This window comes from Microcebus murinus, chromosome 2 (genome assembly GCF_040939455.1).
Source record: "Microcebus murinus isolate Inina chromosome 2, M.murinus_Inina_mat1.0, whole genome shotgun sequence".
NCBI lineage: Eukaryota > Metazoa > Chordata > Mammalia > Primates > Cheirogaleidae > Microcebus > Microcebus murinus.
Genome location: NC_134105.1, coordinates 72,541,013 through 72,613,101, shown reverse-complemented (window position 1 = coordinate 72,613,101; position 72,089 = coordinate 72,541,013).

The window sequence follows — 72,089 nt, the reverse complement described above, 5'->3', positions numbered from 1 at the left end:
TCCAGTTTTATTCATGTTGCCACAAAGGACATGATTTCATTCTTTTTTATGACTGAATAGTATTCCATTGTGAATATATACCACATTTTCTTTATGCATTTGCCCATTGATGGGCATGTAGGTTGATTCTATATATTTGCTATTGTGAATAGTGCTGCGGTAAATGTGGGAGTGCAGATATCCCTTTGATAAACAGATATCTTTTCCTTTGGATAAATAGCCAAGTAGTGGAATTGCTGGATCATATGGTAGTTCTATTTTTACTTTTTTGAGAAATCGCCATACTCTTTTCCATAATGGCTGCGCTAATTTACATTTCCACCACCAGTGTATATGAGTTTCCTTTTCTCCACATCCTTGCCAGCATCTGTTATTTTTTTTCGATAATAACCATTCTAACTAGAACGAGATGATATCTCTTGGTTTTGATTTGCATTTCCCTGATGATTAGTGATATGGAGCATTTTTCATGTAGAAATTGGCCATTTGCATGTCTTCTTTTGAGAAATGTCTATTCAGATTCTTTGCCCACTTTTTAATGGGATTTTTTTCTGTTGAATTATTTGAGTTCCTTATACATTAGTCCCTTGTCAGATAAGTAGTTTGCAAATATTTTCTCCCATTCAACAGGTTGTTTCTTCACTCTGTTGAATGTTTCTTTTGTTGTGCAGAACTTTTTTAGTTTAATATAGCCCCATTTTTATATTTTTGTTTCTGTCATGTGTGCTTTTGGGATCTTAGCTATAAAGTCTTCACCCAAATCAATGTCCTAAAGTGTTTCCCCTAAGTTTTCTACTAGTAGTTTTATAGTTTCAGGCCTTACATTTAAGTCTTTAATTCACCCTGAGTTGAATTTTTGTATATGGTGAGAAATAGGGGCCTAGTTTTACTCTTCAGCATATAGATATTTAGTTTTCCAAGCACTATTTATTGAAAGAGTGTTCTTTTCCCATTGTGTGCTCTTAGCATCTTTGTCGAAAATTAGTTGACTAAAAATCCATAGACTTATTTCTAGGTTCTCTATTCTATTCTATTCCATTAGTCTATGTGTCTGTTTTTATACCAATACCATGTTATTTTGGTTATTATAGTTTTGCAGTGTATTTTGAAATCTGGTAGTGTGATGCCTCCAACTTCATTCTTTTTGCTTTGGTTATTTGGGCTTTTTGGTTGCATATGAATTTTAGGATTTTTTTTTTTTTGAACTCTATTAAAAATGTCGTTGGTATTTTGGTAGGGATTGCAGTGAATATATAGATTGCTTTGGGTAAATATAAGATCATGTCATCTGCAAAAAGGGACAATGTGGCTTCCTCTTTTCCAATTTGGATGCCTTTTACTTCTTTCTCTTGCTTGATTCCTCTGGCTAGGACTTCCAGTACTATGTTGAATAGGAGTGATAAAAGTGGGCATCCTTATTTACTTTCAGTTCTTAGAGGAAAGGCTTTCAACTTTTTCCAATTCAGTGTGATGTTAACTGTGGGTTTGCCATATAAGGACTTTATTATGTTGAGATAAATTCCTACTATGCCTAGTTTGTTGAGAATTTTTTTTTTTTTTTTTTGAGACGGAGTCTCACTTTGTTGCCCAGGCTAGAGTGAGTGCCATGGCGTCAGCCTAGCTCACAGCAACCTCAAACTCTTGGGCTCAAGCAATGCTACTGCCTCAGCCTCCCGAGTAGCTGGGGCTACAGGCATGCACCACCATGCCCAGCTAATTTTTTCTCTATATATTAGTCAGCCAATTAATTTCTTTCTATTTATAGTAGAGACGGGGGTCTCGCTCTTGCTCAGGTTGGTTTTGAACTCCTGAGCTCAAACAATCCACCCACCTCGGCCTCTCAGACAGCTAGGATTACAGGTGTGAGCCACCACGCCCGGCCATGTTGAGAATTTTTATCATTAAAGGATATTGAGTTTTATCAAGTGCTTTTTCTTTGTCAATTGAGATGATCATATGATTTTTGACCTTCATTCTGTTGATGTGATGTATCATGTTTATTTAACTCTGCATAATGTTTTTGAGATTCATTCATGTTCTTACGTTTAACAGTAGAGTTGTTCGTTTCTTTTCATTATTGAGTAGTATTCCATTCTGTGGATATGCCACATTTTGTTTATCCATTCCCCTATTTTGCTGGACATTTGAGTTGTTTCTAGTTTTTGCCTATTATAAATAATGCTACTATGGACATTCATGTAGAAGGCTTTATGTGCATATACATTTCAATTTCTCTTTGGTAGGTGCTGAGGAATGGAATTGCTGGATCCTATGGTAGATTTATGTTTAACTTAAAAAAAAAAACAACACTGCCAAATTGTTTTCCAAAGTAGCTGTACCATTTTATATTCCCAGTAGCAAAGTATGGGGTTCCAGTTTCTTCACATCCTTGCTAACATTTGGCAATGTCACATTTTTTGACTGTAGCCATTCTAATGGATGTATTGTGGTATCTCATTGTGGTTTTAATTGGTGTTTGCCTAATGACTAATGATTTTGAACATCTTTTTGTGTGCTTATTTGTCATTTGCATATCTCCTTTAGTGAAATGTCAAATCTTTTTCCCATTTTAAAATGGATTATTTTTGTTTTTCTGTTATTGAGTTGTTAGAGTTCTTTATACATTCCAGGTGAAAGTCCTTTATCACCTATAGCATTTGCAAATATTATCTGTCTATCTGTAGCTTGAATTTTCATTTCATTAATGGTGCTCTTAGGAGAGCAAAAGTTTTTAATTTTATAATGTCTAATTTATCAATTTTTCTTGAATGGAGTTTGCTTTTAGTATTATATTTATGAAAGCTTTGCCTATCTCAAGTCACAAAGATGTGTTCTATGTTTACTTTATGAAGTTTTAGTTTCAATTCTTATATTTAGATCTGCAATACATTTTAAATTAATTTTTGTGTATGTTGTGAGGTTAAAGTGTAAGTTCTATGTCTCTTCCTCCTTCTCCTCCTTTTTGTTTTCAAAAAGATAAAAGTTCTTTTTTGCATATGGATAGCCAATTGTTCTAGCACTGTTTTTTGCAAAGACTCTCCCTTCCCTATTGAATAGTCTTATTGACCATAGATGTGAAGGTCTATATCTGGACTTTTTTCTATTGATCTGTATGTCTATCATTATGCCAATACTACATTGTCTTGATTACTGTAACTTTATAAGAAGTTTTGAAATCAGATAGTTGTAAGTCCTCTAACTTCATTCTGCTTGTTCCAAGTTGTCATGTCTGATCTTTATTCTTTGTATTTCTATCTAAATTAAGATTGTCAATTTCTACAAAAGTTCCTATTGGGATTACATTATTTTATAAATGAATTTGGAGAGAATTGCCATCTCAGCAATATTGAGTGCTCTAATCCATGAAAATGGTATATCTCTTAATTTGCTTAGACCTATTAAAATTTCTTTGAGCTATATTTTTTAGTTTTCAGAAGTTCTACTTTTGCTAAATATATTCCTAAATATTTTATTCTTTTTGATGCTGTTGTGAATGAAATTGTTTTCTTAAGTTTTAAAATTATGACTAGCTGTTATATAGGACATACTTATTTTTTGTATATTGTTCTCATACCCTGTGACCTTGAAAAACTTGCTGGTTAGTCCAAGTAGATTTTTTAAAAATAAGTTCCTTAGGATTTTCTATACAAAAATCACATCATCCATGAAAAAGATAGTTTTACTTCTTTCATTTCAATGAGAGTTTTAATTTCCTTTTTTTTTTTTTTTTGCCTAATTGTACTGGTTAGAACATTCAGTACAGTTTTAAATAGAAATGGAGAGAGTAAACATTCTGCTTTGTTCCTGATCTTAGGGGGGAAAGCATTCATTCTTTCACCATTAAGTGTGATTTACCTATTGGCTTTCCATAGATGCCTTTTGTAAGGTTTTGGAAGTATTCTATTATAGTTTGTTTAAAGGTTTTTTCGTTTTTCCTTTTTAGTCATGAATGGGGGTTGAGTTTTGTCAAATACTTTAAATAATCATGTGTGTTTTGTTCTTTATTTTATTAATATGACATATTATATTAATTGATCTTTGGATCTTAGACCTTTTCTTAGAAGAATTCTACTTCTTCTGCTTCATCATAGTGTATAACTTTTTATGTGTGGCTGGATTTGATGTGCTAATATTTTCTGAAGAGTTTTTGCATCTATATTCATGAGGGATATTAGTCTGTAGTTTATTTTTGTTGTGATGTCTTTGTCTGGAATTGGTATTAGGGTAATATTAGCCTCATAAAACAAGTTGAGATGTTCCTCATCAATTTTCTGAAAGGATTGACATTATTTCTCCATAAATGTTTTTGGAATTTAACCAGTGAAGTCTTCTGGACTTTTGCATGGAGGGGAGGTGAGTGAAGATTTTTAAATTTTTTACTTATCTTCTTTGTTTGATATATGTGGATTCAGACATCCTATTTCTTCTCAAGACAGTTTTGGTAATTTATATTCGTCTAGCAATTTGTCTATTTCATCTAGTTTATATAATTTGTTGGAATAAAGTTGTTTTATTTATTTTTTAATATTCAGAGCAGTGATAGATGTTCTAACCAGGAAAGCATTTGCTCATACAGCTCTATCAGAAATTTGCTTTCATGTAGCTACAAACATTTATTAAGAAGAAATTCTAACCTTTAAAGAATTGACATCTGACTTATCTTAGCAGGTTTAGATGTTGGCATGAAGAAGTTTACCAGGTGGTTAAGTTGCTGTTGCTGATCATGAGAAAAAAAACATCTTTTGAGCAAAAGTTAACTTAGGAAAAAGCCCTCTTTCTCCAAAATTTAGATTGAGGAGTTAAAAGTCACTACAATAAGAGAGGGGAGGTAACTGGAAACACTTGCTTATGTCTGATAGTATTATAAATTGGGGAGGAAAACTTTTCCAATGCTGTCTTTTAAAAAAAAAAATTTGAACGAGCCTTTTGTATTTTAAACTTTAAAGCCTTTGATATGAGAATTATAAACACACTTTTCACCAGTGTAATAATTTTTTCTTGTGAGCCATATGGCCAAAAGAACTTTTGCAAGATTATATTATATTGTTATATAAGTGAAAATCACACTATAGATTTGTTTCTCATACGATAACTTAAACCTAACTTAAGAAAGGAAGCAATGTTCCTGGCCTTTCAGGGATCCTGGCTGTTAGACCATTTCATGAGTTTTAGAGTTGGAGTGAGGCTATGAATAGAAGGGATAGAACAGAGCAGGGCAAATGTAAGCCTCTGGGAGAAAGGCTCCTTCCCTGTTTTGTTCACTGCAGTGCCTCAGGCAGTGCCTGGCCTATAAATGAATGGCTGGTTTACCACAATGAACTGAGGGATAGGGACAGACAGAGGAAAGAGCAAGTTACTCAGCCTGGAATGCTGTGAGAAGGCAGCCAAAGGTGGTCGGAGCTTTTGTTCCTGGGCTCAAGTTGGACAAGTCTTTGTAGGGCAGAAACATTTGGGCAGATGAAGCATGTGGAAAGGCATATTGCATCGTGACGCCAGGCCCCCTCCTATGTGTTCCTACAGTGTTCTGAGCATTTTTTTGTTATCACACATGTTGCACTGTGGTTCTTTTTACTTGTGTAAGGAATGGCTCAGTCATGGTGCCCTGGTGACCTTGCATATTTTCACATAGCCTGAGTCTGGCAGGGTGCCCTGTGATTCCTCTTGGAGTGATGGGAGATGAGCGTGGGCAGGAGCCACCACAGGGCAGTTTCTCTTATCTGGTGGGAGACTGCCATGGGGCGGGTCCTCATTCATCTCTCTGGTTTCAGGAGAGCGCAGGACCTTCCACCTTTCTGGCCCCCTACCCCTAAAACACAGCCACAGGCCTCTGTGTAAGTGTGTCACACTGCTTGCCTGTGGCGTACAGCTGGCTCCTCCATGGCAGTCACCCATCACCCCTGCCATCTGTGTCTGGTCCCCCAGCTCAGTGCCATCCCATGGGACTATGGCTGGGGGTGCTGACAATGGTGTTTGGCTGGCCGTGTTTGGCTGTCTGTCTGAGCAATAAAATGTCTGAATTTCCAGGTAAGCGAGCAAGCCAACTGGGTCCAGCGACAGTAGCTGCTGCTCAGTGGCTGCTCTCTTCATTTGACAACTTGTCCGTCCCTGCCACTAGACTATGAGCTCGCCTAGATTCTCAACGCTTAGCAAAAGATTTTGCACAATTGCCTGGTAAGTGATTTTTGACAGAATGTATGAACTAATCAATGATTAAGAAGTGAGTACACCAGCAAGTTTTTGTATCTGGGCTGGAGGGGGAGAGCAGGGATGGGGAGTGGAAGATGTAACAACGGGGCCGGATGTGAAGGGTCTTGTATGCCACGCAATGGGTCAGGCAAGGCAGTGCCCTGAATACTTCAAAGGAGGAGAACAGCATGGCCTTCTCTGTCTTTTTTAGAAACTCTAGTTGTACTGCTGAGATTGGAGATAGACACACCAATTAAGAAACTACAAATTCAGGTGAGAGATGATGAGGATCTAAATTCAGAGCACAGCTGTGAGATTAGAATCCAGGAACTAGATTACGAAGGGTTTTATTTTTGTTTTTATTTATTTCTTTTCTTTGGCTTAAGCAATAGAACTGTGGTGATATGAAAGACACACACAGAAGGCAAATATGAATGAAATTTCATGGATTTTTGTGTGTGTGAGCTTTACTCTAAAAAGCGCTTATTATGTAATTACTTGATTTTTTTCATGGTATTTAAAAGTTAATTTTATATTTGAATAATTAGGTATTCAACATCCTGAACTGTTCTATTTTAAAACCTGGATTATACATTTCTAAGGCTGCCTAGATGTTTAATCATTCCACTAACATGTATCTGCTCAAATCTTCTAGTAGCAAAATCTGCTGTTAGACACTTCTAGATTATAAGCACCTTGAGGATAGGAATCATGCATTATTTATAATTTTATGCTATTTGTAACACCTAGCATGGTGTTGGACCCATAGTAGTTGTTTAATAAATATCTAATGAATGATCAATTCACCATTTAATTATGTTAAAGTCTTATCTGAAAATATCAAGATTAAAAAAAATAAACCACAGATATAAAAGTAATTTAAGTACAGATGTCACACTTCACAAAGACTTTCATCTTTATTTTTATCCTCTCAAATAACACTTATAATATACCTAATCTGTTCTCAAACATATCACAGGCAATTCAGGTATAAATGAAATAAAAAAGATCTTTCTTTTAGAAGGTGGCATTTAGTTAGAGACAAGACATATCCTTAGGTGAAACTGCTAAATGACAAAACAGAATGAATCTTACTACACACTGAAGGATCTCTAAGGGGGAAAGATCATCGTGGGATGGCTTCTCAGGAACACGTTTTGCAAAAAGGTGGAATTTTACAATATTTTCATTAAACTGAGTTTGCCATTAAGTACAGGTTTTCCACTTTATTTTAGAGGAAAGTAAAAAGGTCTCTTAGGTGAGGGGGACATATGAGCCAATATCCACAGAAGGTAAGAAGAGAGAATGTGGCAGAGGCCAAACTTCATGCTGAGAGAAACCGAATTATCCTGGGGAGAAGTATTTGAGAGCTATGCATTTAAAAACTACCACTAAAAAATAAGTGTATGTTGTCTTTAATGATTCATAGTACTTTTATAATCATCATTGCCAGCCACTGAGGCTAGATGCAGTTTGCATCTCACAAACCAGAATGTCCTTAAAGGAAGAATCAAGAAAACACATCATTTAAGAGCCTCCTGGAAGAGAATATTTAACTCACGCATTGGGCTTCAAGTAAATGTAAACTTACTCAGTGAACATGTAAAACTAATAAATAGTTTTCTAGTAATCATAACGTACTATTAATAATCTCAGAATACTTTGTCTCATACTCTAGGCATCAACAGTTGGTACATGTGTCCCCTTGCCTTGGAAAAACGGTTTTAGTAAAGAAAATTGTCTTTGTTTTAGGAGTGTATGCAAGTGGTAGCCATGCTAGTTAGTTAACTTCTCACAGATTATTTCTTTATCTTTATAAGGGACTATTGATAACATAAACCTCTTTTCCTCCTTTTCTCCAAAGCCTAATAAACATTTTTTGCTCTATTTTATTCAATAATCTCACCCAAGATCATTAGATTATTATTAGTCTCTTGAGGCAGAAATGTGTTTTATTCTCATGTATTGTCAGTACTGTTTGGGTGCCTGATAAATACTGTGCTCACCAATGAACTAAAAAGTCTTCTCTCTTCTACTCTTTCTCAGTGGAGGCCACAGCCACACCCAGATAACTGTCTTTCTGGACGTTGTTTTAAAATGGTTATAGGATTTGTAGAAAGTGGGTAGGCAGCAAAACAAGGTGACTATTATTGAAATTGCAAATTATGTAGGGGTTCTGTGTTTAATGTACGATGTGTTTGTTAATATTTAGAATTAATACCTATCCTATTTCTGAAAAGTATGTATGTCAGGTTTCTTCATATAATATAGAAAAATTAAGTAAACATAACTAAAAACTAGTTAATGGTAGCAGTGTTAGTCTAGGGACATGTAGATACAAGTGCTGCTCTAGTTTCTTAACATTCAGTGAGAGATTCCAAATCTGCTCATCTCCCGATCAGTACAAGTAAACAGAAATACTGGACATTGTAAAATTGGTCTCTGTGATGCATTTAGATCTTGAGCTGGCTGGAGGGTCTGAGCTGGAAGAAGCAGGAGTTTTCTCATCAGTCTTTCCCTTTTGATTGCGACCACTCACCCTGGGGAAATGGGTACTGGCCCGGAGGTGGCGCATGCCATGCAGTTTCCACACAAAGAATGTTGTTTCAAACTCCTACTAGACTAGGTCCGTAATTTTCTTGTGTCTAGATCAGAATTGTAAAAATGAGCTTAGCATTTGTTACCATGGACTACATCAGGTGTATCTTATTGTTATTTAAAATACTCCAAAAGGAGATATTGAAAAATGCTTACAATTGGGTTGGTTGCTCTAGCAACAAAGCCAAGCTTCTGAAGATTATCCTCAGTGACTGCAGTTTTGGCAGGAGAGCAGCAAAAGGGAAAGGTAATTAGTCCTGGAACTTTGCTTTTAAAACCTGGCTGTAAGTAACTATACCAGCAGCAGATAGCAATATTTAAATGAGTAGAGATAAACCTTGGAAATCATTCTAATTTTCAATTGAAATTCAGGATTCATATGATTTTTGTTTACAGGAAGAAAAATTTTACTGGTATTCAGCCCAAAGAAATAAATAGCTATGAATACTAGATTGCCAGACACCAAATGAAATAGGCATGAAGTTGGGGTGGATAAGAGTTTGGACAAATCAAATATTTTTGTCTAAAGTATAATCATTTATTTCTGCCTGATAGTAATTTGTTTATGTCCCTTTGAACAAAGAACAACTTAAGGCAATTGAATTATAAACAGTAGTGATTTTTATTGACTATACTCTTTTTTTTTTTTTTTTTAAGCTCTGCACTGCAGCCACTATGACAGAGCCCGCTGGCAGGGCAAGGATACTCTAAATGATCTAAATTATGGGTGGTATGAGGAGAGAGGAGATTATCATTTTGCTTTAATCTGTAGGTTTATTTAGCTAGACCTTGATGGGAAACTGAATGCCTAGGAATTGTTAGTTATCCTACTTCCTCCTTTCCCAAAATTGACTGATGGCATTTAAACAGTAAACCAGATATTTTAGTCCATGAATTTAAGTAAAGTATATCCAAGAGGCTGGCTTATAACTCGGTTTTTAAAAGTCAGAGTAAGCTTAAGAAAGTCTGATTCAAATAACATAGAATCCTCCCTGGGGGATACAGATGAGCTGGATGTTGTGGTTTTGAAACTTTCACGGGGTTAATATTATGATGATAATCCTGTTTTGACACTGGTTGGTTGTTGGTTTTGTTAGTAGTACAGAAATGCTACTCATTCAGTCATAATTTTAGTAGAATTGCATTGGGTCCTCAGAAATGTTCTCATTTGTAGTTCTGAATACATCCTCCTAGACACAAAAAATAACATTTGAACTTTAGAAATGGTTTGAAATATATTGACTATAGAATCTGAAAATCAACAAGACAGGCGCATATCATTTGATATGGACTTTGTAACATTGAGAATCATTTAATAAATAAACTTCTTAGCCTTGGGAACTTCAAGGAATATGAAATGGTGCCCAGGTTTCTCTTCTTGGGTCCTGGGTTTTCACTATACTGTTTGCTGGGTTTTCAGTATACTCTTTGCTGACTTTTCCTTTCTTGGACACAATTATCCAGGGCTTAGTTCATTTCAATAGTGACTTTAGTTCAGCTTGTCTTAAGAGGGCCATTTCCGTGACCAGCAGTGTATTAGGCACAGTGGGAGTACAAAGGTGAATAAAATTCATCTTAATAAGGATTGAAGATACCCTAAGACTTAAAAATACCCCATAATGAATTTATAGTATGGCAGAGGAGCAAGAAATATATGTAACACATTCTAATTCATAAAACTAAAAATCTTGGTGGAGGAAGTGGATTTTGAGATGTGATTGGCAAAGATCAGGCATTAAGGCTGAGCAACAGCCTTAATGTGGCTGTGTTTGAGGAAATGTATAAATTGTACAGACACTTTCTTTCCTACTGTATCATAGTACAGCACCCTATCTTACCCACCGTATGTCACTATAGTGCCCCATCTTACCTACTACATCACAGTGTACTACCGTGTTTCCCCCAAAATAAGACAGGGTCTTATATTTATTTTTCCTCAACAAGACACCCTAGGGCTTATTTTCAGGGTATGTGTTATTTCTTTTAAGTACGGTATAACAATCTACATTTATTCAAATATAGTTAAGTCATCTTCTTCTGGAACATCATCATAACTCTCCAAACCCCGAATTCCATCCTGAATTTCTTGTGACTCTGTTTCCTTTAGAACCATTGGCCCCAATCTCTCATGTTGAGCAATAGAGCTCTCATGGGCAGATGAGAAGGGCTGCTCATTTCTACTGCTCTGCGATGAAATGCATGGGTTGTGCAGATACACTGTGCAGATAGCCACGCCCATCACTAGGTCTTATTTTTGGGGTAGGGGCTTATATTGTGCAAATGCTTAGAAATCCTGCTAGGGCTTATTTTATGGGTAGGTCTTATTTTCAGGGAAACACGGTACACTATCTTACCCGTTGTATCACAGTACAATTTCCTCTCTTACCTAATGTATCACAGTATAATACCTTATATTACCTACTATGTGATGGTAGTATCTTACCTAATGTATCACAGTACAGACCCTGTCTTACCTACTATATCACAGTGCAGTACCATGTCTTACTCAGTCTTTGACAGTACAGTACCCTGTCTTACCTGCTGTGTCACAATGTAGTATATCTTACACAGTGTATCACAATATAGTACCATATCTTACTGTAGCACAGTGTAGTACTGTATGTTACTTACTGTATCACAGTAATGAAGAATGCAAGGAGATAGTAGAAGAAGAATGCCAGCTAGAAATCTATTTTTATTTATAAACTAGCCCATGTTATCTTTTTAGCCTCATCTCCTAGTGCTTCAAATATTTAATCAGTAAATATTTATCACATGTGCACTGTGAGCCCGATGCTGTGCTAGGGACTGATGATATATTTGTCAGGAAAAAGGACTCCGTTTCTGACTGATGGGGCTTATAAAAAAAATGGAGGTGGGGTTAGGCAATAGTCAAATAATAGCACAAATGAACATATAATTTCTGACTTCTGATTTAAGAAGAAAACACACAAGGAGAAAAGGAACCCTGACTCAGTCTGGGGTGGCCTGGGGTGAAGTGGGGAGGGGAGAGGTGGTCAGGGAGATTCCCCTTGGAAGCATTGCTTGTGTTAACATCTAAGCCATAAGCACAAGTAAAGAAAATAACTAAGCAGGGTGGAGCAGTATGCGAGGTGGAGATAGCAGTACATTCAAAGCTCCTAAGGCTGGGGGAGTCTCACCTTAAATCATCAAGTTTAATTAATTGAAGGAAATCTTGGCTGGGGAGCTGCAATTGGGCAGAAAGGGGCAAGATCAGGCACAATCTTATTAAGGATTTTAGTCTATTCCAAGAGCAACAGGAGCCTTTGAAGAGTTTTAGGTGGAAGATTTGCATTTACAAATATTATTTTTACTACACCATAGGGAATGCATTGGCCAAATAGGGTAGAGGGAAACTAGTTATGAGACTACTGCAGAAATCCAGTGAGGAGAGATAGATAGACTGTGGGGGCAGTGGTGGTCGAAATGGCCAGAAGTGGATTGATACTGTAGCATGAGATAGATTGGATATTGGATGAAAGGAAGATTAAGATGTCAAACACACATACCGGGTTCTTCTGGCTTGTCCAACTGGAAGGATAGTGGTGCCATCCCTGGGATAGGGGACTGAAGGAGGGCCAGTGTTGGAAATGGGGCTTTGCAGAGTGTCAGGTTCATGTGTTTTCCTGGTTCTTTGGCTCCATGCTTAGAAGAATCACAAACTGAGCAGGATGATGGAACAGTCACAAGCACAAAGCGATTCACACATGCAGCCCTTATTGCAAAGTGAAAGTATGTTCCAGAGAGAGAATGGGTCTATCTCCCTAAACGGAGATGGCCCTGAGTTTAAAGACAGTATAGAAAGTATAGTACACTCTCAAAGTCGGTAGAGAGCAGACTGCTCCAATAAGGAATAGCACCACCCCAAAGTTAAGTTCTGTCCTTTATGCTAATCCTTAATAACATGTTAAGCTGGGGGTATAATATTCATGAATTTTCTGGGAAAGGGGTGGAGAGTTCTTGGAATGGCCCATCCTTCCCCATTTTAACCTTGTAAGACAATTTCCAGGGGTTGCCATGGCATTCGTAAACTGTCATGGAGTGGATGGGTGTGATTTTTACTATGTTAATAAGGGTAAGTCACTTGAGAACAGTGTCATCTTGCTTGTATGCATGCTTTAAAGACCCCCTTTTGTGGCCTTGATCATATCTCCAATTTGTGGTTTCTCTGTTTCTTTCTGGTTGGTCAGTTCTGGGAGACCCCCTACTGCAGACCAGACACCTGTTTAGTCCTTGGAAACCCCCTTGACAAGGCATCTATTCTTTCTTGAAAGCCCCCTCTGGTCAATTTGTTCCTCCTAGTAGACAAAGCATCTCCTAGTGCCATCTGTTCTTCTTCTACCCTCCTTATCCCTGCCTAACAAGAGGACTTTAGACATGTTGGATTGGAGGAGATATTCAAGTAGAACAGTGGGGAAGTCAAGTGGGGAAACATATATATGTGCCTGAAGCTCCAACCAAAGATATATATTTAGGAGTCATCAGATACAGCTAAAGCAATGGAGTTGGATGATGTTAGTTACTGAGAGAGCATACCAAGAAAAGAGCAATGACTAAACGTTGGAGAACTGCAATATTTCCTGGCCTTTAGATGAAGATAGGCTTGCAGAGGATATCGAGAAAGGGCTGCTTGATAGGAGCAAAATCAGGGGATCTGAAACATCATGGAAATTAAAAGAAGATAGTGCTTCAAGAAGAAGAGAGTGGTATGTTTGAATCTTTGAAAAGAAGTATATAGTATGCAGTGTTTCTCAGACTTAGGTTCATGGAGCCTTTTCTTTTCTGAATATTAGGGCAACGTAATCCCAATGCCATCTAACCATCTATTTCCGTATATAAATTGAATTTGAAATTTTATATAGTGATAAGCAACATTTATCTGAAGAAAGTTTTAACACTACTGTTAATTTTTAAAGTGACATACTTAATGATCAGTGTTATTTTGGTAGATATGGGAATCTTCTCATATCTGTTAATAAAACCTTTTATATGAGATATATTTGGCTTGAAATGGAGATTACAATTAAGTTGAGACTAAATATTTATTACTTAAGAAAACATGTAAATCAGGAAATGTCTATTATTTCCATAATTATTGAATGATTATGGACAGTGACTTTCTTATTAAAAAATACAATTGTCCAACAAGATACTTCAGAACACAAAATAAATCTTAAACCCATGGCTGTAAAAATTTATATTATAGTAATATTCCAGATGGATGAGAGTAGTCTCCAGGAGATAATATGATATGCTTTCTTTGACTGTCTACATTACTGTATGGAATTCACACTTTGTAGTGGCAGCAATATACAAATGTGCATAGGTATGTTTTTCCCCATTTCCTTTGCCATGTAAAACTTCTGTCTTCTCTGCAGAAATGTACATAGAGAGATTGTTGCTCTCATCTATCCATCTCGCTGTATAATTTTTACAACTGTTCCTCAGTTGTTAATATATTTCTGCAGAATATGTGTAAATAGACATGAGCAAACTGTCTAAAAGTTATTCAGCTAGTCAGTGAACCATGTAATCTGTTGGTTCAGAGACAACAGATAATAGAGTGAGATATTTGCTTTACCATCCACACACTCTATGTAGCAACTAGGTTCCAAAAGTCAATTTGTGTTCTGTTGGGGCATGTCTTATCACACTATATTATCACATCAGGGATGGGAAATTTGGATAATGACTATCTGATTTAGAAAAAAAGACTATTTAGTGAATTGAATATCTGTGAGGTGGGAATTTTGAACTAGAATTTGGTTCTATCCTTGGTTAATTTGATATGCTATATGTGTTTCATCACTGTTTTCCTCTCTTTTAACAATGTAAGTTAGAAATAACCTTGTTAATTAGCATCTATTTTTAGGTTGATGACATGACAGAGCCAAGACAGAGTGGGAACATTCCAGGACTACCACAGCACAAGCAATAAAACTCCTTTCTAAAGGAAGGTAGACAATGGAAAGAAAAACTAAAGGTACCCCTTGTTGGTATACTTAGAGAATGTACCTATTTTGAGTAGTCAGAATTAAGGAAACAGTTAGGTAAGATTCACTTGGTAGGCATTCCTCTTATTCAGCACTAGCAGCTGAAAATTGGGTGGGAGCAAGGCACCTCCCCGTCTTGGAAAACTTCATGGGCTCTCCGTTATTCCAATTAAGTTCGATTTCCTATACACCATGTTCCAAGTGCACATTTTTATCTTTAACTCCAACTCCCTGTCTTCCTACCAAATCAAGTTATTCTAACTCTCCTGTGGATGTGCGTGCATATATAATTTTGAAGATTTTTCTCTATGGCTTCGATAATGCTCTTTCCCCATCATTTCTACGCGTCCCGTCCCCATCTACCTCGTAAGGCCAGCTCATGTGCTGTCTTGTTGATGGAGCTCTTACTGACCTCTCGAGGCTAGAAATGATCTCGTAGCACTTCATCTGCACCTCTCATAAGGCAATTAACACCTTCTTCCTTTATTTTGATTATGTATATACATATTTTATTTCTCTGTCTAGATGGACATCTCCTATTTATGGAATTGATGGGGGGTTAGCTAAATCAATGAAAGGATAGGATAAAGAGAAATTCTCAAGTAAAAGAGAGGGGATTTGTCTATGTTACGGTAAATTTGAACTTCTGGAATAATCTGGAACATATCCAGTTTTCTCCCAAGAACCACTGATAAATTCAGTAGTCTTAAATAAGTAAAGATATAGAGATATGTTCTGCTTATTTTAAAATTTTAGTAGGTAATTATAGTTTTTCTAGTGCAGGAAAAACTAGGTATGTGAGCTCAAAAGATCGATTGACTAAGTGGATTGATCTGGAGGGGTACATGTCAGATGGGGTGGGCGAGAGTGGCAGGCAGACTGGTGGGTGGACTTTGAGGTCATGGCGTGTGGTTAGAAAGCAGATGCTATGTTAAAGTTGCTTTGCATTCCAGGCTATGCTTATGTTTCTGTTCTCTGAATTTCCATTTCAGTTATATCAGTATGACACAATTTAGTACTTATTTGGCTCATGCAATAGCTTTGCCTTCCCCATCAGGTTGAAAGTTTCTTGAAAGCAGGGATACTTTGCCTTCATTTTGTGTGTGTGTGTATTGAGACAGAGCCTAGTACAGTTCCTGGGTCATGTGGACACTCAAAAATCACTTGGTTTATTAATTAATATAGTAATTTATTAATTGGTAGATCACTTGTATTCAAGTATTCAATTAAAAAGTGATTTATTGAGCACCTACTATGTTCAAGGCATTGTGCTACATGCCTCAGCAAATACAAAGATGACTCAGTTGTGGACTCTGACTTTAAGAGTATCTATAATCTAGTAACAATCTGGTAGCTATAATTCCAAAGACAATATGAGGGGTACCATAAGAAAGGTACAACAAGAGGCCATTGGCCCACAGTCCTCTCTATCATACTTAAAAATATGGATCCTGGTTAAATTCCAGGCCTTGTATTTTCTCAAGCTAGTATTGTCTGTAGTACAATGCACAGTAAACCAACAGCTAGGTGAGGTTAAGTTGCTAACATTCTTCTTTGAATCTGAGTGTGGCCTGAGAGCTGAGGTGGATTGAGGTTGATGGTGAGACTGAAGAAAGATACAGAAACATTTCTTTGCATATTTTTCTAGTTGCAGTCACTTACACATTTATGTCCTTCAACTATTTTTCAAGTAATTTCTTTCCGATTGTCAAAGTAATGTGCATTCATTGTAGAAAATTTAGAAACTAGATGAAGCCCAACAGGCTGCCTACCCCAAACATTCCTCTACACATCTGGTTTTGCATAGGCATCCACTCTCTGTACATGCTAGCCAAAGTTGCCCTGGTCCCCAGCTGCAGTCAGGTTTATCTTGATTGGTCTAGGCCAGTCACTAAAAATCCATTTTCAAGCAAGTGATGTGTTTAGGGCTGCCTATTTAACCTAGTTCTAGACAATGAAATGAGAAAGACAATCTGCTGGAGACTTCTGGATATTGCGCATGTGGCCTTGAGGATTGCTTACCAAACATGGCAGAGCAGAAAGAAAAACCTGGGTCCTTGATAGCATGATTGATCCTCTAAATTAACCAATCCTGTAGCATCCCTGCTTCAGGACTTTCTTTTACATTTAAGCATCCTTTAGTTGAGCTTTCTGTTACTTAGAGCCCTAACACTCTATCTGATGCCATCATCCTGTTTATGAATCTTTTTTATGTTTGGCAGCCCACAACAGTTGTGAACCGTGAATATATGATGTTTCTACAGTGCTTGTGACTTGTTGTCATAGTAGTAAAATCTAGCATTTGGATAGCACTTATCGGCTTGTACCCTGCTTTTATTTCATTTGTTACTAAACCTTGTAAGGTCGGGCTGTTAACATATTACTAAGTATATCAAGGTCCTAGAGCAAATACTAATCTTATGCTTATCTTGGAGATTATGAGGTGAAGGGGATGCTATTTGTTGGAACCCTAATAGATCTTGACTCTGTAAGGAGTCAAAAAAAAGTTAGATTGAAACTGCAAATGGTCCTTATACCAAGGTAACTTCCCTGAAACTTTCAGTCTCTCAGGGAAGGTCTGTGGTGGGTTAGGGACTAACCCTGACTTCAGACAATGAAATGCCTGGGCTCTGTCCCAGAACACTGGATGCTTTTCTGTGGGGCGGGATCCTTCGGACAGAATATGTGTTTTACTTCATTGTTCTCTGCCAAGCCTGTAGGTCTTTGTTCCAAATTTGAAAGAAGGGGGGATTGGAAATGGAGTATGTTTGATAAAAGAGTCATAACACAGATAGTACAGTAACATATCAAATATACTGGGCTCCTTTTGGGAGACCTTGATAAAAGAGTTGCAACATTGCTAGAAAGAAAGATTGTTTTTACTTCAGGGAGAATAAAGAGGGCAGCCAAATGGGGGCTTGTCAATACTGGTGGCTCACAGATTAGGTGACATCATTAATTAATTAATTCAAAAGCCATTTGTTGGGCAGTGGTGAACAAAACATATACCTCTGTGTTAAAGGAGAAAGGTGTATATGCTCTAGTAGTGAAGATATAATAAAGTAAAAAAAATAAAGAAAAATAATTACAAATTGTGATAATAGTTAATAAGAAGGGAAGGCTAGTGCATTTGAAAGAATAGTGGTGTTAAGGGGCTGCTTTATGTTGGGTGGTCAGTGTAGGCCTCTGTGAATATGTTTTACTCGTTATGAAACTAGAAGGCTAGAAAAGAGCTGGCCATTCAAAAGGAGGGGACGGGACAGGGTGAGGGGGGAGTGTGGAGACAGCAGGTGCAGAGCATAAGGAATAGCATGTGCAAAGGTCCTGAGGCAGAATATAGTTGTGTTCAAGGAACTGACTTTCTCTGTAGAGTTTTTTTTTTTTTACCACATCATGCCATAACTGTTTATTAAACATTTTTCCTATCTCTAGTATTATCCTAGGATAAATGGGATAAATATGTATGTATGTATATATAGGCTGGGATTGTTATCGATTCATTGATGGGAGAGGTGGGTGAGACTTTAATTGAAATGTGAAAAAATTAGTGGGATTTAAATGAGTAGAGGGGAGAAAGTGAGAAGCAAAGTGTGGAAAGATGAGTATTATAGAAACAAGCATGATATATTTATGGGACAGTAAAGGCAAAACATTTTTGAGAGTGCAAATGGTAGATACCCTTGAATTAATTCTTCCTAATTAGAGGTTAAATAAGCAACAATCTGAGATTCACAGGATGTCACAACTTTATTCACCCCCTTTTAAACTTTACTACTCCTATCCATATGCCCAATTAAATTAATTAGACCAGCCCAGGGATTCATAAAGAGCAAATAAAATAAATGTCCTGTCACTGAGACTCACTTTCAAAGCTCAGGACTATGGAATTTTCAGTGGCAAACGTTTGTGACTTCCGAGCTTCCCTATCTTGCAGTCCATCCTTATTTTCACCGTTATCACACTGTAGGTCTCTCACAACGTTGTACACCGTCGGAGCCCAGCACTGATGAATGGCATCGGAATGCTTGGCAGACGTGACTCATTCACCCTCACAGCTCTGCAGAGACGGGGTGGGGGAGGGCAGGTAGCATTGTCCCTGCAGGATGAACGAGGAAGCAAAAGGGCAGAGAGGTTAAGTGACTTGTAGAAGATCACACAAGGGGTCAGTGGCTGTGTGTGAATAGGACTCAACTTCCAAACCTTTAGTCCAAGGCTCTGTCCACTAAGCCCTCTTTCCATTGCAGGCAGCTCTGAATGTTAGAGGGAAAGAGAAGTAGCGTTTCAGCATTCTAAATGGATAAATTAAAAAGTGAGATGATTTCTGAAGAAGATTTACTTCATTTTGGGTAAATGTTGTGGAACAATTTAACCTTTAATTAATTAATTTTTTTAGAGTATCATACATCTTCAGGTCCCCAAATTGTAGTACTTCGAAGGTGATGTGGGTAGTTAGAACCTCTGTGAGGATAAAGCTCAAGCAATGAGTGGCTAGTGTCAGATTGCCTTCTGTCTTCCCTCTCCTACTCCTCTTTTGGATGGTAGATGTCCTCGGGCTCACTCCTTTCAGACACGTTCCAGTGCTTAGTCACTTAGGAATCATGTCACCTTCAACATCACCCTGTTAGTTTTGCTACTTCTGATCAACATTGTTTATAAGATGCTACAGGTTTCTGGGGACCAAAAACTGTAGAAAGTACCAAATCTGCAGTTTTGGCACTGGATGGGCATGTGCCATTGCTTGCTTTGTCTTAGTGTTTGGATGCCAAAGCCTGGTATGCAGACCCTGACCACACTGCTTGCTGCTTTAGCTGCTGCTTCCTGCTATCCCAATACTCAACACCCTGTAGAATTTGTGCTGGCAAAACCTTCTCTAATAATTTAGTCTTGGAATCAAGTCTTAAGCACACTTTTCCTTGGAATAATAACTTTCCCAGCAAGTTGTAAGAGTCTCAAAAGTAGTTTTGAATGAAAACTATGTCATTTCAGCCCAAGCTATTATATCCTACAGTTGTGTCCCTCTACAGTTGGAATTTTTTTTTATCTTGATCCTGTATTTTCTTTAAATCTTGACCCTACAAAGGAGTTCTAATGAACTGGTGGATTGGTTTCTGCCCCACTAGAGAAAGACAATTGAAGATAAGTTGCATTAAATTCAGAGAAACGAAGACCTATCCTGTGTGGGGTTTTCTAGATAAATCTGCCTCTCATATATACATTTTTAATGACAATGTGGTTTCAAACACTGTGTTATTCAATACCAAATCAAAGCTGACTCATGGAGAAAAATACTGTTTGATTCTATTTAGTCCACATTTCTCTCCCCACTTTAGGGTGTCTGCCTGTGCAGTGGGGAGTGGGGGTGTGTATAATACGATCTGAATACATTCTTATAAGTATTAGAAGTATGGAAACACAGAGCCCTCCGTGACCCCAAGGGCCCTCTGTTGATCACTGGTGTTTGTTGTAGGAGGAAGGCAAACATAAGCATAGAAGTGTTATTGAACAGAAACCCCTTCAGAAATGTCTCTGGGCTTTTGTTCTCGGGTTGCATAGCAGTAGGGGGCCCCCTCCTCAGAAAGCATACTTATGCAAGTATTAAGAACTGGCTGAGATAAGAAGTGAAGCTTAAGAGACCTTCATCATTAGCTGCTAGTGGTAGAGATTAGTGATCCTACTACAGGATTACAGATGGAAAGAGTGCCAGTGTTGGTTAATTGTTCATTAATGCTTGTAAAATAAGCCGGCTGGAGGAAAACTGACCATTGTCTGCTCTCTCGGAGTGAAACTCAATTGGATCTGCTCATCAATGGCAGTATTGATGTCAGGGAAAAAAATACACATGTAAACTGCTTCCCTATGACTCTTTCTCAATTTTAAATATTTAATTAAAAACTGTTATCCCAATAAGCAATGATTAAGTTGTCAATGCATCCTTCTGTCTGTGAGTGACCTTTATCTCGATTAAAGACACCTTCTTTTACGTGCATGTGCTTTTTTAGATTTGTTCTGAAACAGAAAATAAAACCAACTCCCTAAAATGGCCTCTAGATACAAATAAGCCTGCATAATTTGTGGTTATAATTTTGAGAGAGAGTGGACATGTTACCTAAAAATCCCAGGGAACTTTAGGTTTTTCTTTCTTTCTGCTTCCCTCCTTATTCCCTGTCCCTGCTGACCCCAAAACTTGTCCTGCAGGGGTGAGGCTGTTTACCCCTCTCATTCCCCAGGCACATGCAAGGTTAAATGATTTGCCCAAAGTCAGGAAAAGAGCCAAGCACACTTGCCGTCCTTTGCCTTATTCTAGACAATATCATTGTAAGGTCAGAAACTATGCAATTCACTGTTACTGGATCCCAAAACAGGAAAAACTTAAGCATGTTTCCTCCAGTCTTTTTATTTGAAGTCAGAGTTGGAGTTAGTTTATACATCCAGGAAATGTTTATTGAGTCCCTGCCATGTGCAGTAGTGACGAACAGATAGACACAGTTCCTGCCCTCCTTGTGCTTGCCGTCTAGTGGGGAGACAGATAACATCTTGCAAGTTACAAATACAGGGCAAGTGTGGTAAAGGGTACAGGGAGGGGCTATCAGAGAGGGCTGAGGTTTAAGGTTAGGAATAAGGGAGAAGTTGAGGGGTGAGAGACAGGCAGTCAGACACATCTGGGAAGATCGTGTTTCCTGCAGATGCCGGAGCTTGTATGAAGACCCTGAAGTTGAAAAATGTCAATGTGTGGGAGACACTGTATAGAGGAGAGGACGGTCTCTGAGAATTTGGAAACAAGTTCGGGTCAGCCATCTGCAGAGGGAACCCTCTGACAAGACGGTTTGTGAATAACCTGGCTGATCAGCCTGGAGACTTAGTGTCTCACAAGGAACTCAGTCTGGCGCCTGTCTTCTTCTCCTACATCCCCTCCTGCCACTTCTTTCTTTGTTCACTCGCCGAAGCCACATTGGCCTTCCTGCTATTTCTCTAGCATCCAGGTCAGTGTTCTCGCACTTGCCAGCTCCTCGGCTCTTACGCACATTTTAACATTTGTGGGCCCTTCTCTCGATTCTTTCACTCATTCACTCCGCAAATATTTATGGATATTTACTAGCTGTCAGTTCTAGGCACCAAGGGGTTTTCAGGAAACCAGAGAGTCCAAACCCCTTCTTCCACTGTCAGTTCTGATGTCGCCCTTCAGAGGATGTTTCCTCTCTGTCTCACTGGCCTCTTTTATTGGTTTCATAGCAGGTGTCACACCCTGAAGTTGTCGTGTTCATTCGTTACATGTTTGTTGTCTGCTTCCCTCTTAAAATGTGAGCATGTGACGGTGAGGACAGTGCCCCTCACGTTCGTCACTCTGTCGCCAGGAATTAGGATAGCACCTGGTGCTTTCAGCTCTGAATGACCAAATAGACAGGAAAAAGCAAAAACTAAACGAGATTAAAAATCAGACAGCAGTTGATGGAGAGTGCAGGAAGGGAGGTAATGCCCGGGTAGCACAACATTGCCCTGTTCTCCAGTGATACTGTTGTACCAGTTTTCGTTTGGAGGGATGATACGTTAAAAAGATTTCCTGATCTGGTTGAATTTTTTGTGTTAGTTGCTTTATAAAAATGTATGTTCATGATCACTAATCAAGATAGTATTAAAATATAAAATTTCCTTTGATTCCTAGGTTAAATAGCTATCATGCAAAGCTTAAGGTCACTACCATAGGAAATGAGTCTGGGATCTGGTTGTTACTTTGTATTTTATCTAATGTTAGAATGAAATGCCTTGTGCTCTCAGCATCTCACAGATATTAATTCATTTTTCTTCAAAATACACAATCAAGTAGATTATAGGCAGATGTTCATACTGATTTCCTTTTTTAATTAATTGGGAGATACAAAAAAATAAATGACTGTTTACTGCTATGTCATTTCAAGACAGACTGCATGTGACAAATTGAGGTTTTACACCTGTGTTAGGGATTCTCAGATGAGGTGGGATGTTGATGGAAGCCTGGCAATTGTTGGTGTTGTCTATAAAGCAAGATGCTTATGTGAAGCTTAAATAGAAGGTTAACTCTCGATACTGTATTCTTGTCTGGTAGCTATTCTGCCCTTGGCTGTGTTTCCTGCTAATTCCTGGTCTTTGCCTGCCTCACTTCTGACTTCACCTCCCTTCTGGAAAGGCTGATGCATTCAGGTGTCATCCATTAGAAGCAAGGCAGCAAAGGAAAAACCAGGCAGGCATTCAGACAGAAATGAGTACCAATACTTACCATGTTCTCTCTCCATGTTGCAGTGCTATTTGTGATGGTGATATAAAAATATTTTACAATAATGTTATGAAATCCAGAATTGTGGTTTCAGGTTGGGGTTGCTTTGAATCCTTTGAGATCTGTCATTTGAACTCTCCACTGGTAGTTGTGGATGGAAAGCATGATTTCCAGAGACCCAGAAATGTAAAAAGTGCCTACATTACTACAGTTGATTGTTTTGACTTAAATGTACTGTTTAGGATTGTTTTATAATAGTTTACCTACCATTATTCAAAAAATTTCTCTCATTTGACATTGAGGTTGCCAAACAAAAAGGAGAGATTCTGTAATTCAGACCAAGAGAGGACTGATGAAGAGATGAAAAAAAAAAAAAAAGGAAAAAGAAAAAGAAAGAGACCGCTAAGTGTGGTTTCTAAGCACCAGGCTGACATGGCTCTAGTTTGGAGGAAGAAGCTTGGGACTGATGGGAACTGGAGGGCTTGCGAAGGGAAAATATAGGTTTTAGAAGAAAGTTTATCAGTCCTGACCCAGCTCTCATTGCCGGTGATGGTGGAGTTGCATAAGAGTCCAACAGATTGCAAGTGGCACTGTGTATTGTTAGAATCAGTTTTAGCAAGTTATAGGGATGATCTTAACTCCCTACACCTTGCATCTGAAAAACAGTTTTTAGAAAAGCTTTTCCTCACCTCTTTATAGCAGTGACGAGCAAAATTCAGCTTGTGACCATCTAAATATATCAAATTCCCTATTGCATTGTCTAAGTCTTATTTTTATATCTTTATAACACTGGTGAACAGCACCAAAGAGTCTACTTACTATCCGCATTACTCTGTTCTGCACACAAGGGGCTCTTAAAGTGGAGAACAGAGGACTTGGGGTGCAGAGAGTCACTCTATAGGTAAATCTGTGGACTCACCTGGTCTTTGCCAATGTGTATCAGCTAAGCCATTTTCTCAAGAGGTTTGTTCAAGTATAAAGTACTTTGAGGGTGCACAAACAAATGATAAAAAAAAAGAGACACTAAAGTCTGAAACGTAGGATTTCCACATCTTAAAGCAGATACACTCATGAGTCTATTAAGGTTCAATAGTCAGGTTTATGTTTTTTGGGGGGTATTTATGATGGTTTAACAAGGACTTTTCATCTAACTCTGTTTTGGGAACTAGTCTGAAGGGTAAACATATATTGCTTTTTCCCAAACCTATCCCACTTTTGCCATGTGGGGAAATTTCATGGTGTAGTTGAAGTTTATGAAGCCCGATACAGTAGCAAGTGTCATTCTTTCAGTCATCTACACATGGTCATAAGAGTATCTCTAAAACACAAATCAGGTCACAGCATTTTATTTCCTTAGAAACCTATTGACTGTCCATAAGAAGCAGGAAAATATCCAAATGACTCACCTCGAAATAACTTAATAGCTTATTTGATGGGCTGGAACCATCTAGAGAAAATTATTTTTTTCTGTAATTGACATCACCCTTGTTGATATTTTGGCAGATTCCATTGCTTTCTGTCATTTTGAGATGTGGAAGAGCCTCTTTTTCGGTATTAAGAATTAAAGTCCAACATAAATGAAAACCTCTGTTTCTTGTTTAATTCAAAGCATTTTCCCTCTTCAGCTAAGATCTGGGACCAATGGTGGAGGAGGGGACATAACATTTCATTTTCCTTCATCCAAATTCTCCCCATCCCCTTGGATCCTTCCGGGTACAGGTGGAGAGGAAGGGAGAGAGGAAAGGTGTGGTAATCAGAGCTCTCTAAGGAATCATTCCAATGTCAATTCTGTCTTCAGGAGCGCAGTTATGTTCTCTTTGGGAGACCCTCTGTGGCCTCAGCCTTGCACTGTTCCCTGACTCAGGAGATGCTCACTCACCTCAGTTCCTGTCTTCCCAGGATGGACCTTCAATCCACTGGCTTTTAGAGTCCTGGCCAGGCATGGTGACTCACGCCTGTTATTCTAGCACTTTGTGAGGCCAAGATGGGAGGACTGCTTGAAGTCAGGAGTTCAAGACTAGCCTAAACAAGAGCAAGACCCTGTCTGTACAAAAATAGAAAAATTAGTGGGGCATGGCGGTGCATGACTGTAGTCCCAGCTACTCAGAAGGCTGACACAGGAACATTGCTGGAGTCCAGGAGTTTGAGGTTGCTGTGAGCTATGTTGATGCCACTCCACTTTAGTCCAGGAGATAGACTGAGGCCCTGTCTCTAAATAATTAATAAATAAATACAGTCCTTAATAATTGCATCAGAGCATTGCTTTCTTACTATATCTCTGAACACGCCTCACCCTTCTCCCTCCTCTTTTCATATTCCTCTCTAGTATAGTTCAGCCACAACTTCCCTTTTCCCTCCCCGCCCCCCCCACCCCTGTCTTCCATATGCAAATGCTCTATTCTTTTTTTTCTTTTTTTTTTTTTTGAGATAGAGTCTCACTCTGTCTCAGAGTGACAGAGTCTAGCCCAGGCTAGAGTGAGTGCCCTGGAGTCAGCCTAGCTCACAGCAACCTCAAACTCCTGGGCTTAAGCAATCCTACTGCCTGAGTAGCTGAGACTACAGGCATGTGCCACCATGCCCGGCTAATATTTTCTATATATTTTTAGTTAGCCAATTAATTTCTTTCTATTTTTAGTAGAGATGGGGTCTCACTCTTGCTCAGGCTGGTTTCGAACTCCTGATCTTGAGCTATCCACTAGCCTCTGCCTCCCAGAGTGCTAGGATTACAGGCGTGAGCCACCGCGCCCAGCCGCAACTGCTCTTCTTTTCTGTCTCAACACCCTTGTACCATCTTTGCTTGTTGAAATTTTACTCACCCTGAAGAGCTTGCTTGACTGAAACTTTCTCCATGAAATCTTCTCAGGCCTGCCTAACCTAATTAAACCTCACCTATCCTAATACTTGCCTAGCACATTTGTTTCTTTTATAGCATTCAGTGGTGCCCTCTGTTAACAGTGTAATGGTATCATTGCAGTCTTCTTCATATTAGATTTAATATGTGTCTGTCTACCATACTGGACTGTAAATTTCACTCCATCCATTCTTCATTTATTCATTTAAAACTATTCATCTATCTTCTCAGCATCAGACATAAATGATGGGAATAAAAAGTTGAATAAGGCACAATTACTGACCTCAAGAAAGTTATTCTAGGATGGCAAACAGAACATAGACATGTGAAATTTTAAATGTCAATGCAGTGAAATACACTGTGAGGGCTGATTAAAAGACAAAGTAGGCAGAAATCTCTCCTCTGAAGGGGCTCGCAGTTTGACTCAAGAAAGAAGGCAACAGTTGACAAATAGAAAATATTCATTTATTGCACAAAGATTTATTTCACATCTTCTATGTGTCAAGCATAGGGAGGGACAATGAGAATACACTAGTAAATAAGACAGATCCATATTTTCACATAGATTAAATGCTAGCAAAGAAAAAAAGTAACAACTATGATTAATGGTAAGTTTTATGAAATGGAATGCATAGGATATTATAAACAGCTTAATCTAGTTTATGGGCCATAAAGACACTTGAAAATTATGTTGAATTTGCATTGCTGACTAAGATGTCATGAGGAATTCTAGGACATTGTTGTGGGGTTGGAAAATGAGTTTAATTTAAGGCAGTTAGGTGTCCATATAATACATAATTGTCTCAAAGCTCATCAACTTCCCCCATTGTCTTGAGAAGGTCTTTAAGACTATTTGCACTGAATCGGAAGGGGTTAATAAGCAATGCCCATAAAGCTCTGATGCCATCTCTTTCTAGCTCAGAAAAGTGGTTGTGTGGATTAGCACAGCCATCACTCAATGAACAATGTGAGCCGGTACCACATTTTAAATTTATATTATACATAGAACGGCCTCAGCCTATATGCATTGCTGATAAGAAAAAGACAAGTATCCTGTAGTCCTCATGATGTCATACGGGATCTTGCTAATAGTAGGCCCCCAGGAAATGTGTTAACTTTAATTCTTTCTTGATTCAAATCCCCTGTTGGAAATCTTTCTCTTCCATTGATGAGGAATTATCACAGAAGCTGCTGGAATAATATCGAGAATGATTTTAACAGAAGATGCTAATTTTAGATTTAAAAAAAGACTAAATGTTTGGATTTGCCAAATTAAACACCATTAGGTGTGTATTTTAATTTTGATAACTAATTTATAAGCATATGAAGGCATGTATGTATGTGTATATCTGTACATGCTCTTGTGGTCATGAGGCAGGGATTGGTATCATGCAGAATATTTCTTCGTGGAAACTATGCAGGTCTTTAGTGGATGCATCTGACAATACTCCAAATCTATAATCCCTCACTAAGAACGAATGTTTCCAGAATATGTTTTATTATGAATGATGAGAGTAAAAGTCTTCCATTAAGAGTACGGTTATTTCCATGGGTTCTCAGAACACTTGGACAATGCCTGAGATGTGGTGGTAGGAAACTTTAACCACAAAAATGTTTTCTTCTCGGAAATTGAAGTTTTGTCTTCTAAAGAAACCATTCTTTCATACGTCCATGGTCAAATCCACAAGTATATTTCAGAAATAACCTTTATGAACAATAGCTAAAGAAACAAGTTAGAGGAGAAACAAGCTAGTCTCTCAAGGAAGAATCTGTCTCTAACTTGTCCACCGAGGCATATGAATGACTATTTGAATGGCTTTTTTGAGTAATGCAGTGTTTCTCAAAGTATTTGAGAAATTTAGGAACACTAAATTTGTGGGATATTAATAGATATAATGCCCCTCCCATAGGGATTCATTGGTCAAATTAATTAATTTTGGAAACACTGAATTAAAGTAAAATAAACTTATTTACTGTATGACTTCTTTGAGCCTTTCAAATCTAATGTGCCTGTGAATCTCTAAGTGTTTGGACAGTGTAAAGCATTTCTCAAACATGTGGGACCATGGAGTCCTGTGACCACATCACAGGGCCAGTGTCCTGAAGGGCACATGTTGGGTAAGACTAATGTAGAAGATTTTTCATTTGTTAGAACTAGAACAACTGCTATTTCATCTGAATTTGCTGTAGTTGGGAACTTAAACGTCAGGAAATGCTAGGTAATGAAGGGAATGCCAGGCATTTGTTATTGCAAGTAAATGTGTTTACATCGTGTTTATGACTTACAATTGTTTCTGAGATACATCCAGTTCACTGTGCTAAGCACCGAGTATAAAAGAAACAAGATACTTTTTCATATGTAAAGAGATTATGGTGTAGTTTGTGAAAAAAAAAATGCAAAAGCCAACCATTTCAATATAATGATATAATTGGCAGGATCGAGGCAAACACAGATAGAATGGAAGCCTGAAGAAGGGACATGTAGCCAAGACTGGGCATTCAGGGAAGATTTTTCTGGAGAAGGTGATGTTATCACTGACTCTTAAAGAAAGAGTAGGAGGTAGCTTTGTAGAGGTGGTTTCCAAATAACCACAAGCAAAGGTGAGGGAAATTAGGGAACTACCTGCCTTTGATTTTTGATATTACAGAAAGAGGAATATTAAAAAGGTACCAGTTTGGGGGAGGAGACTCTTGTATTTGGGAAAGGGAGGGTGGTTGAAGTGCTTGGCTATAGCACAGCCGCTCCCCTCCTTCATGTAGATAACTCTCAGGTCATGGCCAATGTCAGCCTTGGGGATGATCTTTCGATAGAGGAGAATTTTTTATTATATCAAAGCAAAACATCGAAAAGTGTCTCAACTAAATTTGGGTCTGTGACAAAAGAGAAAAAGAACAGTGATGGTTTTTTCTGAAGCAAAGAGGGACTCTGAGAGGAGGATCACGCCTTTCACTCTACCTCATTATACTGGAGCTGGCGGACTGAGAGGAGAAATTTTCTCTGTGTAGCAGCTCATTAGCAAAAGAAGAACTCTGACATTAGTTAAAATGTTGATAGATGTGACAGGCGGTGTGAAGACAAGATGGTGCTGTCAAATTGGAGTGGGAGCCCTCCAGCCTCGTGCCTTGCTTTATATAACCAGTTTGTGCGGCATATAATAAACTGCTAAAAAGAGAGGCTTTGTTGAGTAAAACATTCTGGGAGAGTACAGATTACTATTTTGTGGTCTGAACCAAGCCGTGATTTTCTGTGTAAAACATTTCCTTACTCTTAGTGCTTGTAAATATCCGAATCTATTATTTGACTTCATTTTAGGCCTTTTTGGTTATATGTAGCTAGATCATCCTCATTCTCTCTTGTCTCCAAACTCTCCACTTGATTACTTTCCTCTGCCTAAAAATGTGTCCAGAAAAAATGTGTTTTTTCCTCTACTGGGAAACAAACCAAACAAACAAAAAACCAAAATAGAAACAGTAAGAAAATCTTCCCCTATGCAACAACCCTTTTGAGTTTCCATACAATTTCCTCTTTCTTTCTTCATCACATTCTTGGCTAAAAAGGTTTTTTATTTACTGTTTACCTCTTTCAAACCACATACTCACTCTTTAAACAATTGCAATATAGTTTTAGTTTCCAATATGGTAAGGAAATGTCTCTCTCAAAGGTCCTCAGTGACTTCCTAGTAAGCAAATCTAATAGCCATTTAGGTTTTTTTTTTCATTATTTTTTCTCCTTAATCTGTTCATGCATTTAGAACCACTAATACTATAGTATTTTTGAAACTCTCTACCCCTTTCTCTTTAGTGACATACACACACCAGGTTTTCCTTCTAAGGACTTGCGTGAGAATCCTAATCTGCCATGTGCTGTTACTTGGGGCACATTATTTAACTTTTCTGAGCCTCAGTTTTCTCACCTCTCAAAGAAGGAAGGGATAGTACCTACCTGATAGAGTTAGCTCAGAAATTAAAATTAATTTTAAAATTGATATCTTTAGCCCAGTAGTAGGCACTCAACAACTCTTAGACCACCCTCCCCATCTTTCTGAGCCATGTCTCTAGCTCATTCTCTGGATCCTTTTCTTCCTACCCTTTAATGTAGTTATTCTACAAGGGTCTATTCTTGGCTTCTTTTCTATGTTCTACCAACATTCATTGCTCTAGATATTACTCCTATGCTTGAGTCCCCAATCCATAGTCCTGACTTCTTTCTTTCTTGCTACTCATTCCACACGTTTTTGTGCTTGCCTCCTTTACCTCATAATTAGTGTGTCCAAATGAACTCATACTTTTCCTCCTAAACTTGCCTTCCTCCTCTCTCTTGTATTTTTGTTAATAACACAATCATCTCCCTATCCCCAGATTAAAAATCTCAACATTGCCTTTGATCTTTCCTCTCTTTTGTCCCCTATATCCAACCAGTGGTGAAATCCTATAAATTTTAACTGACAATATGTCTCCAATCACTTACCTTCTTCTTACTTTACCTGTCATTATCTATTATAAGCCTTCATTATCGTTGTTATTATAGTAGGCCCTTAGCCAGTCTCCCTGCTTTCTCTGTTTTCCCACTCCATTTACCTTGTACACAAATAAATAAATTGTGTTACCACATATTGAAGGTCTTGTCATCCATCCCTCCATGCAAAAACCTTCCTTTGTTCTTCATTACTTAAGGAGGCCAGATTTTTTATTTAATGCATTTCTTGATCTGACCCCAAGTCACATTTCTTATCTCCAACTTCTCATATTGCTCCATTCAAACTGAAATACTGATTGTTGCCCATGTGCTTCTCTTTTTTGGGCTGACTCTTCAGTCTGTGTTGCCCTTCCTTGTCCACCTAGGGGTATCTAAATACTACCTGTTCAAAAGCTTAGCTCAGATGGGCCTTCCACTTAAGAGAATCACAAAAGTCAACTGATCTGTCCAACTAGATATAATATTTTCCTCTTCTAAACTCCCATGGTACTTTATCTGTGTCTACTTTATGGCACGCCATATGTCATTCATGGAAAATCAATATACGAGTTTATATGCATTAAATTGTGGGTGTGGAAGCTGAGATACTAGGGACTTAATTGCTACTTCATGAGGCCACGGTTGGCAAACTATGACCTGATGGTCAAATCTGGCCCACCACCTCTTTCTATACAGCCCATGAACTAAGAATGGCTTTTATTATACATTAAAAAAATATTTTAAGCCAGTGAAATATACATGACATATAAACTTGACCATCTAAACCATTTTCAGTGTACAATTCAGTAGTGTTAAGTACATTCACATTGTTGTGCAACCAGTCTCTAGAACTCATTTTGTCTTGCAAAACTGAAACTCTACACCCATTAAAAAACAACCCTCTCTTTCCCCTATCCCCTGGCAACTATCATTGTATTTCTGTCTTTATGAATTTGATGACTCTAGGTACCTCATATAAGTAGAATCAAAGAGTATTTATCTTTTTGTGAAGCTTATTTCACTTAGCATAATGTCCTCAAGGTTCATCCACATTGTAGCATGCATCAAAATTTCCTTCCTCTTGAAGACTAAATAATATTCCATTGCATGTATATGCCACACTTTGTTTACGAATTCATCCATCAACAGGCAATTAGGTTGCTTCTATTATACATTTTGGCTATTGTAAATAATGCTTCTATGAACATGAATGTACAGATCTCTTTGAGATCCTGCATTCAATTCTTTTGAGTATATATTTTTTTATTTTTTTAAAGGAATCCCTATACTGTTTTCCATAGTGGTTGTATCATTTTACAGTCCTACCAATTTCTCTACATCCTCACCAATAATTATTATTTTCTATTTTTTTTTTCCTTTCTGATAGTAGGCATCCTAATGGGTATGAAGTGGTATCTCATTGTGGTTTTGATTTGCTTTTCCCTAATGATTAGTGATGTTATATATCTTTTCCTGTGCTTGTTGACCATTTGTGTATATTCTTTAGAGAAATATGTATTCAAGTTTTTGTCTGTTTTTTCATTGGGTTTTGGTCATTATTGTTGAATTGCAGTAGTTCTTTATATATTCTGGATATTAACCACCTGTCATATATATGATTTGTAAACATTTTCTCCTATTCCATAGGTTGCCTCTCACTTTGTTGGTTTTGTCCTTTGATGAACCAAAGTTTTTAATTTGGATGTAGTCCAAGTTATCTATTTTTACTTTCATTGCTGGTATATGTTTTTAAATGGTGGTAAAAAATGCCTTTATTTAAAAAAATGCCTTTATCAGTCCTGGGACTCTTAAAAAATGGTGGCAAAAATAAAAAGAAGAATGGTACATGAAAATATGAAATTCATATTTCAAAGTCCATCAGTAAAGTTTATTGGAATACAGCCATGTCATCCATTTATGTGTTATTTATGGCCGTTTTCACACTATAAGGGCATAGTTGAATAATTGGGACAGAAACTATTTGGTCCACAAAGCCTAAATTATTTTCTATCTGGTCCTTTACAGAAGAAGTTTGCCAACTCCAGTATTAGGCCATAGTTTGTATCTTTGTTTTGTTCAAGGGCCTAGCGTAGCATTTCTAGTAAATTACAGAGGAGTTTTATTTAGGCAGTGACATAGAACTTAACAGGAGTTAGGAGGCTCTATAGAGCAGATACCTGATGTCTTGGCTGGTTTCTGCCTGCCTTAATGGAGTGCACTGCTCATATTAACTCTCACCATGACAGATTTGGGCCCCTGGAAGAAGGCTGGAGCTGGAGGGTTTGGCCAAAAGAGCACTTGGCCCATGGCGAGCAGTGGGAAAGGCTGGGGAAGCAGATTGGTTTAAGGAGAGCCTGGCCCTTTTAAATTCCTCAGAAGCATTTACCTTGCCTGTCCTCTTTGAGAACAGATCGAGTCACCTAATCCTACAGGGATTGAGTTCTCCAGCAGTTAAGGGGGTAACATTAATATGTGATGACTATTTCCCACAGACTCCCATGGAAGCAGTTCCGTGGGTTTGGGCTTCACTGTGCCTTGAGACATTTGTGTTTATTCAGTGTTGCCATCTGAGGTGACGGAAGAGAGCGTGCTCTCGTATCACATCAGCTCCCCTTTAGCACTGTCTTTCCCAGACTTTGCAGCTTATTTATCAAGCTCTTCACTCTTCTTTGTAGCTTTCTACATTGACATTTTAGCTGGTCATGTCCAGGACAGTAGGGGCAGTGTGGGCTTCATCTCCTGTTAACTGCCATTTGGTGATAGCCTGGGTGTGACTGTAAGTACAACAAGAGCAATGAGGAAAAAGACAGTAGCGGATGCATTATAATAAATTAGTAAAAGAAGGACCTGTTTTGTGCTGAACCTATTCTTTAAGTAAACCACCAAAGGTACCCTTCTGAAGTAACATCCAATTAAGGATTGATAAAATGTACGATTTTATTACGCTGGATTTGTAGAATAAAGCCCTCTATTCCTTCTCAAGTTCCTGTTATTTCATGCCTTTTTCCCACATCTAGTCTTTGATAATTTTTGCTTTTGTGTCTATTTTCTGATTTTGCAATTTCCTTTGCTCTAGATGATTATAAATCCAAACTGGGTTGTGAAAAGTAGAGTTATTTAAAATATAGTTCACAGGTAAGCTGCCGGTCCTTAAACTATTACTGATCTGAGATAGGATAAAGAGCTTGCTCCACGATGTAAATCAACTACATCACTAAGCATGTTTTTAAACTCAGCTGACATTTATTTTTTGGTAGCAAAACTTTCTCCACTGAGGAAGGTGTTCATTTATTTACATTTTGTTGTAAGTTCCTTGTCTTGTTGTTGACTGGCATTTTCAGTAGCACTGATGTAGTAAAAGCTGTTGTTTTCCAAAATTTTCCACAAAAGTTAGGCCACTATGAATATGAAATGACAATTTAGAATCCTTATTGGTTATATTCATTTACTTAGGACTTTGCAAAGCATTATATCTTTTAGAAGAGACTCAACCCAAAATACTCATCAGGGAGAAAAGTATTAAAAAAAAACCCAAAGGAATTTCAATGTATGGAGTAAAAATACTGAGTCAAAGGCTGTCTGATGAGGTCAGGAGCCCTGTTTTTTTTTGGACATGCCACCCAACATAGTGTCTATTAGTGGTAACTGCATAAGGTAGATGCTCACTAAGAGCTTGTTGAATGAAATCCTCTTTTTTCCAGACTAAAGTTTTTCTATGTCTTTTTTTTTTTTTTTTAAATAAACAACCAAAGTTTCTGAAGACTGTTGGTGAGCATGCCGTGACTTGAATCCCTGACAACACCTTCTCACCCATCGCTGGCAGACGCTGATGAGTCTGGTGCCCTTTGCAGGAGGCATCCATGGTTTCATCATCCTCTCAGTGTAAGGGAGACTTTTCATCAGAAGACTTTTTAGTTTTCTCTTTCTAACATTTAACTCCGAAGCAGGAATCACAGATACCCTTCACCCCAAGTTTTACACTTTCCTTACTGATTTTTTTTTAAAAACCTTAATTAAAGTAAAACATGGTTGAGATTTTGGAAGTTCTTTAAAAAAAAATACAAACAAACCCCAAACTCTTGCAAGAGTGAAAAAAAAAAATACTTGACAAAGTAAAATAATCAATTGCAAGTTGGTGAACCTTTAAAGAGCATTAATTCAATTGGATAAACTGCAGTTAAATAACTTTTATCAAGCAAACTGGGTTAGGTGGTTAAAGGCAAGCAAAAAAAAAAATCCTAAAAACATACAGTGGGTAGCAGTTTATGTGTCAAGAAAAACTGAGAGAATTTTTGAAGCTCTGATGTCTAGCAGATAGCACTTAAATCATTTTTCTCCAAACTTCAGTCATAATACTTCAAAGAGTTATAGCCATAATACAAATTTTTAGACTAAGAAGTGGTGTTTGAAGTTATTTTATAGGATTTTGCTGTAAGGGCTCCAATTGATTTGTAGTAAGATAAAAGAAGAAAACTTTATTTTCGAAGCTTTGTCGGAAAAAGCTTACCTTCCATTGGTTGTTCTGCCAATATGCCTGCGGGGCATGATGGTGTAGACGCTGATATTATATGCCTATATGAACTGAGCGAGTGTATACCTCCTGCTGTTTGTGTTATGGTTAAAATCTGTCACAAAACTGGTGGTGATTTATTAAATGTTTAATGAAGTAAGACAAAAACTTCAATAACTACAAACAGAAAAGTAGAACATCACATTAAAATATAATATTACATATTACATTTCTATTTTTCTTCCCAATTTTCATTTGCTAAAAGTGATAAGGGCACATTTGGAAATCCAGACAGCATAAAAGGAATACCAAGAAGCACTCCTCTTGTTAACAAAGGGTATGCTTTAGTCTTATGCTTTACTTTCTTTTTCTTCTCTGTAAGGGAAAGAGAAAGAAATCTTTGTTCTGGAAAAACAGAAAATATGCAGACCTTGCTTACTAATAGCTTCTCTATTAGATTTTCTATTAATTGGATTAAAATACCCCACTATCCATGTAGAACTAGATGACAATTTTGAAATGTGAAATTAAATATGCTGCCTCAATTCTATTATATGATATTCTATTTAAACATTGCTCCAATGAACTTTCCCCAGTCCATAAATATCAGACAGTAAGATAATAAACAATCACAGGGATGTCTGAAATTTTGTCTTTTAAAATGGATTCTATTTTTTCTCTCTACTATAGAATCTAGGATGTCATTTTACTTGAAAAAAAAGGATGTTTTTATATTACTCACCTCACTGCCTGTGTGTGCCAAGCTAATGTCCATTCTTTGTGTGTGTGTGTGTGTGTGTGTGTATGTGTGTGTGTGTGTGTGTGTGTGTGTGAGAGAGAGAGAGAGAGAGAGAGAAGTTGGGGAGAAAAGAAGAGGGAAGCTGCTATTTTCATTCCATTATTATATTATATACATTACTCTCCTCCTACTATATATTTTATACCTCTCTCTTTCTTCTCTATTTAATGGCTTTGCACTATCAATTTATAGTATAAGTAATCACTTATGTTTATTGATTCTGATTTACTTAATCCTTGTAATTGAAATTCATACAGTAAATGAAGATGGAATTTAGAAAGTACAAAAATATTGATTTTGTTATAAGCATAAAATTCCTATATGACTATATGAACATCTTACTTGTATTAAAATTTCTAAAAGGTCTTGCCATATATGTTATCAGAAACAGCCTGGCTTACCAGAGGGTCATTTCTCCATGGGTTTGGATGATATAAACTGAAACAATATAACCCAATAAAGTAATTAAATTATTTACTTGGGAGAGGGATGGCATACCAATTGGTTGATGGACTGAATATTTTTTACTTTTTAACTGCCTTCCTCCATATTTATTAGATTTTGACCACACAATGAATCTATATAGAAGTTTTAGCTTCCACATTTTTGCTTCATTCATTCATATATATCAGGCGTCCTCAAACTACTGACCGTGGGCCACATGTGGGTGTTTTTGCCCATTTGTTTTTTCACTTCAAAATAAGATATGTGCGGTGTGCGTAGGAATTTGTTCATAATTTTTTTTAAACTATAGTCCAGCCCTCCAATGGTCTGAGGGACAGTGAACTGGCCCCCCGTTTAAAAAATTTGAGGACCCCTGATATATATTCACAAAACATTAACTGAATACCCACTATACATGGTCCATAGAGAGCACTGGGGAAATAGCATTGAGAAAAACAGATAAGGTCCCTGCCATCATGGAATTTACAATCTAATTAAAGGGACATCAAAAAACAAAAAAATATTGCAGCAAGTTCTATGAAGGAAACAAAGTGCTGCTATAAAAACTTAGAATTCTTTCAAATCAATTAAAATGGGGTCACTTATGCTACATCATAAGGGCTGATAAATTAGCAGCAAAGTGAATCATCATACAATTATATTTGATCAAATAACTCAAGTAATTTTTGTGAGTTCAATTATTTTCATTATATAAATATCTCAAATAAAATTTATCATAGAGTAATCTGACCAATTAAACTATTGTTCTGGTTAAAAAATTTTTAAGAGATTTTGTGACTGTTTCTAGCCTAACATAGTATTTCTTGATATTTTTGTTTCACCATTTTAAACAATCTGAATTTAAATAAAATGATTTTTACTTAAAAATTAGAACTTGGACTATTCATTTAAGAAAGAATCTTGAAAATCACTTTAAAGTAATAACGAATTGCTACAATTAATCCTCTAATCCCCCCCACCAAGACAAAACTACTTACTATCTATAGATAGTTTAGAGCTAATCTAGTATATTTAGATAATCTCCATTTGGAAATGTGCTGTGGTTAAAATGTGAAATAATGAATTTGCACATCAACCAAGGAATAGTGTGACAGAGTGGCCTAGCACAGGACAGGGAGTATTGCTGCCTGGTTTCTAGCATTAGTCTTGCAACAATTCTCTGTGAAATTGTAAAGAAGTAAATTCATTCAACTCAACAAACACTCAGCAAGAGTTTGCTTGGTATAAGCCACTCAAATTTTTACAAAAATTGACCTCTCCTTAAGGTCAAGGTTAACCATTTACATATAAGGAAAAATAATTTCATTAATAGTGTATGATGGTGCCGGGCGTGGTGGCTCGCGCCTGTAACCCTAGCTCTCTTGGAGACAGAGGCGGGCGGATGGTTTGAGCTCAGGAGTTCGAAACCAGCCTGAGCAAGAGCGAGACCCCGTCTCTACTAAAAATAGAAAGAAATTAATTGGCCAACTAATATATATAGAAAAAATTAGCCGGGCATGGTGGCGCATGCCTATAGTCCCAGCTACTTGGGAGGCTGAGGCAGCAGGATTGCTTGAGCCCAGGAGTTTGAGGTTGCTGTGAGCTAGGCTGATGCCACGACACTCACTCTAGCCTGGGAAGCAAAGTGAGACTCTGTCTCAAAAAAAAAAAAAAAATAGTGTATGATGGAATAAAATTAGAGTAATAAAGAAGAATCAACTAGGAATTACTATTGTTCAAATGCTATATAAATCATATAGAGATGAGTAAATCTGAAAAAGCTGTACACAGGAGCTAGCATGCAAAATGGGTCTTGAAAGTAGATAAAATTTTAATAAGCGAAGATGCTTTCCAGGAAGATAGCTCACCATGAGAAAAGGAATGGAGGCAGAAGAGTGCACGTCAACTTCAGTGACTTGGAACTGTACACACAGCAGAATAAAACATTTTCCACCTTTCTTCTCCCCTATTATTTCAGTATTCCCTTTTCCTTCTTGTGTGATTGAATTTAAAAACTGCATTTTGTATTCTTCTCCGAGTCCAGTTGTTTTGTACCAATGCAAGGGTGTATAGAATCAATTTTGATAAAATTCAAAATTTTTAAATTTATATTTATTGAGCACTACACAAGGTGCTTAATAAATATTTGTCCAATAAATGAACAAAATAATGAATCTATGTTCCCCATCCCCTCTTCCCCTCCCTTCCAACCTCTTCTCTTTGACCCTGAGAAGTCAGCAGTTCAAAGGTCTTAGAAGCAGGAGAGTGATTCAGAAAAGTCATTTTAAAGCAGGTCCTCTTAGCTCTCGGTCCCCGTAGAAATACCTAATTTGTTTCAGCTTTTGGTTACGTTAAAGGAGGACCATCGTCTTGTTCCTGAGGTACTTCTCTGCGAAGCAGAGAAAGTTTGCAGTTCATCACTCTCTTTCCTTTGTTATTTCCTGTGGCTATCAGGAGACAGTTAAGGGTGCTACTGTGAAAGCAAGCTAGCCAAGGGCCAAAACAAAGGCAATTGTCTTGGGAGAGTGCTAATCCATTCATTTAAGAAAAAAGAGACCTCTTGCTTCCTGGGGTCTTGGGTCACTTTCACCTGGATTCTCATTCAGTCAGCTTGGCTTCATGATCTCTCTATATATGTGATAGGATAATTCTGCACTATATGTGTCTGTAATATAGCAGATGTATATGCCTGGGGAGACGAATGGCATTTTAAAACTTATTTTTTGTGAGACACTATAAGCAATGTTTCGAAAATGTTTAAATCATTTTCATTTGCTTTTATTTCTTCTACTCAAAGATGATTTTCACTACATTTTACCAAATTCCAAGAGCAGATTTGAAGAGTTATAGACCTTGGAGATGATCATCCCTAGCAATGGCATTCATGTTGAAGTTCCTGTCCTGCAAGCATGTCATGGTGCTGCCAGGGAAGGCATTTGCCGTTTGCCCTCACCTCCCTGGGATTCTCACCAAGTTCCACTGAGTACAGCTTATTCCTCCATTTCCTTTCCTGACAACTCTGGGGACTTGGGTGGGCGGATTGCCAGATTTCCTCAGACTAAATGCCGTATTCATACAATTGGAGCTAAAGACACTCTTTCACATTATACTTCGGCACACATTATTGGCATCTCCAGGTAGTTTTATGCCTTGTTAGGAGGTGGAATTTCAGAAAGGCATCACACTGCTTTTAAATGCCTTCTGCACTTCACAGATTCATCATAATAATCACCCAAATTGACAGACAGTAAAATTTCAACTTTAATTTGCTTAGCAGTCATGGAAGATAACACAGTGTGAATGGTTCCTCTGAATAAGCTATAATTGTTTTGTTATATCCATATATTACCCTTCTCAGAAAAGGAAGGAATCTATAACAAGACAGCCTGTTGCGCCTGCTAAATGAGAAAAATGAAGCTTAATTAAAAGATCTATCTTTGCAATAAGCCAATAAGGGTATTATATTTGTGTGTGTGTATGTGTGTGTGTGTGTATGTGTGTGTGTGTATTCTTTCCTCATTATGAAAGACTCTTGGATAAATATTTCAATCATACTTTATAATTATTTGCAAGCATGACAAATGGCATGCTGGGCTTCATTACATAACCTGCATCGCTGTGTTTTATTTTGCCTATGTCAATAGGAAATGTAGCAGAAAATGGTTGGCCAGCTACTTTGGAAACCCAGAGCTACATTATTAAAATCAGACACATCCATTGCTGGGATAAGAATGCAAATATATGCACCAGTTTTCTTCTTGCTTAGTCCACAGGACATCTAGTGGTAAGTTGTGTACTAGCAGCAAGTCACAGAGGTTCCTGTAGTCTTTCCTGTTACCAGTACCTTTCTTTAGGGATGCCACTCTTTTCTTCATGATGCTGCTGCTAGCGAAACAAAAAACTGACCATCTGTCCCAATAGCACAATGTCTTATGGAAAATAAGTATAAGCTGATCAGTCAGATTTAAATAATCAAATGGCATCTCTGTAATTTGGAGTGGAAAGAGAATTTCAAAAGAAATTTAAACATAAAATACAGATTGTCATTAAAGCAACAAGTTTTGAATTTTGATAATGCTATATCATTGTCATGGATAACTTCTCTTTCCTGAACACTGAGATGGACTTTATAAGTAATCCCAATTTCTATTGTTCTCAAAGTTTTGTTTTCAAAACTTGCTACTACTACTTAGGCAAGATTATTTTTTTATTTATATAAAACAATAAATACATTTTATATAATCATAACCAGTTATTTAGCTTTTGCATCAAATAATCATGAATATTCCCTTACTGACTTTCTTTCCAACATGTACTTCCGCTATGTAATATGTAGATAAAAATGGAACTCTAAAAAATGAATAACATGCTACAACAAACAATATTCAAAGGCAAGGCATTTTCCTCTGCACAAATTGCATGAATTTGGTATCCCAAATCGCTTTTGGAAATCTATATGTGATTGCATTCCTTTAATAGCTTTTTAAACCAATATCTAAAATAATTATGGACACAAACTCTTATGATGTGACTATTAGTAGGTTAATTAGGTAATAATGAATGAGATGCCATAGGTTAGCATAGAGTTAGCACAATAGAATTTGTTTCAGCATGAAATGAAGTTGAGTGTTAAAAATTTAATCTTTATGTGCTAATATGCATGGGCCTACCTTGTTAATTATTGCCAAAGGATTCTTCTATGTCTGAACACTCACAAATGGGTTATTCAGAAATAGATTATGTTTTGTAATCTATACACACAGATTAGTTTGACAAAGTCTACAAGATGTGAAAATTATGTAGCATGTTAGCATCAATACATGCTATATATAATACAATAAATCAGTTGTATACATTGCAATATGGAATATTAATGTTTTAAATAAATGATGTAGATATTATTTTTAGTTTTTAAACTTATTTTTTAAAGCAAAAAGCATTCAAATCTGGGTATAAAACTATATATTTATGACTATTACCTTCTCAATTACTATTTTATCACAAATGAATAAAAGACTCATTTGCTTTTGATATCAGCAGCTGTAATTAAACTAGTGATATTGGTTTGCAGAAATAGTGCTAACTTATGAAATATTAAATTAGGTGTACAAATAAAATTATTGAAGTAGTGTCTAAATTTCATGATATTTTGGTATCATCCACATCTATAAAATAGAAATTATAGTAAAAATGAATTTGATTATCTGCTTCATTATTTGTGACTCTAACTTGAAATTAACAGACAAATATGAAACAATTATGTGAAACAATTTGGTTCATTAAAGGTGAAGTAATTACTTACTCATCTGTTTTGCAAAAATAAGATACTGAGTTTCACAAACTCGTGTTCAGTGAGATGATATTTAAGTAATTTGTAGCAGAATAGTTTCTAGGAAATATTTAATTACACTGACTTGTAGGTATTGTAATAACATGTGAGATATGTGAAAATGACATTATGGCACTAGAAGGCCCCCCAGATAGTAGCTCTTTGCTCCACTCATTCAGAACCAATTGAGGTGGAGGCACAGGGATCAGGCAGATTGAATTCAAAATCTTAGCTTTTTGGATTTTTTTAAACTGATAGAATTTTATCAGGAAGAGCTTTTGGCCCAACAGGTTTGCTAATATTTTACCTTGATTAATCAGGCTTATCTATATGGTCATAGAGGTCCTACTTCCCCACATGCACAGCTCTGTCTAATGGAGCAGAGACTGCCTTGCCAAGTTTACTGCTTGGCCAGATGAGCAGATGAGAATTCACCTTCCTTGCAGATATGCAGAACTGGGGGGTAAAATAGAGAAGGTAGGGCTGAGCCCAGCTGCACTAGCTCAGTACTTCTCTGAAACTCACCAGTCTTTTCCAGGTAGCTGTTGTAGACTGATTTTTCTCCCCTCCTCCCCTCCCTGCTTCCATATTTATAACCTCCAATGTGATTGTATTTGAAGATAGAAACTTTAAAGAGGTAATTAAGGTTAAATGAAGTCATTAGGGTGGGGCCCTAATCCTATAGGACTGATGACCTTATGAGAAGAGGTGGGACACCAGGGATGCCCATACTCAGAGAAAAGGCCATGTGAGGGTACAGCAAGAAGAAGGCAGCCATCTGTAAGCCAGGAAGAAAGGCCTCAGGAGAAAGCATCCCTGCTGTGATTCCAGCCTCCAGAACTGTGATAAAATAAATATCTGTTGTCTAAGGCACCCAATCTGTGGTCCCTACAGACTGATACAGTAACCAAGAGTATCACTCCAGTGGAGCTCCCTCCATGTGGAAATGCCAGGAGTGCTGGATAAGTTTCACTCAATCATGAACGCTTACGTGTGTTTATCCAGTCTCTGGGACTAGCTTATAAAAGTCTGATGTTCAAAATCTATGTATCCTGCTTCTTTATCTTGGCAAAGTTAATCAACTCATAGATACTCAGGAAATACTTGCAGATTAATAATGCTTTTGCATTCACAGAGTTTTCTGCCAAGTTTTATTATTTTCTTCTTTTCCCTAAAAACAATGTATTACACTACCTATGACCATCTTCATTAGTAGTGCAAGAAAACCAAACCTACACCTAGGAAGCTCTACTTCTAAGGAAGGATGTTAATTATTGTGGATTTATATTATAGATAAAATATGAATATAAACACTGATAAAAGTATGTTATGTAAAACATTCAGCTATAAGAATTGCAAAGTGAAAAAAAAAAAAGAATTGCAAAGTGAAAGTTAGATAAACTTATAGCAGTTACCAAGACAATAGAGTTGCTTGTGGGTTTGTGTTCAATGTATGACTGAAGCCCATTTTTTAAACAGCTTTTTATTTTGAAATGATTTGAGATTTTTAAAAAGTTTACAAAAACAGTATGGATCCCATATTCCCTTCATCAGATTCCCCTAATGTTAACATATTATATGGCCATGATGCAATTGTAGAAACCAGGAAATTAATTTTGATACATCTATTAATGAGTTCACAAATCTTATTAAACTTTTACCAATTGTCCCACTAGTCCTTCCAGACATTTACCACATTGCACTTAATTGTCTTTTGCTTTCCTCAATCATGACAGTTTCGTCTTTATCTTTCATGACCTTGATGCTTTTGTAGAACATCCTTCAATTTCTGTCTGAGATTCTCTCATGATAAGATTGAAGTTATGCATTTTTGGCTAGAATACCACAAGTAATGTGACATTCTCAGTGCAGCATAGCAGGCGTGATGTCAATATGACTTATTACTAGTGATTGTAACTTGGATCACTTGGTAATGTGGTGTCTGTGAGGTTTCTTCATTGTATAGTTACTATTTCCCCTTTTTTAATCAATACGCATCTTCTGGAGAGATACTCTGAGGCTGTGCAAAGATTCCATTCTTTCTCATACTTTTGTCCCCTCATTTCAGCATCCATTGATGATTCTTCCCGGCAACAATTATTTCTGTGGTGTTTGCCTAGTGATAATTTTCTACTCCCATCATTCCTTTTAATTTATAAATTGGAATTCTACAGGAAGAAAGAGCAGCCACCTTTCTCAGTTTTTAAATTTATATTATGGATATAAATAAGGATTCATGGATATTTATTTTATTGTACTTATAATTCAATATTGCTATTTGTTTTGTTGCAAGAGCCAATTTTTTTTTTCTTTTGAGACAGAGTCTAGCTTGGTTGCCCCAAGTAGAGTGCAGTGACGTCATCATAGCTCACTGTACCTTCACACTTCTGGGCTCAAGTGATCCTCCTGCCTCAGCCTCTCGAGTAGCTGAGACTACAGGCACATGCCACCACGCCTGGCTATCTTTAGTAGTGACAAGGGTCTTGCTTTTGCTCAGGTTGGTCTCAAACTCCTGAGCTCAGGCAATCCTCCCACCTTGGCCTCCCAGAATGCTAGGATTACAGGCCAGAGTTACCATGCCTGGCTGGAGAGCCAATTTTAAAAGCAGCAAAATTTTAAATGTGCAACTTCTAAAAGTTGATAAAGTCACTCTTCTAGGCCGGGCGCAGTGGCTCACGCCTGTAATCCTAGCACTCTGGGAGGCCGAGGTGGGCAGATTGCTCGAGGTCAGGAGTTCGAAACCAGCCTGAGCAAGAGCGAGACCCCATCTCTACTATAAATAGAAAGAAATTAATTGGCCAACTAATATATATAGAAAAAATTAGCCAGGCATGGAGGCACATGCCTGTAGTCCCAGCTACTAGGGAGGCTGAGGGAGAAGGATTGCTTGAGCCCAGGAGTTTGAGGTTGCTGTGAGCCAGGCTGACGCCACAGCACTCATGCTAGCCTGGGCAACAAAGTGAGACTCTGTATCAAAAAAAAAAGTCACTCTTCTAGAACCAATTACAGTATTTCTCCCTTTTCTATGGTTTCAGTTATCCACAGTCAACTGTAGTCTGAATATCAGTACAATAAGATACTTAGAGAGAGAGAAACCACATTTGCATAAATCTTTATTACAGTATATTGTTATAATTGTTCTATTTTGTTATTAGTTATTGTTGTTAAGCTCTTATTATGCCTAACTGATAAAGTAAACTTCATCATAAGTATGGATGTATAGAAAAAAAACACAGTAAATACAGGGCTCAGTGCTATCTGTGGTTTCAAGGCATCCACTGGGGGTCTTGGAACATATCCCCTGTGGATAAGGAGGGACTACTGTAGTATTGGACATGATCTTGAAATGATGAGGCTGGTGTGTTCTGAAGTAAATGTGCTAGTTGTTCTGAAAAATAAATATAGTACAAGGTGGTCTTTGCCCTCAAGAATTTAGCATAAGTGGGACAATATAAAGACACACCCTAAAAAACAATGATATTACATTTATATAGCAGCCCAAGACCACAATAGAAGGCACGGCAAAAGACAACCCAATGAGGTAGTAAGTACTCAAGCTGGGAGGGGCAGAGGCCTCCCTGCATTCTGCCAGGGAGCTGACCACCAAGGACCTGTTCTGCAGAGGACTGTGCCATGCTACTCTGACCTGGAAGAGAATTATAAAGCAAATACCATATTTTTCTAGAAAATAAAAGGAAGAATATATCTCCTCACACCTTCTCCCCATTCATTTTCCTCGAGGCTGAATTTTGAGCATTTATGTATGCTTGGAATTACAACAAAATGAATTAATTTGATGTGGAAAATCTCAGAATGTGACTTATGCTACCTCTTTGGCCCTGTTTTTTATTTTCTCCCTTAAAATCCACATCTCCATCTCATTCCAGGCCTATGAAATTTAATTTTCCAGATGCAGCACATTTCTGTACCCCTGTGCATGCTTTTCCCATAATCCGGAATGCCTTTCAACATGTCTTTGGAAAATCTCTTCTCGTCTTTTAAAACCCAACTTAACAATTATGACCTCTGGAAAGAATCTTCAACTCCTTGATGTACACTCTACTCTGGTTTTTGTCCCAGTGTTCCTGTGGCTCTTTATTCATGCCTCTGTTTTAGACCTTGCCATGCAGACCCAGTTTCCTTGTCTGCTCTAATAGTCTGCCTTCTTCCTTGCACTGAAACCTTGCTGAGGGCTGGAAAAGAGCAGGTGCTTGGAAAAGGTGTGTTGAATGAGTGCACAGCTGAATAACAGAACATTGTACAGCTATTCCCATTTCTTTCCTTTTCAAGAATATATTTCAATATAGTTCCCTGAATTGCCAACATCACACATCACCTTTTCTCTATGAGGTGCTTTGCTGTAGCCCACCTAGTTATATCATTGAGGAGATTATTCTTGCTTATGAATTAACATTCTGGAAATGGTGTTGAGTTCAATATCCACTTAGCCATGACTTCTCAGTGGTGTTATATTTGGCACAGGACACAAGCTCTTAGCATGTTGAGGATGCCATAAATGTATTACTTTCCTTTGGATTGTATTAAATCTGTTGCTATAGTAAATACTTCAAACTCTGAGTATGAGAAGAGGAAATAAGTTAATAAATATACTTTATTTTGTAAAACAGTTGTGTCCCAAAAAAATCCTGTTCTAACATTGAAGTTTTGTAATTGCAAATTTAAATGCTTTTGAGTCTACTCTAAGGAATGTTATTTTGCCAACTGAAAAAAAAATAGTTTCCAATTCAAACACCTTTGAATATAGCTGAGGCTTAATATTCTAGGATTCTTTTTAAATTTTAAATGAGCTCTCCTAAATTGAAAATATTATTTGATGTGTTTCTAAAAGTAAAAACCATCATTTAGAAGAATTCTCACAAGATCAATCAATGGTATTTTTAAAACATTGGTATAATTGGAAAAGTTAAATTTTAAGCTATTTCACTGGAGACAAATTTAGTATTTAAGATGCATTCTTAAAAACCAGGAACCTATAGCCTCTATCTATAGGAAAATATTTTATTCTTGATTAGTTGACCCCCTTTTTCTAAGCTAATGATTGTTTCATCCCTTAGTCTCCATGAAGAAATAAAACCACAATACCTAGATATTACATAGCATTGAGCATCCCATGTAGATATAATAATTAAATAAATTTATTTGAAAATGAAGTGGTTTTCACTATTTACTTTAAGTACATTGACTGCTTTGTTATTATATGTAGTATTGAAGTCATGTCCAAAAAAATTAAAAAACCAAGAGTCCGTGTTCAGTCACATGGTTTCATTACAGAGGATCCCAGCAAATGATCATGCTTAATACATTCATTAGACTAAAGCATTTCTTTACAGTTTAACGACATAAACAGGCTTTTAAAAAACCAAATTGCTTTTTTCAAATATGGTACGTGACTCTATTTCCACAACCAAAAAGATCTGACAGTTCCTCTGCAGTCTCTTGTCTTTGTACAGTTGCACTTTTGAATCTAATGAATACCAATGGTGAGTTCAAACAACAAGGAAAAAAAATCTATTTAATACATCTTCTTACAGAGGAATGGGTCTGCATTGTTTTGAGACTAGATGCCATATTCTATGTTTGATTCTTGAATGCAAATTGTATTTTTCATTACCAAATTACAAATATTTTACTTCCTTATAGATATAAGGCTTTCATGCAAGCTGTGTTTAGCTATCTCTGAGAGGCCTAGAAGGTGTCTATGAGGTCCATGGGCCTCCTTCCTGTCTATTTCTCTCTCAGATCACGTGTTTTCAGGAGGATGAGTAAGTGGAATATGATGAGAATGTGCTCTGAATAAGCCAAACCAAATACAAATGGCATTGCCAATGTTTGTCATCTAGTACCTCTTCTGCATCTCTTCCTCCCTGAAGGTGTGCCTACCTGACTATTTACCGGGCACCTTGGGATGAGCTGTGAAGTGAATGAATGCCATAGGCAAGAATGGTAAGAATTACAAAGGAAAAGCTAATGTATATGTGCATATATATAATTATATGTTTAGATAATTAGAGAAGACACATATACGCCATTTGTATATGTTCGCATATATACCTTCATGGATATTACATGCACACATGTGTGCGTGTGTGTGCACATGCGTGCATATGTGTAGGTGAGGCCAACTAGTCTAGAATGCTGGAAAGGGCATAGTACCTGGCGCCAAAGACCTGGATTCCAATCTCTCTTCTACCAATTATAAACCAGGTCATTCTCAAGTTATGACTTCAAGTTATGAGCCCCAGTTTAATGCTGTGTGAAACTAGTATTGTTATGTTTATCCCAGCTACATTTTCTGACAGAATTATAAGAAGCAAATGGGATTTTATATGTACAAGAATTTTGTCACGTGTAAAGCACTTATCCACTGTGAGTTGGCATCCATAGATTCATTTTTAAAGCAACTACGATGTGCCATACTAAAAATGTGTACAAGACACAGTCTTTACAGACTCTCCCTCAAGTGATTAAATGGGGTGGGAGTTGAGGGGAATGGTCCAATAAACAGCAACGTATGTGTAGTAGCAGGAGCCTGATATTAAATTCATATTAGTAAATAAGTTATTTTGGAAATACAGAGAAGGGACTTATAGCTCAGTGTGTGTGGCTCGGGGAGGAGGACTAGAAGGAGGTTTCTCAGAGAGATATTGCCTGGGCTCAGTTTTGAAGAGTGAGGAGGAGTTAAAGGGGTAAGGGAGGGAGAGCCAGAGAAAAAAGCCATTCAAACAGAGAAACAGCATGAGCACAGATAAGGAAGGCACAAACTGTGTGGGGAATCAATCAATATTTCATTATTGTTAGGTAGTGAAAGGTAAAGAGAGTCAGGAAGTGGTAAGACAAGTAAGGAGCTGCTCAGGGTAAGCTTATCCTAGAGAAGAATAGAAACCATTGAAGGGTTGTGAGCAGGAGGGTTGCGTGGACAGATCTCCATTTCAGATAAATCACTCTAGCGCTATGTGTGTGATAGATTTAAAAGGGATAAGGCCGAAGGAAGAGAGTCCTGCTAAGCTATCCTCATAGAATGGGTCAAGGTTTCTCAGCCTTGGCGTTATTAACATTTTGGACCGAATAATTCTTTGGTGGTGGGTTGTGGAGAGCTGATGGGTGCACTGCAGGGTGTTTGCATCCCTGGCCTCTACTCACTAGATGCCGGTAGTACCTTCCACCTCCAGATGTGACAATCAAAAATGTCTTCAGATGTTTCCAAATGTCTCCTGGTCCAGGAGAAAGTTGTGAAGGGTCACTCCAGCACTTGTTACTAGGTAGTAGGATTAGAGAATAGATGACAGACTCTAGAAGGGTTTAGGAGGTAAGGTGGACAGTTATTATTGATGGATTGGTTAGAGAAGAAGGGAGAGAAGAGTCAAGAATGACTCACAGATTTTTGGCTTTGTTGACTAAATAGATGGTTATGTCTCCAATCGAGATGTGTAATAGAAGAGGATGGGCGTCTAAGTGAATATGGCCTCTCTCAACATTTTGGCAACAGGGATGTCACTGGTTGCCCTTCCCTATGTTCGGCATCAGTAGATTTGACAAATGTCAAAGTTTAATAAATCTTTCCCATCAACTAGAGTAAAGGTGAAGGGAAATTACTGGGGTAAAGGGAGAGAGAGAGAATGAATGAATAGCTCTGTTTAATAGATAAGGAAATTTTAAGTTTATAGAGGCTATGGAATTGCCTAGCCCTAAAGAACAAGAGACAGAGGTATTTGCATAAGCTATTCCACTTGGGCAGTGGTGATGCATTTGGTTGCTTCAGGGAGAGCATTTTCAGGAGTGAAGTGGGGGGAAAAAATAAAACAGCAGTGAGTTGAATGTAAATTCAAGCTATAGTAATTGTAGACTAGTTTTTAAAATTTTGTTTCACAGGTTCAGTTGAGAGGAAGAGAGGTCCTGAGCTGTATGTTTTTTGTAAAATATGAGAGATTTGAGCTTGTTTGAGGAATAAAGAATTAAGGCATGTGGTGGGAGAAAATGGGGAATCCCCAAATCCTGAGAATGGGAAGGGTCCAAAGAACAAATGAGTTCATCCTGGAATAGGAGGAAGAACACATCCTCTGACACTGGAGGGAAAACAGGAAGAAGAGAGATATGCATAATTTTTGTATTTAAATTTGTAGTTAGATATTATGTAAGCTAAGGAAGGTCATGACTGATGCCTTAATTTTTATGATGAAGAGGGGCTCTGACTTTCTGTTAAGAGTGAGACCAAGGGAAGTCACAAAGAGTAGAAACACTGTGGAAGAGAACTAAGGAGAAACTAACCAAGAATAAATAAGAGGCAAGGCAGAGCTTCATTCAGAGAACCTGAATTTGTGATTTTATGGTTTTTCTCAAGCAACAAACTGATGCCTGGGAATAGAAGTAGAGAGAGTAAATTATAACAGTGATATGGTTGGGTTTTACTCTGTGGATCTGATGGAAGTACTGGAATGTAAGGGGAATCAAAGGTGTTGATGAGATAGTCATTCAGATGATCAATTATGAGCTTCAGGATGGAGGAAAAGGAAGAAAGTCTAGTTCAACTTTTTATTAGAAGTTGAAATCTGGGCAGGGTACTAAAAGATATTAATTGTGAAAAGTTTCTAAATGGTGCCTGGCCCATAATAGATGTTCAACAAATGTTAATTTCCTTCCTCTTTTCCCTTCCAGGAGTAAGTAAAAAAGGTAGAGAGGCCAGTACCACCAATTTACTACCTGTGTGACTTTGAGCAAGTGACATATTCAGAGGCTTAGTTTCTTTATCTGTAAAATGAGCATGATAATAATAATTGCCCTTCCTCCTCTATCTCAAGGAGTCATTGTAAATTATTGTAAAATGATCAATGTGAAATTGCAATCAGTGTAAATTGTGAAGTGCTAGAAAAATACAAGTTATTATGATTACAAATCCACAGTATATAGTCACCATCCAAATTTCATGCTCTTACTTAGAAGATACAGTAACACCTGTGAATGAAGATATATTCTCTAATATCACATCTTGTTGTCAGAAATTGTTACTAAGGTGAATATAATAGAAATGGCATATATTTTATTCCAGAATGATGGGAAAAGTATGGTGATCATGCTGTAAACTATTACTGTAATCATTATAATATATGCTAGAAGGTGTAAGATGTTTATTTGGGACATAGATGAGAAATTAATAATGAAGATGGATAGAAAGCTGACTTATAATCAGACAGCTTATTGGCAGGTCAGTAACAAGGGAAAATCTGCTGGCTGGGCAGACTCAGGTCAGGAAAAGACTGAATTCATACTGAGGAGATGCATGTGACAATGGGATGTAAATTCTTCTGTCTCTATCCATTCCTAGAAATGGTCACCAGACCCTATTTCCTCCGTCTAAGGGGAGCAGTTGCCATCTGAAGGGCAGGAGCAAGGGAAGAGTAGATCATTCCTCTGACAGATCCTTACTCATTATGTAATATTAATATAACCAAATCACCTTTAGATTCCTCAATTGGCCTTAAGAATAGTGTGATTTTAAGAAGGCTTTTCTCCTGCTTGATGATGTAAGAATTGTTAAAGACTCACTTGAAATGGAAAAGTCTGGTTAAGATAATAGATTGAAATTTACCCACACTGAATAAGTAAACACTTAATTCCTGCTTTGATGGAGGGTAGAAGCCAGCTGAGCACAGAGCATCTGAAATAGGGGCTGAGGACGGGAGAAGCCACCACTAAGGGGAAGGACCATGGAAAGGAAGACTAAGAATGCTAAAACAGGGACCAAGTTGATTTCACAAGTTGGTTCTTTCTTTTACACAGGGGCAGCCATCATGGGCTCTGCCTCGCCCCCTCCAATTGCACCCTTTAAAGCATGTCTTTGTTATTAAGGAGTACCATTATCCATGGGTTATTTCTGTGTTCTACCCAGAGAGCAATAGGTAATTCTACCAATCTTAAAAAACTTTCAAAAAAAAAAAAAAACTTTCAAAAGTTTGTTTTCCATCAAGCTAATTGTCAGATGACAAAGAACCCATTGTATAATAAAAATACATATTAAAACTTTATTGATTGTTGTTAGGAAAAGTGTGGACAAGTGATCTAATCTTTCTCAGCTTCCATATCTTCCTGAAAAATGAAAGAATTGGATGAGTTGACTTCTAAAATCTCTTCCAGTTCTAGGTTTCTACTCTTCTAAGATACAGAGTGGAGAATGTTTTAGACAATGACAAGATCCAATTTATTCAATGGTTGCCAATCAAAACATAGTGCAGTATATTGACCAAATTGGCTTCCTTCCAAATGGTCAGTCTGTTGATAAATGATATAGAGATATAAGGAAAAGATAGTCAAAGCTTTCCATCACTCTTAGGAGGGTAAAAATAAGCCAAATAAAGCCACTGGAAGAAAGTGAGTGAAAGATTCTGTTTCTGAATTAAAGTCTTCTCTAATAGAGGTTAGATTAGCTTGTCTATAGGTACAATTCAGAGTTTTGGCTTCTTACTATTTAGGATGTTAGCATAATGAGGAAAGCCATAGAAATATGTTGACTCATTCCAACAGAATTTTTAAACCCCCCAAATTACAACATTACATGTTGAGAATTTCAGGATTGTGATTTTTTGTTTTCCCTAGTTTTAATAATCTGATGGTGGACAACTAGTCTAAGTTTTGAGCCATGTCTATAGGTATAACTGACTTGAAAAATTCAGTGAAAAAAATACCTTTAAAAGTCTAACTATGAAAAAAAAAAAAGTCTAACTATGTAGAGTGATCAATTGTTTGTTTTTGTCTGTCTGATACCAGATAACAAGTAGAAGATTTTTAGCTATTTTAACCACTCATAGACACCATCTTGTTCATATAATTGTAAGTATTTCAAATTATTTTTCTTTTGAGTGCTCTAGAAGTATTTTCTCAGTTGATCTCATGGGTCTCAGAAAAGTTATTTTATTTTCTTGGGTCACCACAGAAGCAAGGAAGTCATTTTCATTTCCAGGTACAATAAATCAATCAACATTTATAGAACACCTATTTTGTCCTGGGCCTTAGGCTAAGCAATGTGGTGGATACAATGATGAATAAGATATGATCTCTGCCCTCAAGGCAAGCTAGGCTCTTAGACAAAAAGATACCAAACAGACAATACAGGGCAGCATATGATAAATGGTAAACGAGTGGCCTGGGAAATACGAATTCCAGTGCTTTAGAGGTGGGAGAGATCATTTTGGCCTGAGGTGGTTGGCCTGAGAGGCCTCCAGGGATGTGTGGGAGATGACCTGGACCTTGGAGGATTGATGGTTTGAAGCAAGTGAAAGGGAGAGCACGCCAGGCAGAGGAAATAGAGTGAGGAGTGACAGAGCTGTGTTGGGTGTCTTACGAGGGAAGCAAATAAACAGACTCTGTAGGCTGTCATCATATAAGGCCACACACAGGGCAAGGGGCTGGCCTACACCTTAGTAAAGGTAGGCAGGGGGATGACGGCAGAGGTTGCAACCCTGGGAGCATAACATGCAAGACTCATTTACAACTTAGACGCAGCAATAGTGGGCGCTGGTCCTTCTGGCTCAGAGAGAGCCACAGAGGCCCAGAGATCAGCACCTGGATAGCTCCCAAGGAGCTGTTCCAATCCCGCCCCCCCCCCCCAACACACACACACGCACACACACGGAGGCAGAACCTTGGGACCGAAGGAACCCTGGAATTTGAGCTACACTGCCAACTAATTCTGTAACCTCCAGCAAGTCATTTATTTAATTGTGCTGCAGCATCTGCACCTTTCAAATGAGATATTTGAACTAGATAATCTCTGAAATCTCCGTCAGTTTTTATGTTTTTTTATGTATCTCTGTGAAGGAACCCTGTCTTAATCTTCTACAGCACTATTATAGTACACTTTTTTTTAAAAAAAGTATTAAGCTAACTATCAAGGCTTTTTCATTATATTTCTATTATTTAAAAAGTCAAAATGAAATAAAACCTTTTTTACATAAGATCCTTATTAAGTATGAGTGAAAACAACATAGGTTCATGGTTAAGCCCACAACCTGGGTTCAAATTCTAGACTGCTCACTTAATAGCTTTGTGACCTCAAGAAAGTTACTTAATTTTTCTAAACTTCAGGTCTCTTTGTCTATAAAAAGAGGATGACAATAGCAACCTACAGATCATGATTTATTATAAGATTAGACATAAAAGTGCTTAGCATGGTGTCTGGCATGCAGACAGTGTTCAATAAATGTTAGCTCTTTTATCATTACTAACATAATACTATTAGCTATTGTTGTCATTTCTTACCTGTTAAAAATGATTTTGAAGAATTAAGTAACATGGGAATTGTAAACCTGGAAGTGTTGCATGCTTTATAGATTGACAAGCAGTGGTAGAAAGAAACCCAGTAAGACTAGAAATTTGAGGAAGAAAATAACAAAAGTTTGAAATAGGAAGGAGCTAAGTGCCTGGAGATAAATGATTGGAAACAGAGATATCCAGCGAAAGGCAGAAGTGCCGCCAAAGCCCTAGAGTCACAGTAAACAGCACCTGGAAACTGAACCTGCAAAGTGATAAGACGATACAGTTCTGGACACCTGATTATTAGAAAGGTGTTAACCAACAAGAAAGAATGGAAAGAAGAAAAAGAGGGCTCGAGGGACTAAAATTTGATTGAAGATTTTTGAAAACTAGACATCTATATCACCAGGAAGAGTATCTGTCTCACAATATGCTTGTCAGGCATGCGGGTTGGAAAGGTAGAAACATCAGGGAAGGAGATGAGATAAAAGAGTAAGGTGGGCAAATGTCCTCCCCTTGCCTGTAGTGGGATCAATTCAAGTAAAGGAAAACATTTCTAATGGCCAGGCTTCCTGAGGATGCGAGAGAAGCCATTTACTTCCCATCAGGACAAAGCCCCGGAGAACACACTGTGGGGAATCGCCTGCGATTGGTGGGAGCTCGACCAAGCAGTGTTTCCCGTTGGTGTGGAGCCAGTTAAAACTGCAGCACTGTCTTTGTGGGGAGGCCACTGCGACTCCACAGAAAGAACAGCCTCTTAGATTAAAAGAGTTAGTATCTTGCAGAGTGCTTGGAATAGTGCGTGGTACTAATTTAGTGCTGTATACATGTTTGCCAAATAAATGAATTCAGAATTTCTGAAAATATTTAGCAAGCAAATCAGAAATCATTCCTCGTGCTTCAGGGATGAGCAAATCTACTTGCCAACGGAGAGGTAATAGATGATAAAATCAAGTCAAGAAATTTCTTCTGGAAGCAGTGTGGTTGCTGAGACATCAGCTTGCCAAAATTACCAGGACTGGAGGTCAATTTGTAGAAGAAACCCCTGCCTTCAGGTAGTAGGCAAAGCAAGGAATGTTAAAAACAAAGCTATGCCAAGTTTTATACAATTTCCGATCTGAAAGAGTACTATTGTGAGAGCCTCTGGGATGCCAAGCCCTTCTCATCTTCTTCATTAGACATTGACTCAGCATTTACTGGAGAGAGTTTACTGGAGACCATGAACCTTTGGTTGCCCTGCCTCTGCTAAGCTGCCACCTCACATCTGCATCCCATCTGCACCATTGTTCTGGCAATTCAAGGGTCAGGCTACCTGGCACCAAGAAGGACCACTCTTTCCCTAGGAAGCTATGGTGGACTCTACCTCTTCATCATTGACAGCTAGGTATCCACCTCACAGGGAAATTTGGCATCAATACTGTAGGTTCTTCTCTCTTCTAAAGATCTTCCTGTTGCCTTTCAAGGTTTTCATGGCATTTGTTTTTTCTTCTTCATCTTTCTTCCTCAAAGAAAATTGAGAAACCTTTGTTCAGGCTTTCTTTTTTCATTATTCTTAATTTTCATTCATGGAAATCTCAATGCCTTGTGGGTGACTGGATCAATTTGAGGTAGTGCTGGTATTGGATCAGTCTCCTTAGACATTCTTCTGAAGTCACATAATATCTAATTGACTCTATTTCAAACTCAAACTCCTGGGGAGGTTGCTGTGGTAGAAACTTAGTCCAAACAATGAAGGCTGACAAATCCCAGTAGCCAATGCTTTGTTTGCAAAAAAAACTTGTTATCCCCTATAATTTTTACAAGTATACCAACTGGTGAATTTGAGGAGCATTACCATTATCTTTCTTGTATACATAAGTAAACATATCTTTAAGTTAAATGATGTGCCCCATATTATATATATTAAGTGGTAGAACTAGAACTCCAATCCAGGACTTTTGAATGAAAGTTAAAGCTCTTTCTCCTTCCTAGGGTTGAATTCAATATGCAGGAATATAAATTGTATTTAAAAATTCCTACTAGGTTAATCAAGTTATCTGAGTTTTTTTGCTGATGCATTATATGTATTTCTTATATACTTTGGATATTAACTCCTTAACTGATACATGGTTCATAAATATTTTCTCACAATCCACTGGTTGCCTTTTCATTTCGTTGATGGTTTCCTTTGCTTACAGAAACTTTTAGGTTTGAGGTTGTCACACTGTATTATTTTTTCTCTTGTTGCCTGTGCTTTTGGGGAGATATACAAAAATTCCTTGCCAAGGCCAATATTGAAGAGTTTTCTCTCCAGGTTTTCTTCTAGGGGTTTTATGGTTTTAGGTTTTATGTTTAGGTCTTTAATCCATTTTGGATTTACTTTTGTGTGTGGTTCAAGATAAGGATCCTGAATAGGATAGACATTTCTCCAAAGAAGACATAAAAATGGCCAATAGCTATATGAAAAGGTACTCAATATCACTAATCATCAGGGTATAGTTTAAGTAGTTTAAGTAGAAAGGTGTTTGACAAATTTACACATCCATGTAATCAAGATGTGTGTTTTCAACACTTCAAAAAATCCCTCATCTTCTCTCCCAAGCACCCCCACACATTCAGCCCCAATTGTTGATCTACTTACTGCCATTATAAATTTGGTGTATCTTTTCTAAAGTTTCATATGTATGTAATGATACAGTATAAATGCTTTTTGAATTTCCTTTCAGTCTGCATGTGTTTGAGATTTGTCCATGTTGTGGCATTTATATGTTCATTTCTGTACACTGTACAGTAGCATTCTATTGTATGAGTAGAATGCAATGTGTTATTTGGAATGCTTCAAGTTGGGGCTCTTTAAAAGGAAAAGTGCTATGAACAGTTTTCTATAGGCATGTGTATGGCATATGTTTTCATTTCTCTTGGGTAAATATCTTGAGTGGGATATGGTAAATACATATTTCTCTTCATAAGAAACTGCCAATATTTCTCAACCATGACTATATTGTTTTACATTCCAACTAGCAATATGTGAGAGTTTCAATTGTTCGACGCCTTTACCAATACTTGGTATTGTCAGTCTTTCTCATTTAATGATCTAATATGTGGTAGTATCTCATTATAGTTTTAATTTTTTTTACTCATAACTAAGGATGAACCTTTTAAAATATATTAATTGGACATTTATATATCTTATTATATTTTGCAAAGTTTCTATTCAAATATTTTGTTCATTTTAAAACTTTTGGTCATTTTTTATTGTACAATATTATTTTTTTTTTTTTTTTTTTTTTTTTTTTTTTTTTTTTTTTTTTTGAGACAGGGTCTCACTTTGTTGCCCAGGTTAGAGTGAGTGCCGTGGCGTCAGCCTAGCTCACAGCAACCTCAAACTCCTGGGCTCGAGTGATCCTTCTGCCTCAGCCTTCCAGGTAGCTGGGACTACAGGCATGCGCCACCATGCCCGGCTAATTTTTTATATATATATCAGTTGGCCAATTAATTTCTTTCTATTTATAGTAGAGACGGGGTCTCGCTCTTGCTCAGGCTGGTTTTGAACTCCTGACCTTGAGCAATCCACCCGCCTCGGCCTCCCAAGAGCTAGGATTACAGGCGTGAGCCACAGCGCCCGGCCCTGTACAATATTATTTTATAGTATTCTAGATATAAATCCTTTGTAAGATACATGTATTATAAATAGTTTCATTTAATCTATGGCCTAGCTTTTAATTTTTTAATAGTATCTTTTGAAGAGCAAAAGTTTTAAATTTTGATGAAGTTGAATTTATCAATATTTTTCTTTTGTTTCATTTATGTATGTTTGTGACTTAAGAAATATTGGCTTGTCACAAGGTTATGAAGACCTCTCCAATAATGTTTTTCCAGAAACTTTACATGGTTTTAACTTTTATGTTTAGACCTATGATTTATTTCATGTCAATATTTGCATATGATATAAAGTAAAGATAGAGGTGTATTTTTTATATTTTTGCACACAAATATTCAGGTTTCCATCACAGTTTTCTGAGAAGACTATTTTTTTCCCCATAAAATTATCTTAGTGCCTTTTTTGGAAAATAAAATATAGTTACCATAATGTGAGGTTTAAATTCTAGACATTCTATCCTGCTTCTTTGATCTCTTTGTCTATCCTATGCCAATACCACAGTGTCTTAACTCTTGTAGATTATCATAAGTATTGAACTAAGATAATGTATGTTATTTACCATTGTTCTCATTTTTCAAAAAATTTTACTTATTCTAGTTTCTTTACAATTTAAAATAAATTTTTATGAGAAACTTGTTAGTTTTTACACTTAACTCCAATGAGAATGTTTATAGCAGCACAATGCACAATTGAAAAGATGTGGAAACAACCCAAGTGTCCATCAATACACAAGTGGATTAATAAAATGTGGTATATTTGCATCAGAGTTCTACTCAGCCACAGAAAACAATGGTGATCTAGCACCTATTGTATTATCCTGGATAGAGCTGGAGCTCATTCTACTAAGTGAAGTATCACAAGAATGGAAAAACAAACACCACATATCCTCCCTATTAAATTGGAGCTAAATGATCACCATTTATGTGTACATATGGTAGTAAAATTCAATGGAAATCAAGAAGGTGGGAGGGGGAGGAGGGGATGAGTAAATTCATACCTAACGGGTACAATGTACACTATTTGGGTTATGGACACACTTATAACTTTGACTCAAACTGTACAAAAGTAATTTATGTAACCAAAATGTTTGTACCCCTGTAATATTCTGAAATTAAAAAAAAATTAAGTCTTCCAATCTACACATAAATAAATATAAAAGAAAATAACATACTACTCTTGGGAATATCCAAAGTGAAAAATATAAGTGAAATAAATTGATTATGTTATTCTTAAACTTCTTTACATATCTCTATATGAGCATTAGACTCATCTAAGTTCCTTTTTAACTTTTTAAAATCAATTTTTACTGTTTATCCACATAACATTTTCTCAGGAGCATTAGTGATACAATATTTCCTAAAATAATGCTTTATTGCTGTCTCTGGCATTTTCTCTCAAGCTGCTGACACAAATTCTGCAAGTTTTGATACTGAACCTTTCTTAAATTTGCCAGAAAGTGACAACAGTGGTTTTCAGACAACAACCAGGATTTGTATTCCTTTGTCAAATGGCCTTCAGATGGGTTTGCAGTCATTTAGACATGCTACTTGGAATGAACAAGTTCATGTACGTGCAAGCAATGACAGCTACATTGTGATCACCACCTAGATTTTGACTGTGAGAGAGAAAGATTATAAGATACAGCCCCATTTCATAGATGTTAAAATATGAAAAAAGTATTCATTTTTAATTGAACAAAATATGGTATGCCCCCCGCCCCATCTGCTTTATGTGCTCTTTGTCTCTTCTTTATATTTTTCTTCCTTAAACTACAATAGATGATGTGAGAGTGTTCATAGATTAGGGGAAAATAAACACAGAAATGAATGGATCTAACATAAATGATAAGAGCTTTGACAGAGATAAGAGCACAGTGCTGTGGGCTCATGGAATAGGAATAATAACTTCCTAACTGCTATGTACAGCCTAACAAGGCAATAATAGAAGGGTGGGTCTTGATAGTGAGTAGAGGATATCCAGCCACAGAAGTGGAGAAACTGCTGCTAGGCAGGGAGAACACCATAGGAAATACAAGGTGTGTACACATAAATAGGAATAGGTCTCAGTTCTTCCTCTCTTTCTCTTTCTCTTTCTCTTTCTCTTTCTCTTTCTCTTTCTCTTTCTCTTTCTCTTTCTCTTTCTCTTTCTCTTTCTCTTTCTCCTTTTCTTTTCTCTTCTCTTCTCTTCTTTCTTTCTTTCTTTCTTTCTTTCTTTCTTTCTTTCTTTCTTTCTTTCTTTCTTTCTTTCTTTCTTCTTTCTTTCTCTTTCTTTCGCTCCTTCTCTTTGTACTCCCTTACTCTCCAAGCAAAACAAGATGTTCCAGGCTCTTCTTGTATCTACCCTGCCCCATGCTGGAATCAGCCATTTAACTGACGAGCCCTAATTCCAAGATCTGGACACTGGGGGTACTTGTGGCTACTGGGGTGTGTTTGATTCTTGGCTCTTGATTCAATGGGCAGGGCCTAAAAATAATATGCCTATACATAGACTTACATACAAATATACACACGAACATATATATGCATATGTATTCACAGATATGTGCATATATGCATACATAGTGTAGAAATCATGATGCCACCAATTCTAATTTATCCCTTAGGATTCTTTCTTGTTTTCCGCCATTCCATGTTTGTTTGTTCCTTCTTCCGCAGTGGGAACCCTGCTTTCCATGAACATGTTCATTCATTTTTTTCAACCTTACAATACGTCTGAAACAGTTTCAGAATTGCTGTGCCATTCTGAAGAAAAAAACCTACTAAACCGCATTCATGACTTCTTTGCAATTCGTCCCCCTCCTACACACCTGCCTGTCCACCTCTCCCATGACTGAGAGAATATAGTCAAAATTCGTGTCCATGAGTTATTTGGATTAGTTTCTCACTGTCCCTCTCTGTCTTCTTTTTTTACTTTTCTTCTTTCTGTCCTTTCTCCCTTCCTCTCTTCCTTTCTTCTGTGTGAGTATAGCATTCTTTTAACATACAATTGCATTCATTGTTTCATCTGCTTTTAGTGTTAGGGTCTTCTCACTTTTCCATTCTTACTGATTTCATTTTACTTTGTTGAATACCAACATCTTTCCATTCAAACTATGCAAAAAGTGCACTCATGGAAGTGTCATTCTCTTTTGTGTCTTTTCACCCTATTTCACTCCCCAACCCTTGTCTCTTATAGGTAACCAATTTCACTATTTTCTGGTTTGTTCTTGTAAAGATAAGCAAAGATTGCATTTTCCCCCATCTTCCTTTTTTTCTTAAACAAAAGGTAGCATATATCTATGTGTGTGTGTGTGTGTGTGTGTGTGGTGTATACACATATGCATATGTATATAAGCTATTTTGTACTTTACTTTTTTCATTTGAAAATATCTTCTGAAAATCTGTCTATATCAGTTCATAGAGATCATCCTATGATCTCTTTTTTGCAGCTGCATAGTACTCCACTGTGTACTACATTACATAGCAAAGTTCATTCAACAAATATTCTATGTTTGGACATTCAGGAAATTCCCAATATTTTGCAATTACAAATGATGCTGCAAAGAATAACCTTGTGGATATATTATCATATGATTGGAAGTGTATCTTGAGGGTAAATTCCTAGAAGTGAGATTGATGAAAGAAAGTGTAAGTGCATTTGTAGTGTTGTTAGATATTCCAAGTTCTCTCTATCAAGGTTATATTCCCATAGCAGTGTACAAGAGGACGTGTTCTCCTATATCCCTGCCAAGAGCAGGATTTAAATTTTAAATATTTAATTTTATTTAGTCCATGATTTTTTTCAATAAAAAGTCATAATTTAGAATTCTTCACATCTTGGGAGAATGAGTTAAAAGTAAAATGATATGTTTTCGATCTCAAAAATGTAGGAGGAAAAACTGAAAAATCATGTACAACAACATTTATGAGAAAGTCAAGAATGTTAAATGCATGAAAAAAACAATAAAACATTAGAGAAAGAAATAAAGTTGCTAAAACAGTTTGAATATTCTCATTAACCAAACTTCGAAACAATGGGCTTTACAAAAATGCATTAATAAGACAATGTCTTATAATTTTGGATTTGTGGAGGCAAGACATTTGAACAAGAGTATTTTCCTGTAATCATTACTTTTGACTGCTAACCATATTCTGTAACTGAAGATGAAGGATTTTGAAAAGAGTTGCCCACATTATGAAACACAAGTACACAGTTTCTTCTAGAAAATGCACTGAAAAGTGTTTTTAAAATTTATAATTTGTTTTGCACAAAACAATTAATCAAATATTAAATGTGCTACTCGAAAGTGAGCATTTACATAGTATTACAAATATACAAGATAAAGACCATAAGGGCAATTGAGAAAATGAAGGAATTATTATTCCTATATTGTAACGTTGAAACCTTAATATTTGACTATTAAAAATGTTAAAAAATAAATTCTAATTAATTTTTATGTGTAATAGTTCAAGCATTCCAATATTCCAAAATTTACTCAACCTCAGTTTTGGCAGAGTATTGATTTTAGTCAATACTGACAATTGAGCGCTTAGCCAAAATGGTCATTTGGTACAGCTTTAATTTTAATTATTTTATGAATTTGAAAAGCAATTAAAATTGATCGACTATAGCAATTCACACCATTTTTTAATCGTGAGTCTACGAGCGGGTCCTTCTGGGAGAAATTGAAAGGCTTATGAGGTAAGATAGCAAGAAAAGGGAGAAGAGGGAAAGAGATTTGCAGAAAGGGAGAACTGAAGCTGGAGAAGAGGCAAATAGGCAGAGAGAGAGATAAAGGAGCAGGAGAAAGAAGAAAAAGTAACCAAGAAAGAGAGAAAAAAAAATTCATCTATATGGCAGGAAAGGGTCAATTACTTTGATAGTTACTCAAGAATTGTAACTGGCTCTATCTCATCTACGTCATCCATCTGTCCTTGTAAGAGATCATGCCCAAAGCATCCCCAACTGGGAAGCATTTCTTTGCTTTTTAAAGGATACGCACACTCACACATACACAAACGACAAGCAAAAATCTTGTACAACTTGTTTATTAGCAAAACTGGTAATTACAAACAATAACCACCATTGGACATTTTGTCTTTAAACCTGGACTAGAAGGAAACTGTAGAATGCTAGAACCTAAAGGAATCTCTTTCATCATCCTGTCCATGTGCTTATTCCATGAGGACTTGCCCAAGGTCATGTTGCCAGGAGAGGTGGCCTCGAGGCTGGGACTTAGGTGTTTGGATGTCCAGTCCAGTGACTCTCCCAACAGGCATGTACCTTTCCTGCATCTTTTGACTGAAGAAATAAACATTCCTTCAGTAAGGAAAAAAAAAAAGCCTTAGCTCAAGTACATAATTTCTAAAAGGATACTGCAGTAAATAGAATTATAGTTTCTTTTAAAGGATAAAGAAACTTCAAAATTTTATTTAGTGCACTTTTAAAAAGTTCCATGGTGAATGGAGAGGATTTTGAAAACATCTGTTTACCAATTTCCTACTGGCAACAGAACCTCAGCAGCAATAACTAAATCACCTTCATACTCTTCTCTGTGAAGCCATTAAGCCCAGAAACATGCTGTTTTTGGCAATACAGAAATCAAAGTGGTAGCACAGCAGAGCAGATCTGTGTTAAAGAACAAAAATCCACAGGCTGCTTCAAATATCAACAAGGAACCCTGAAATTTTCTATCAATTTCTTTTCATGGCCTTGTGACATTTTCAACTTAAAACTATATTGCTTAACATCAAGGCACTTTGAGAGAGCTTCAGTTGGAAAAGGTAATTTTTGAGTGAGATTCAGCAGAAAAAGGTAATTTTTCAGAGAGGTTCACTGGAAAAAGGTAATTTTCAGAACCAATTGCTGCATTCTTTTGCTGTTATTCTGTCTCTTTTCTAAGTAGCCCTAATGTCATTCATGGGCACTCTATGTCAATACATCCGTACTGGCTAAGTCGTTTGTGCAAAGTAAGTTTACAGAAACTGTAGCTTTAGGCTATGTTATTCCAGGGCTGTGAAGATCAAACAATGCAATTTCACTTGGAAGTTTCATCAATTTTGCATCAATGTTGATGCTTGAGCTGAAGGCCTGTACCTAGAATCATAATTTCAGCCACAAAAATTTTGTTTTTGATGGAGAATCTAATTTCGTATGATGATCGTTGTTTGGTAATACCGTGGCCCAGTAATGCAGCTCAAAAACCTCCAGCGCTGACCCTGCAATTGATGGGTGAGCAATGAGGGGCTTAATAACTGACCTAGACTGCATCAAATCATACTGTTTTGAGATACTAAAGGAAAAATAACTCATCTTAGAATGCATGTTATTATATGTTATTTGTATAAGTGGATGAACAAGTATCCTTGAAAGCTAAGACCTTTCATCTGTTCATTTTTAGAGAGCTTCAATCTTTAGAAAGAAAATTATGCAATTCAGCTTTAATGGCTTGAAATGAAGACTCTGAAATTATTGGGCTTGTCATATATTTTTTTCTTTGATTATATACCACCATAGAGAAAAAAAAAAACTCCTTCGATGCAAGATGTGAAAGTCGAAGACTATTAAAATAAATATTTTAAAGCCTCCTCTTTTTTTTTCTTTGAGTAAAATAGCAAGCTTTAACAGGCTAGGATTTTATTCTCCTTTTTATGTGTATTTGATTTCAAGTGAATATTAATGAATTTCCTTTCATTGGTCTCTTTGTTTTGTAATTTAGCCTTTGTGCGAGAAATTGTACCATCCAGAAGTTCACATTCACTGGTTATATACACATGTAGTCAACATGGTTGGGATACTTTCAATTCAACATCTGCTAATACTGAACACACTGATTTTTCTCTATGAAGAGCTTCGTTAACCCCCTCCCTGCCCCCCAACAGCACTGTGGATTGAATAAAGTCAAATAATGATAGCATTTCTATTTAAAATAACTATCTTTTTGTTATAAGAAAAAAAATGGTATTTCATCAAAACTTAACTATCTTCCAGTCGGTTTGTTGCTTATACCCAGTGACAGACAAATTAAGTGAATCCATTATGACCAATGTTTTGCTTTCCATCTAAATTAGAGATTTCTCTCTCTGTATATTGTCTGTCTAACCTGGTTAGTTGTCTATTTTTAAAGTTGTACTTGATAACCAGTTGTATCAATAACTCACTGAATGTGCACCACAGTGAGATGTTGTATAATTCATCATCCATCACTTAAAAAATTCCCAGCTGTTCAGTGTATATGCAGTATGCTCCCCAGCCAACTTACCTTATTTATTTTCAATAATCCACCTTACAAAGACTTTTTGTCAGCTAGCGCATAAATATTTTATTAAGTGGAAATTTTGTCTAGTTTTGTTTTTGTCAAGGCATAACAGTTAATAATTCTAAAACTTGTTAAGAGGGTAGATCTCATCTTAATTGTTCTTACCACAAAGAGCAGGGCAAGAGGAAACTTTTGGAGTGACGGTTTATTACCTTCATTGTGGTGATGGTTTCATGGGTCCAAACTCTTCATATGTCTAAACTTATCAAATTGTATCCATTAAAGGTGTGTAGTTTATATTATATCTATCAGTTGTACCTTGATAAATCTGTTAAAAATTTTAAAAAAAACTTCCTTGGAAGCTTGGGCTGAAAGCCAATAATGAAAAGCCATTTAAAGTTTGTTTATTTCATTTTACCCATTACAAATGTGAATGACTTTTACCAAGAATCTGCATTTCAAACCCATTAAACATCTCTCCCCCATTAGCCTGATAGCTATTAATCCTGATGGCTGCATCGGCCAGCCAGTATTTCCATTTGTGTGGATTCTGGATTAGCCTGAGAATAGCTGTCATGATGGAAGATGGGGAATTGTAAGGAAAGACTATCTGAAATGGCTGAGGGGGAAGTAATGACGCGAATTGAGATGGGTACCCATGTATCAGACATTCTGATCTTTTGGAAAGACAAGGGTAAGCCAAGACATGCAATTGCAAGCATAGAGTTGGAGGAATGGAGTTTTAGAATCACTTAGGCCAGTGTTTGAGTCCCAGCTCTGCCCCTCACTGGCCATGTGACCTTTGGCATGGTCCCTTAATCCCTCATAGCCTCAGTGTAGCTTTTTTCTTTTTATCCAAATAGTTAGGATAGTACTTACTGTAAATAGTTGTTGTAAGGTTAATTGAGACAATACATTGGCCAGGCCTGGTGGCTCAGACCTGTAATCCCAGCACTTTGCGAGTCTGAGGTGGGAAGATTGCTTGAGGCCAGGAGTTGGAGACCAGCCTGAGCAAGAGCAACAGCCTGTCTCTACCAAAAATAGAAAAAATTAGCTGAGTGTGGTAGCATGTGCGCCTTTAGTCCCAGCTACTGGGGAGGCTGAAGCAGGAGGATAGCTTGAGCCCAGGAGTTTGAGGTTGCAGTGAGCCATGATGATATCACTGCACTCTACCCACTAGCCTGGGCTACAGAGGAACACCCTGTCTCAAAAAAAAAAAAAAAAAAGAGAGAGAGAGAAATGATATATTTGTGTGCCCAGTCCAGACAGAGTCCCATAGATAGCAAACAATGGTAGGTATGGTAGGTATCATTAAGGTATCATGTCAAAATGTAAAAACAGCACAAGTGGCTTAAAATTGAAGGATAGTCTGAATGAATAATACATATAGGATGCCAAAGCACCATTGATTATTATAATATTCCATTTTATACTAGTGACAATACTTGATACTCTAAACTTATTTTTCAATTAAAATAATTTGTGATGAAGATAAGGCATGCTCACTTTTGGTATTTTGCGTCAACCAGAAGATATGCTCTGATTCTGAGCTTTAGAGGTTAGAGAAGAAAGGTCTTGCTCCCCTCTCTAGGAGAAAATACTTCACTATCAATGAACTGAGGATGCCCTGAAATCATAAAGCAAAGTTGCATGCACCACACAGCTTTACATTTCCAATGGATAGAATGCTCTTGGGCACAGCATAGGGATTCTGTAGATGCTCATTGACATAAGTTATTGGCTGGGATGGGATGGGATGGGATAGTCAGATGATTTCCCCCAGAAACCAGGCATGAGGCTTAATGTCAGTGTGGATAACCTAATCACAAAGTCCTTGTGAATACCTCATTAACTGTTTCCACCCCATGTTCAATTATACCTTATAACTAAATGTGCTGTCATTATCAAGAAACTTAAGTGTGGTTTATTTTTCTGTTTCACACTTTAGGTTTTAAAATCATTTTTTATGATTAATTTTGATGAAGCCATGCCTTTAAATTTGTGTTCATTTTCAAATAGAAGATTATAAGAAACATTTATATTTCATAAAGCGGCAATGCCCTAGCCCAGGTGTTGAGAGCCTTTCAGATGTTACACGTGAGCTGTTTCATAGATACAGCTATAGATTCCACAAGACAGATATGTATATAAATGAATATATAAAATTTATATATAAAATTTATAAATATATGAATATGTTCACATATAATTATGATTATATGAATGGAAGTAAAGAGGAGTTTTTCCCTTTCCTGTTTGGAAAGCTCTGTCTTCCAGCCTATGGGTCATTCTTGCCATTAAAATCTTAAATGAATTCTTGCCAGGCTGACATCTTAGGTGGGTTTTCCAGATCTTCTCTCAAAGACATGTTCACTCAGCCTGCCTTTAGCAGCCCGACAGAGCAAGTCTGTCACCGATTCCAGCCAGGTGACTGAAAGGTCAAAGGGTCAGTCTACAGAGAAAAGTGGCCAGAGGGTGGCATATTTTTAAAGAGCAATTTGAGTTTTAGCCAGGCTTAAATCTTTCCAGGTTTGTGAATGAGAAAAAGGTTTATTTCCCAAGACAATTTGTCGGGTGATGAGATTTTTATAATTTGTCAGCCATATTGGTACCAGAATCTCTCCATTTCTCAACCTGTGCCTCATTGCTTTGTTTAGGTAGGCAGAGTGCCATTTTGGTTTTGTTCTTGCTTTGTCTTTGAGATTTGGAGGGTTTTTGTTTTCTTCCAAATGTTCTGTGACTTATTAAACTTGACTGCTATCCTAGCTTATTACTTGTAACCAAGTTCAGGTTCAGAAGGGGTAGAGCCAGAGATAATTAAAACAAAGCAACAAAATCTGTCCCTTCTCTTGAACTTGCACTTTGGGGCTATATGAGGAATGGTGTTTTATCAATTACACCTGGGTTAGCAGGAAAAAGTGTCTCTGACCATAGAATTTGCCTCCTTCTTGCTTCTGCTATTTGGTTTAGAGCCACAGGGACACCATCCATCAAAAGAACCTTTCCTGAAGAGGAGAATCTTGTTAAGGCTGGCTGTCAACTTGAGAAAACTAATCATGGTATTGAACAACAAAATGATTTTACACCGCTTTTCTCCTTCTCTTCCACTGAGCAGGCCATTAAGAAAGGCCGACAGATGTTCAGCAAGCAACTAAAAATAGAAAACCTGCTTTAAATATCAAGTGTGTCTGTTTGATTCTGGACTGAAAGAATATATCTAGCATCTGTACAAAATGGAATTCAGATTTGAGACCAATGTCTGACTCAGATCTGGCAGTCAAGGTGTGCACTGCTGGGCAGTTTCTTTAGCCAAAGGACCTAATGACTTCTTCCTTAAAATTACTTTCTTTCCACGGCCAGATTATATCAAAATGTGTATGTGGCACTACTGATCTGGGTGTATATTATGGTCTATGTTAGCTCAACTTAGAGTCAGAAAGATCGATTAGTGGGTTAGAGTCCGCAAAATAGACTCAAGGCATTTTATTTTCTGCTTGCTGTGTTCTTTTTATCTTCTTTTCAATGTAGCTTTCCTTTCCCCCTTTATGCTATAGTACTAGCTGAATGCTGATGACCCAATAGTACAGTATCAGCCAAGTTGCACTGAATGGTAATCTGGTGGCCACAGCTGCCTGGTTACCCACTGATACTGAATCAGGCCCCTGGAGCAGAAGTTTTCATTCTTATTTATACTTGAGAACAAAATCCTGGAAAATTCATCCTTCAAGTTTCAGTTTCCATCTCACCTCCTTAAAGCTACCCTAAGGACCCCATGATGTGCCCTCTCTCCTCTCAACAACTGTAGCTCTCTCATTCTCTCTCTACCACCACTTGCTATTTCATACTGCTTTCTTAATTGGTAAGAAATCCTGGCCAAGGCTTTCCCTGTCTGTGCACAGTAAGCAAATATTTGTTGATTAATTAGATCACTTGTCCCAGGCAGGATGGCCTAAAGGTAGGTTTTGTTGGTAGAGTGGAAAGGGCAGAACCACTTTAAGAAACATGCCAATTACAAACCTTTGTGCCAAAAAATATACACAGATCTACATACACAGGTGCTTGAGTTCAGCGTCCTATGGATAGATAGTTCCACTGAGGTTCAGAGAAGCTAAGTGACTCATGTATGGTCATATAGGTAGAAAGTGATTAAGCCATGGCAGCTCATGATTTTTCATGGTGATCCTTGTAGTGGCCCAGGTCTAGGTTCACTTTCAGAAATCACCTTCTGAATGTCACCTTCCTATTGGAAGATTTTACCTTAAAGTTTGTAGCTTTGAAAGATCATGAAACATACAAATTAATTCTAGAAATTCCTTTCTTTATTTGTGCATATATGTTTGTTTGTTTGTTTGTTTTAAAGATAGGATCTCACTCTGTCACCCAGGCTTGAGTGTAGTGGCGCTATCAAAGCTCACTGTAGCTTTGAATCCCAGGACTCAAGAGATCTTTCTGCCTCAGCCTATAGAGTAGCTGGAACTACAGGTGCATGCTACCCTGCCCAGCTATTTTTTAAAGATTTTTTTGTAGAGACAGTGTTTCACTATGTTGTCCAGGCTGGTCTTGAACTCCTGGCCTCAAGCAATCTACCTGCCTTGGCCGCCCAAAATGCTGGTATTACAGGTATGAGCCACCATGTCCAGCCTAGACTTTTATAAATGTGACTAACTGAAAAAAATTATAGATGCGGGACCTTGTTTGAATAAATGGCCTATATCTATTAATATAATCTATATTATTATGTGATCTTGCCTGTGCCTGTCAAAAGAGAAATGAGAGAACCTGTGTTAGTTCCTGTTGGTCACTACTTTCTATTATTATTTTATTTTGTTAAAGTTCAGTGATAAGCTAATAAATGTCAAACTAGACAAATTTTCCCTTATTGTACATTAAATATATTCATTTTAATAGTCCACACATGCTTTTGTTTTGGAGAAATATAAGGAAGCAGTTGTCACTACTTTATCATCATCAAAAATATTGAAGCTGCTGTGTATTTGTGCTTCCTATAAAAGACAGTGTAACATTCTGATAAACATTTCAGACTCAGAAGCCAAATCAAATAGGCTGAAGTCTCAGTGCTACCACTTAGCTGTGTGACCTTGGTCAACGTACTTAACCTCTCTCCTTGTGAACTGAGGACCAACAGTTGTTTTCTCCCCATTTCTGTTACCTATTGGCTCTTTCCCTTTCCAGTAGCAACTGGAGTATTTAGAGGCTTAGTTATTCTAGGAAGGGATGCCACAGTAGAAAAAGAAAAGAGGGAGTCAAACAGTGCTGTTCCTTTTCAGAATGTGTTTTATAGCAAATGGCCGATATAAAATATTGAAGGAAAAGTCCTTTGAGTTAAGATAGCCTATTCTTTTAGTTTAGTTTCAAAAGTCTAAGTGCTAAAGGTGTCAGGGAATAATGAATTTTCTCCCCCATAAACAACATAGGCACACCTTGGAGATATTGCAGGTTCAGTTCCAGACTACTGCAATAAAGTAAATATTGCAATAAATGAAGTCACACAAATTTTTGGCCTCCTTGTCCATATAAAAATTATGTTTACACTATAATGTGGTTCATTAGGTGTGCAAATAGCATTATGTCCAAAAATCAATGTACATTAATTAATAATACTTTACTGCTAAAAAATACTAATGACTGAGACTTCAGCAAGTCATAATCTTTTTGCTGGTGGAGGGTCTTGCCCTGATGTTGATAGCTGCTGATCAGGGTAGTAGTGGTTGAAGGTTGGTATGGCTGTGGCAATTTGTGAAATTAAGGTAGCCATTGCTGCATCAATTTACTCTTCCTATTACAAAAGATTTCTCTGTTCCATATAATGTTGTTTAATAGCATTTAACCCACAGTAGAATTTCTTTCAAAATGGGAGTCAACAATAATGTTCCCCACACAGTTTAGGATGGACGTATGGTTCATTCAAATTTTAATATCCATTGAAATATACAATGCCAGACTTTAAAAAGCGACTATTTTATAAGTTATTTTAAAATATGCATAGAAGCCAGGCATGGTGGCACATACCTATACTCCCAGCTACTTGGGAGGCTGAGACAGGGAGTATTGTTCAACCTCAGAAGTTCAAGGCTGATGTGAGCTATGAACACTCCACTGCACTCCTGCTTGGGAGACAGTTTGAAGCCCTATCTTAAAAAAAAATCACTTTTTTGTATCTTGTATGGTTTAGTAAAAAAAAGAAAAATAAAGATGCATAGAAAACAGTGTTTTCCTATATAGTAAACAAAATAAGAAGTATGTTGGAAATATCTAGGATGATTAATTAATATAGATTAGTGTACTTTGACTCAGTGGAAAAGCATAAATGTGTTTTCAGAAAACAGCTCTTGATAACCAGTTGTATTGTGTTTATAAAAAACAAAGATTATTAAATAGAACAACAACAACAAAAAACTCTGTCAAGGCTTTATCAACTATGTTTATAAAATAGTCTAAATCCTTTGTTGTCATTTCAACAATGTTCACAATATATTTACCTGGAATAGATTCTACCTCAGGAAAGCACTTTCTTTGCTTATCCATGAAATTTTTTCTTTGCTCATCCTCATCTGTTTAAATTTTGTCATAAGATTACAGCAATTCAGTCACATGTTCAAGCTCCACTTCTAATTCTATTTCTCTTGCTTCCCCCACATCTGCAGTTACTTCCTCCATGGAAATCCTGAACCACTCAAAGTTATCCATAAGGGTTGGAATCAGCTTCTTCCAAACTCATGTTAATGTTGATAATTTGACCTCCTCCTATGAATCACAAATGTTCTTAATGGCATCTAGAATGATGAATCCTTTCAGAAGGTTTTCAATTTGCTTTGCCCAGATCCATCGAAGAAATCACTGTCTATACCAGCTACAGCCTTATGAAGTATATTTATTATATAATAAAACTTGAAAGTTGAAATGGCTCCCTGATCCACGGGTTGAAGAATGAGTGTTGTGTTAGCAGGCATGAAAACAAAATTAAACTCCATCAGAGCTCTTAGGTAACTAGCAGCATTGTTAATGAACAGTAATATTTTTAAAGGACTCTTTATTCTGAGTAGTAGATCTCAACAGTGGGCTTAAAATATTCAGTAAACCAGGCTGTAAACAGATGTGCTGTCATCCAGGCTTTGTTTCATTTATAGAGCACCATCAGAGCTGATTTAGCATAATCTGTAAGGGCCCTAGGCTCCCCAGAATAATTACAATAGTAACATCAAAGATCACTGATCACAGATCACCATAAAAAATTAATAATGACAAAAAAATCTCAAATATTGTGAGAATGACCAAAATGTGACAGAGACATGGAATGAGCACATGCTGTTGAAAAAATGGTGCTGATAGATTTGCTTCATGCAGGATTGCCACAAACCTTCAGTTTGTAAAAGCATGGTATCTGCAAAGTGCAATAAAACTGAGGAATGCGTGTATACTAGAAGAATAGAAAAGAGCTATGGGCATGATGGAGTCCACAAGTTGTTCTGTGTGGAAGGAAAAAACTAGAAAA